The following is a 61,218-nucleotide window of genomic DNA, read 5'->3' as shown; positions in this document are numbered from 1 at the left end:
AGATCGGATGAAAGATGATAATGTCAAAATCTAATTAAAAATCAATCTAATCCAATTACATATAATATTTATTGAAAAATATTTAATTATTTATATTTCTTTATATATATCAATAAAAATATTTATATTTCTTCTAATACAATATTATTGGCTTACTACTAGTCCTCTCATATACCATTCCATACCTAATTAGATGAGAAAGGTGTGATTGGTTTGAGATTTAGATTTGATTTTATGTTTTCAAAAACTCAAAATGAGTGGACCCACTAAAATATATGATTGGTATGGTGTTTTTGAAAACTGTATCCTAATCAAAATTTTAATATTGTGTTATAATTTAGAAAACGAGAAAAATTTGTTTTCTCAGTTTTGTAAAATTATTTTCCAAAATCCCACATATTTTAATTTCTGTTATATTTTCAAATTTAATACCAATCACAGATTTAATTTTTTAAAACTCAAAAACAGTTTACTGACATTGAACCAATCACATTTTCAAAAACATATTTTTAGTCACTAAATTCAGATTTTCATTTCAGAATACACTTTTAAAAAATACAGTTTTCCAATCGCGAACCAATCAATGCACATTTTCCCCACCTTCTCTCTCATTTTCATTTTATATTTTTGAAAATGAGTGAGACAAAGGTAATTGTAAAAACCTCTACTTGGTTTTATATAACTTTTTTTCTATACTACAGAACTTTAATCCAGTTAGTTAATTCATCCAGGTTCAATACTATTTCAAGTTTTTAGTTGGATTAAATTTGTAAGGTTGATAACTTTATGTAATTTTAATCTAAATGAATGATATCATTTAGTTTTTAAGTAATTTTTTGTATATTTTTTAAGTTAATATTAAAATTTAGTTTCTAACTTGAAATCCAATTAAAAATCGAACCAATTCAATTACTAATTTGATTAGATGATGATTTTCAAAATCAAACATTTAATTGAATTGAATTAGTGCAAAAATATTAGATTTGATCGGATGACACCCCTAGTTAAAACCACATTTTTACAATTTACTGTTAAACTAAATTATTTGGTTTATAAGTATTGATCCTAATGCCATGTTTACTTGTACATAATTAGAATAGTTTATAATTAGACTGATTTTCAATCACATCATTGAATAAGAAATTAGAATTTGTAATAGATCACTGAGAGCATCTCCAACCCATTACCTCATTATGGTGTTGCACCAACACCAAAATTAAAGAATCTTAGCACCATATTTTTTTTTCATTCCAATCACAACACCAAAAATTACACCAAAAAATATATTATTTATTATTATATTATATTTTAATTATCTCTTGTATATTTAATCAATTTCAATGTTAATTTTATTTTCTTATAGTGTAGAGTAAGAATTTTCACACAAATTAAAATAAATTATATAAAAAATTAATTATAAAATATTTGAAAAATTAATTTATATGTGTATTTATAATTTAAAAAACACAACATAAAATATAGACCCAATAATACTCGTATGTTTATATATATATATAAAATATAAATATATTTATATTTTAAAAAAAAAAAAATTTGCCGTGTAAACAGTACACGGCATATATGTCGTGTCACTGTTGACACACGGCTAAATGAGGTGATATATGCCGTTTGGTTGGAGCTATTTATGCACGGCAACCCCAAATATATAGAGTATTGCCGTGCGGTTGCAGATGCTCTGAATAAGGAATTGGAATCAGCAATATTCTATGTTGACTGAAATTTTCGTTAACACTCAATAAATTATGATATGTCAAAGTGCATAAATTTAGGAGAATATTTAGTGCCATAATAAATAAGAGAGAATAAATTTACAGTGGCTCGATGACTACCGAATTACATCCAATTAAGTCTATTTTTATTGTGGGACATTTGCTTAGCAGCAAAAATATCTTTCGTTATGTTTTAATGTAGTTTGGTACATAATTAGTGGTGAAAAATAAGTATTTATTAATTTTAATAGTTAAAATAAATTAAATTTTAATTAATATTTTCATGTAATTAATATAATTTATTTTATAAATACAAATATTTGATTATGATTTAATTTGTTGTTATTTTGTAGGAATTAAAGTTGTATTTTTGCACTTTGAAATGAGAGAAAATAAAACAATTATATCTAAAAAAGATAATAAAAAAAATGTCATTTTTCTTTAAACAAATGGCCCAATCTGAAGGCCCCAACCCAGGCCCAACTCCCCCCCAAGCCCACCGCCTGACGCCGAGCCGAGTCGAGCCATGCTGCCGCCAAGCCACGCCGCCGCCTGCCACGCTTGAAGCATCTGTCAGCAGCCGCTTGCAGCAGCTATGTGCGTGCCTCGGGTTGTGTGCAGCAGCTCACTCTCCCAACCAACTCCGGTCCAAATTTTCCCCAGCTACCATAGTGCTTCCAGCCCAATCTTTTAAACACTTTGGGCATTGAACTTCCCATTATGAGCTTTAAAGCTCACATTTTTTTTGGTGTTTTAGAAAAATATCATATTGACCGTGCACCAAAATAACTAGGTTAATATTTATAATAAGATTTGATTTTTCAAAATCATATTTTATTATTAATATTTCAGATTTATTTTGTAAACCTTATTTTGTTGTTTAATTTATTTTTAGTAATTTTCTCCCTCTATAAATAAGGACTCTCATTTCACATTTATCATATAATTTTTAGGTAGCAAAACTCTACCAAATTTTAGTCTCATTTCTTATGTTTTCTCTCTAGAATTTCATGAGAATGTCTAACATAATAGAGACTAACATTCTTAGGAAGGTTAGGATGATCCTATATGCACTATGACTTTGTTTGATATTTTTGATTCATCATATGCTTAAAGTTTATATATTTGAGTGATTTATTTTCTTTCATCTCTATTTCTTCTTCTTGTTATTTTTATTTATATTTACTAATAGTATATATATTTTGTCAAGCACTTTCTATGTATTATCAAATTAGTGAAAATAATATAGACAATATATTTATCATTTTCTCCATCTCATTCATATATATCTACTTTTGCTAAATCTATATAGAATTAGTCATGCTTTTTTTATATATTTTATAAATAGTAAAAGTAATTTTTGTGTTAGGTTTTATGTCCAATCTTTTATTGCATTATTGCCAATGTTATAATGTCATTTTTAGATTTCTCATAAGATTTATCTCATCATTCTATGGTAAAAAATAGTAATCACTTTAATACATTTTTGTGAAATATATTTGTGCTTCAATGTTAAATCTTCCAAATGAATAGTTGGGATGTGAACTATCCATTTTTGTAATTTTTGTGAATCAAATATCCAAATAAATAAGTATGCATATTGGTGACTCTTGATCTTTCCCACTTGTTATCTATTGTTACATCGCACTTTAGTCTATCTTTATTTCTAATCTTTAAATCTAAAAAATAACAAAAATATTACTTGTTCTATTTTCGTCATATTATTTATCTCTAAACTTTATTTATTGATTGACTTTATTTCCTTGCCTCCTTGTGGAATCGATCGCCTGATATATGCTACAACCACCACTTAGTGGATGCACGTTTTGGGCATTAAACAGTACAGTTGTTTGTTTCCATCGTTAAGTCCATTTGTGACATGTAAGCAAAAATATCCAATTAAAATAATATTTGAGGCGAAAGTACTTAATTTAAGAGATATTTGCAGAAAATTACTAAATTTAAGAGATATTTGTTGCGAAAGTTCAGATTATAAGCAAATTTAACGCCATGTAGCAAACTTAATGCAAAATAAACGGTTGCATCAAACTGCACCAAAACATAGACGAAACGAAATGATAAAGGAATGGATTTGGTACTTTTACCGCCAAAAAAACAAAATTTTGGTATTTAGTTGTAAGTAAACACAAAATTTAGGTACTTTAACCGCAAATTTATGGACAAAAGTAATACGTCATGGTTGGTACCTATGGAATAGAAGTAAAAGTATTGTATTTTAGTTGTCATTTTTCCCATTTTAAATTTAGGATATTAATTTATATTTATATCAATATCCTTATTAAATATATATTCATAAAATAATACGAATATTTAAAATTTAAACCATATATACAATTTTGTATATATAATAACTATCATTGTTTTAATATATATATTGTGAGAAGATATTGTAATATATCAAGATTGCAACTGTGTACAAATATTGCAATATGAAGAAGAGGTTTCTTTCATCCAAAAAAGCTCATAGTCTAGCCTAAGAGCATGCTAAGTCAATATATGAGTCGTTATACATAAATTGCAACCAAAACATAAGAAAGAGATGCTCCAAGAATTTAGACAATAGAACTTTAATATCATAAAACATGGCCTCTAATTTAAGCCTAATTTTGACTCACCAAAAGAACACCTACAAAATAAATAAATAAAAGTGGATTAGTATTAAATTTTTAAAAAATGATAATAAGAATATTAATAATATGAACATTTTCATATTGGAAGAAACATCTTTTGAAATAATCTTTATATTGAAAAAGCTAGAACTTATATGTGAAGTCTCCATAGTTGAAAGTGTCACTATTAGATCCACTTTGTTGTATTACAAACTAACAAAGCTAAGTAATTTTTTTTTTTTAAAATACAGTTAAAAGAAGTATTTTGGATTTTAGAGTATCCACGTATTTATGAAAAAAGAATCTTAATAAAAAAACTAAATATTATTATAATAAAATATAACTTATATTTGAAGTCCTTGAATATAAATGTGTCATCGTTAGCCGAAGAAGGCAAAAAAGTAGCCTAAGCCGACGAGGAAGATGATGATGAGAAGACGATGGCACAAAGTGTTAGGATTGGTTAAAATACAAAGCCCAAGTGGTATTACACAAGCTAGGTGTAAAATTCTAATGGTTTCACATAATGAAGATGTGAAATTTGACTATTTGTTGTAGGCATGTAAAAATTGTAAATTTGGGTTCAAAGTAATGCATTGAGGTATCTGACGATGCCCAAAAAATTTGGGAGCATTTTGAGGTGTTTAAGGTAACTTTTGAGAAGTTAGATTTGCCTACCTTGCGTTGGATTGCCTCCTTGTAGGCAATGCTAGTAGGCGACGCATTGCCTGGCAGGTGATGTGTCATCAATAGTTAGGCAATGCATCGCCTAACGGGTTTAAATGCTCAAAAGCTCTAAATGATGTGTTCAAAAGCTCTAATTTTATTTGTTAGACTTAATGACGGTTCCTATACTATAAAATGTCTTTCAAAGTTTTGTAAGAATTGATCACACTTTCAACTCTCTCTCTCTCTAACCTCTATCTCTATTCTCCAAGATCACACGTCTTCTACTAGAAATTTTTAAAGAAAGTGCTTTGTCTTTGTGAATTTCAAGGCTTGTTCAATCCCAATTTATTTTCCTACTAGAGAAAGCCACAAACATTCATAAAGGGTTAGGAAATAGAGAATTTGGACAATGATACTTCTCATGTATAAGCATTGGTTTTGATTCTCTATCATCAAAATGATTTAAGTGGCACTCCATCTAGGGTTATGAAGCTTTCAATATTATCAAAGAGTTTGAATAACAACTAGGGCTTGTATTTCTCTACTCTAATATTTTATTAGACTCTGACAAGCGGAATTGTGTATAGATTCTTATTATATTGGTGATGTAATTTCATTTTCTCTTAACACAAAGCTAGTCTCATAAGGCACACAAAAAAATCACATAACTAGACATAAAACTAGCCTCAAAAGTCACAAAACTAACTTCAAATGTCACAAGACAAACTACACAACATGACACTAAACTAGTAAAAAAAAAGCACAACATAAACTACAAAACACGACATAATATCATTGTTTTAATATTAATTGTTTAACATCAATAAAAATATACTATAGATAAAAAAAAGATATTTATTTAATACATAGTATTTTAAAAAAAATTGTGAGAAGAAATCATATATAAGAGTGTACGCTTTCTTGCTTTTTCTTTTAATTAAAAAAAAAAATCTTTAAATGGTGAGATATGGGTAGAATTAAAAGAGTTCTCTTTAAATGTTGATATATCGGTAGAGTCCCGATATGTCGACCAACAAATCTAAATTTCTGGTGACAAATGAGAATTATTACTGCTGTTGAATGAAAATCCTCAATGTCGATATTTATCCGTTTTTTATTCATATTTAATCAATACTCCAATGATATCTTTACATAATTTATTCTTGAACGGAAAAAATATCAGAACTCAGATCTTTTTTGGTATTGTTTTCTGTTTTTTGTTTTCAAAGTTGTGTTCTTAGAAATGAAAACAGAAAACAATTTTTGTAGTTTTCAAAAAATAATAAGTGTTTGGTTAATATTTTCTATCTTAAATAAAAAATTAACAAATATATTTTTAAAAAAATCTTTTAAAAGTTTGTAATAAATAATGAGATAAAATAATTTGAAATAAAAAATTATGAAAAATAAGAAGTGAGAAAATAATTAAAGAAAATTTGAAGAAATAGAAATTGAGAAGAGAAAAATTGATCCAACAAAAAATGAGAGAGAATGTGATAAGAAAAAAAGTAAAGAGAGAGAAGTGAGTAGAAAAAAAATGATGAGAGAAGAAATGACGACAGAAAAAATAGTAAGAGAGAAATGAAGATATATTAAGTGATGAGAGACAAAGTAAGTATATAGTAATTTGTTTACCGAGTTTTTCGGAAACGAATAACTAACGGAATAATAAAAAGATAAGAACTGTAGAAATGCTGAAATGTAACTAAACAAACAGCGTTTTTACGTGGTTCAGGCGTTAACAAGCCCTAGTCCACGAGTCGATGTTATTATACTTGGAAAAGGTTACAGTAAGATGGCTGGTGCACAAGAACTTCACACACTCACAGTGTTTCTCTCGGGTTCTCTTGAAGAAGATGAAGCTAGAGAGATTTTAGTAGAGTTTTTGCTATATGATTTGTTCGTCCCTCTTCTTGTAAAATGAAGGGGTCTTTATAGCTAGGGTTTTGGATTAGGGTTTTTCTCTACGTACACGAGTCTTAATTACACCAGCCATAAATAGGGATACAATTACTGTAGTAGCATGGCTACAAGACTCTATGTGGGTATATTTGCGTGAAAGTATGGGGAACACACAAAGTCAGCCGTCTTTTCCAAGTTGTCAGCGGAACAGTAGGCGAAAAGGTACCCTTAGGCGTGCTGGGATGTGTGCGGCTTTGACCTGACGGGCGTGTCAGGCGGGATTCTGTGTCAGGCGGATATCATTCCAAATATGCCTCCTCCAGGACTCGACCGTTTGACTTTGTTCCGTGCGAGGCACGGGACTGCTTCCGCGGAGACCACTCGAAGAGCTTCTCCTGGAAGGAGCTTCCCCGAAGGATACCCCTTCGGGAGTCCGGGAGAGTTGACGAGTTTCCGTATTGTGTTTGCTTGGAAGAGTAATCCGGACACTAAGTGGGAGAGGCGAAGCCTTTCTGTTCATCCGCGAGCTCTGGTCACCTACCGTGAAAGACATCGATAATTCTGCTTCCCCGAGGTCATCAATCTAAACGCTATCCGGAAATCTGGATAACATAATTAAGTGGTGAAAAAAAAAGATAGACAAAAAAAATTTAAGAACAATAAAAAATAACTTTTTGTTGTTCTCAAAATTTTATGTTTTTTTATAACTTTGTTTTTAAAAACTTTTTTATGAAAATAACACTTAACACCCAAATTTGTTTTCAAAAAACAATTTTTAGCATTTCAAAACAAAAAAATAATTTTGTAGTTACGATGTCAAACACCCTTGTACTTTTTCTGAAATATATCTCTAAAATTTTCACAAATATTTTTTTTATTTTTTAATCCCTAAAAATAGTTAATTTTTTTAGCAATAATTTATTTTATTATAAATATATAAAAGAAATAAGTAAATAAACCAATTTTTTTTTCATTATACATTATACACGTACACGGTAAACCACGAAACCTAAATGCTCTATCAATTATTCTTTTCTTTTTCACGCATTCTCACTCACACACACTGCCGTATCTCCCCTCCTGCCCAGCTGCCCATTTGCTTCATGTTAAACCAAAATTGGACCTCAAGAGGTTAAAAAAGTTATAGTAAAGGAAAAATGAAACTTATTATTATTAGGAAAAATAGCTGCTAACCTACTTATGTAGTTCAATTAGTAGCACTTAACTACTCATGTAAAAAATTTGGCAACAAAACTTATCACTATCACAAATTTGTTGTGGTTAGCTTTTAGAGGTTGTTTATTTTGAGTAGTTGAGTTGTCTTAGAAGGTGTAGATAGGGGTGACAATTCGTATTATCGTGTCATAATCGTGTTGACACGATTATGACACGACACGATTAGAGTAAACCCGTACACAACACGATTATTATTCGTGTCAGAAATCCAAACCCGTACACGACACGATTATCTTAGCGGGTCACACGACACGACACGATAACACGTTTAATAAATTTGTCATTTGACACAAATCTAAAACTGACACGATTAATACACAATTAAACGTGTAATGACACGACACGAAATTGACACGATTAACATAATAATAAAAATTATAAGACCTTGTCACTCAAACACACAATAATACAACAATTACAAACACCATACATAAATTCATAGGTTTAATCTACTCAAACATAATATAAAGGTAATAAATTCAAAATTCCAATCTTGATCTCAAACATAATATAAATGATGAATTCAAAGTTTTAGTCTCTAAGTTAAACTAATAACAAGTTGGCTCATCAATCTCCATTGTTAGGCAGTTTCACTTTCAAACTTTGAAGTTCAACCTGCAGAGAGTATTAAAGAAAAATCAAGATTTACATAGTGAGAATGGTGCACATAAAAAATTATAAATATAATAGCAAATAAAATATTCAAAATACCTTCCATTACTACATTACTGTTTTGTTGAACACTGTCATGGGAACTTTGAGTTTGAGAAGATGTTGAATATGTATGGTCATTGATATCCGAGTTAAGCACATCATCAATAATTGTATCCACAGCCACACGAATAGATTTTGTGTTCTCTATATACATTTATAAAACAAAAATTAACATATGATATATATATAATAAAATAGATGATAAAAAATCGATTAAATTACCCATATCTCCAAATAGCTAATCTCTTGTGCAAATCAATGACTCAACTATGTCTGGCTTAAGTGAACTCCTATATTGATCAAGTACCCGACCACCCACACTAAATGCAGCTTCTGAGGCAACAGTAGATATAGGAATGCTCAAAACATCACGAGCCATAACAGCAAGCTCAGGATATCGAAACTGATTTCCTTTCCAATAGTAAAGAATATCACAATCTACATTGATACTTAATCTTGGTTCATCTAAATAAAATTCCAATTAAGATTTTTGTGTAGCTGTTTGTTCTTGATTTTCAAAAGAATGAAAGTCCTGCAATCATTTAAAAATCAAACTCAAACCAATATGAAAGTAATATAATAGAATAAAAATTCAAAAGATTAAACAAGTTATGTTTACCTTCATGAGAGTCTTATTTTTTTTAAGTACTGAGTTCCTGGAAGTGTTTGGAGGATCACTTTTAGAAGATAATGACATAGAAGGCTTCTCTGTAGAGTACTCATTAAATAATTTGTGTAAATGCTCCTTTACCTCAAGAAATTGTGGTGATCCCTTTACACCATAAACTTTCGTATATGCATAATCCACAAAATTCAACTTGTAACGAGGGTCAAGAACCACTGCAATGACCAATATTATACTGAAATCTTTTCAATACTTCTCAAATTTCTCAATCATTAAACCACCCATACTTGATAGATATGAATCATCACTCTCCTTTGCTGTTTTCAGTGAAAAATAACAAGAATACACTGATGGAAAATACAAATTAGATATGGGATACTCAGTTCCAGAGAAACTACAAGTGACATTGTAAAATTGTTCTAAGAATTCATTAATCTTCTCAGCTTTTTCCCATTCGTGTGGTAAAGGACAATACTTGTAGCTTCTATCAATTAATTCCAAATAGCAAAATGCCAGACGATAATATATAGCAATATCAAGCATAAGGAAAGTTGAATTCCATCTAGTTGGCATATCTTGCTTTAAACCCCTCTTAGAGTCAAGACCTACAAGATTGACACATTCTAGAAACTTCTTCTTTCTAACTTGTGAACCTCTAACATATTTTGCACTTTCACGAAATTTTAGAACCACACGATCAATATCTTTCAACCCCTCTTGCACTACCAAATTAAGAATATGGGCACAACAACGAATATGAAAAAAATTACCATTGCAAGAAAGTGCATTTTCAGCTGTCAAATCTTTTTGCAATAAATCAACAGTCACATTATTGAAAGAAGCATTATCCAAAGTAAGAGCAAACAACTTCTTTTCAATTCCCCATTCACATAGTAACTCATACATTGTTGAACATATTGCAACATCAGAATGTGGTGGAGGAATGAAACAAAAATTTAGAATTCTTTTTTGTAGCACCCAATCTTTATCAATGAAATGAGCAGTAATGGTTATGTAACCATCAGTCACTATAGAAGTCCACAAATCAGATGTCAAACAAATTCTACTAGAATTATTATTTAACATTGATTTAATCCTTGCCTTTTCTAGTGCATACATCTTAACAACATCAGCCTTTGCAGTATTCCTAGTTACTAAAGTGATTCCAGGATACAAATATTCATATGTAGCTCTCACACCTTCATATTCAACAAATGAAAAAGGCAAATCATGTAAAATTATTGCACGAGTCATCAATTCACGAAAGTGATTCGGATCAAACCTTTTTGAGCCTAAGGCCACAATTCCTTTGTCTTGAGAAACCACTAACTGCCCAATATCACGAGTGTCTATTCTTTCACAACTTTTCATGTGACGACTTAAGTTTCCAGTTCCATGCTTGGGGTCAGCATTATATATTTTACCACAATGCTTGCATTCAGCTCTTTGTGTTTGATTATCTTGATCCAAAGGAAGCATATTAAAACAAGACCAAACATTTGAAGTCAATTTTCTTCTACGTTTTCCTTTTGCAGTTTTAGAATCTACCTCATTTTGAGTTGACTCTTTTGTGTTTTCAGTAGTCATATTAGTGTTATGTGACTGCACCAAACTCTCTTTAACACCCTGTGGTTGATCTTCCATCTAGCATAAATATTGAAGATAGAAATTAATAACAATTAGTATCACAGAGAAACAATTAATGAGAAAGAAACTACAAAAGAAAATCTGAAGAAGAAAAAAAACATTACTTTAATCATCATCCAGCATAGAAAATGTAATGCCCCAAATTTCCTAATAAGGTTTAGGACCTTGATTAGGAGACCGGGAGGGCCATAATTGATTTATTATAATATTTAATAATTATATGCATGTTCATGTGAATTATATTATTATATGATGGTGAATGCATGCATATGGGCTCATATTTTAATTGCAAGGGCATTTTGGTAATTTGGCCGTTGGGGGCGTGATTGTGTAATTTTATGCATATGGGTGAATTATAATTTTACTACATTATATGTGGTTTGGTTCGAGCCTTTCGACGTGAGACGATCATGGGAAAGCAAGTTTTCGGTCTAGTCATAATGGGATTAAGTTCGGGGCTCGGGGTGAGTCTCGGGATGATATTGATGATTATAGCGTTACCGGGGATTTTAGGGTAACGAGATATGAATTATTGGAAATTGAACATATGGAGATTAGTGGGAATTGGGAAGCGTTAATTATGATTAACGGTATAGGTTGGAAATGACAGATTTACCCTTGGGAATGTTTAGAAGCTTTTAAATTGGCCTCGGGGCATTATGGTATTTTGACCTTAAGGATTTATATCAGCCCATAAAGTTTAGAAGGCTGTAGAAACAGAGCCAAAACAGAGACATCAACCTCCTCTCTCTCCTCACCCGTACACCATTTCTCTTCTTGCTCCTTTTGGGATTTTGAAGCCAATTTGAAGGAACAAGCTAGGAAAATCAAAGTTTGGGCTTAGGGACTTGATTCAGCCATTGAAGGGGTTTGAAAACCGAGCTTGAGGTAAGGAAACTCAGCCATGGAGGTCTGGTTATACTCTGTTTTCTTTTAAGTTTCAGCATGTGATTTTGATGTGTTAGTTGGGAATTAATGGAAGTTTGGTTGGTGTCTAGCTTGGGTTTTGATGAGGGTGAGTTGTGGATAATGTTTAGTGGTTAAATTGGATGTTAGGTTGAGGTTTGGGATTGGTTTTAATGGTTGGTTTCGAGGAAAACGCAGGGGAGAAAAATTTGACTGTTGCTGGTTTGCGTAATGTGCCGCGACCTGGCTATGGCGTGCCGCGGCCTGAGTGTGCTTCTGGGCAAGATTTTGCCTCTGTCTGAGGGTGAGCCACGGCATGGCTATGGTGAGCCGCGGCCCATCAGGGCAGATTTGGCCAGAATAGGGTTTTTGACTTGGGGATGCTAGCTTAAGGCCTCGGGGTTGTTCCTACTACCCGGTTAAGTGTGGATTGATGTCCCGGAGGCTAGATATTGGTTTGGGAACCTATGTTGGTCATTTTTATTAATGGTATCCTATATGTTTGGTTATGACTAGGTGGCCGCTAAAGGACTAAAAGCTGATCGTTCTCAAAGGTCGTTTCTTTTATTAATTCTCGCTCGAACCCAAGGTAAGAAAACTGCACCCTGTGTATATGTGACGTGCATGGCTATTATGGATGCATGTTGGTTGATTATTGAGCATGACATGCATGACTATTATGATGCATGTTGGTTGGCTATTGAGTATGGCATGCATGGCTATTCTTGATGCATGTTGGATGTTTAAATGTAAACATTGATAGCATAATGAATGCTTGACAATCTTGCCCATTTGCATATGATTATTAACGAGGCATGCTGGATGATTAAGTGTGATGCATGTGATGCACGAGAAACATGTGATTAGGGCATGCCATGAATGATGAATATGAGATTGGCCAGAGCTTGAGTCTCTGAGTTTGTGCATGATCATGATTATGCTAGTAACTGTTTAGTAAGCATGTTGAATGCCCTACTCTTGGATAACTGGCATATGATACATATTGATAGCATTGCTTACTTGTGCATGGTACTGACTAATTAGTCAGATTTGGCAAAGGTGCTAGTATCAACTGTGAAGCTGTGACTCATTAGTCAAGTTCGACAGTGGTACTGGGCATTGGTCACGTTGCACTGACTCATCGGTCAGAATTGGCAAAGGTGTTGGTATCAGCTGTGAAGCTGTGACTTATGAGTCAGGTTCGGCAGTGGTACTAGGCACTGGTCACGTTGCACTGACTCATCAGTCAGAACTGGCAAAGGTGTTGGTATCAGCTGTGAAGCTGTGACTTATGAGTCAGGTTCGGCAGTGATACTGGACACTGGTCACATAGCGCTGCTTATTAGCCAGAATGGCCTTAGCGTGGATCACGCAAGCCAACAGAGATTAGATCTAATCGACCATCAGCATTGAATGGCTCAAAGAGCATTAATGCAAGACCGACCTCGAGGGTCGATGAATAAAATAAGCACTTGGAGGCTAGTGGCTTACCTAGAAGCCACTCTCCCTCTTGAGTCATGTGATGCTCACTCATTGGTTTGAAAGTTTTATGCTCAGTATGATTATAATGATAATCATTTGATAATGTTTATGGAAAGTATTATGTTTTCTTGCTGGGCTTCGGCTCACGGGTGCTGTGTGGTGCAGGTAAAGGCAAGAGGAAGCTGGACCATCCTTGAGTTGGAGAGCTTAGGTGGTGACGTGTACATATGCAGCTGCTCGTCCGTCACGGCCGAGGTTTAAAGTGGAACTAGGGTTGAACCCTGTTTTGCCACCTAGAACGACCTGTTGTAAATATTTTATGTAATAAACTCTGAAATTTATATTTTTGGGATCCCAATGTATATATTAAACGTTCTAGTGAAACGTTACATCTTAACCAAAATGTTTAATCCCTAAATCGCTAATCATACTTAGTTCACGATTTTGGCCAAATGACTCGGTTAGCGAGTTTAGCACTGTTTACAAGGCACACCGTAACGGTCCCTGGAGTTTGGGCCGTTACAGAAAATATATAGGAAAAAAAAATAACAGAGTACAATTACCTTGAGTCAATGCCTTGAAAATACAAACTCCCTGATCCAATATCTGCAAGATAAATTCACAAATCAAATCTCAGTGAAGCACCAAATCTTTAGAAAAATCCCCCATTAAATATGTTAAAAATGCAGTCCCGTCCCATTTTTCTTGTCTAATAGTTACACACACACAGACCAAAACTTGTATACTCAAACCAAGACATTGAAAGTGGTTCAGAATTCACATAACATTGGGAGCATATAACCAGTAAATACCAATCAACATAAATAAAAATGAACATAATATATAGCATTAATATTTACAGAATATAATAAAGCTAGTAGACAATCTGTACACTAACATAACATTTATGTATGAATTAGAATTAGCAAAATTTGTATTCACAATGAACTAGTGGATTTGATGCAAATTTAGTATGTAAACTCACTAGAAGACTTGAACACAGAAATTAAAAAATAAATAAAACCTAGTCTGTTTTCATCCAAGAAAGCAAAATACAATATCAGAATAAAGAAATCAAGTTTGGCTGGGAAATCTAGAAAATAAGTAGCTAACCATATAAAAATTACAAGTAGGGCAGAGCCCATATTCAAAACAAAATCAATATTAGAATCCACAAATAGAGAACCACTGTCTTTCGCTTGAGTGTAGAAATGCCCACCTAAAACACAAGGATATTAAAACTGAAACAAATCTAATTCATTCCCTATTGAAGTTGATATAACAACTTCAACATAAACTATGTTTATTGTCTACATTATAATTTATAACTAGAAACAAATCTAAACATATATAAATAACAATACCGTTTTGTTGTGGCTGTGGGTGGCAGAATGACGAGAGGACGACCAAAGAAAGAGAGAGAGTGGTGGAGAGAGGAAGCTAGCACAAAAGAGGAGAGTGAGCCTTTTAATCTAGTGTCCGAACTCCGAAGCCCATCCTGCCCCTCTGTTATTTACAGAACAAGGATGGAAGGGAGAGTGAGAATGGAAGGGAGAGTGAAAATGGGGAGGCTGTGTCGAGAGGGGAGGCGAGGCTGTGTTGATCGCGAGGGGGAGGCGAGGAGGCGAGGCTGTGTCGATCGAGAGGGGCGGCTGTGTTCGATCGAGAGGGGAGGTGAGGCTGTGTCGATCGCGAGGGGGAGGCGAGGAGGCGAGGCAGTGTCGATCGAGAGGGGAGGCTGTGTCTGTGTGTGAGTGAGATCTGAAAGTGAGTTTTAGGGTTAGGGAAATATTATGTAACCCTAGTTTAAGTCATGGGCTTCAGATTGGGTTGGGCTCCTTAAATAAAAACTAAGGCTTTATTTTCATTTTTTTAATTAAGCTTTTACTAAGTTGTTGCCGCCCCATAATATAAATAAACTAAAATGTTTATATAATCTTAAACGTGTCTTAAGCGTGTCATTTTCGGGTTAAGCGGGTTGACCGAAAAATGACACATTTAATAAACGTGTTAAACGTGTCGACACGATTATGACACGAAAATTAAATGTGTCACCCAAACCCATTTATTTCGTGTCGTTTTCGAGTTGTGTCATCGTGTCATATCGAAAATTGCCAGCCTTAGGTAATATACAAAAAGATTCACTTTACCCTTAAAATACATGTGTGACCCACGTAAGTTATTAACTTTATCCCCTTAAAATTTGAACAAAACATAAGAACGGTTTTAGATTCCCATTCCCACATTCACTTTACCTCATACCAAAACCCTTAGGGGGTGTTTGGTATGGGGTAAAGTAAAGATGGGAATGAGAATCTAAATCCCTTCCTATGTTTTGTTCAAATTTTAAAGAGGTAAAGTTAATAATTTGTGTGGGCCCTACATGTATTTTAAGGGTAAAGTGAACCCTTTTGTACACAAGAGTTTCATATTACCTTCATCCTAAGCCCATCTACACTTTCCAAGGCAACTCAACTACTAAAAACAAACACCTCTTACTGTCAAGTCTAACTAAAAACCCTTGTGGTAACTCCTCATTGGTCTAAAATTTAAAAAAAATGTAAAATTTTGAGAACAACAAAAAATTGTTTTTGAGTTTTTAAAAATTATTTTTTTGTCAATTTTTTTTTTTTTACTTTTTCTTAAGTCATTTTCTAATTCACATTTTTTTCTCACATTACTTTTTCTTTAATTACTTTATTTCTCATGAATTTATCTCTAGTCATTTTTTTTACATGTTTTTTCTTTCCTCACTCTTTAACTTATCATTTTTTCTTCACCACTTTCTCTCTCCCAATATTTTATAATTTTCTCTTTCACATTAATTTTTCTTATTCTTTATTACAAGAATGGTAATAAACAGTGATACACAACTTTTTATACACTATCACGATGAATTATACACTTTTACAAATGTAGATTCCATATTTTTTTTATATGATATGATGGTGTTTATTGTAGCCACAACAAACATCTTATACATTTTTAAAATACTTTGAATAATTTAAGGGTGGTGCATTTGGTCGGGGTAACAAAATAGAATGAGTTCAATACCATTCCAATACAAAATATGAAAAAAATTATAATTTTTTTTTCTATAAATTATTTTTATTCTTATTAAATTTTAGAGTAAACTGCGGTTAAAATTCTCAATATTTTTAAAATGTTGCATTTTCATACCCAATCTTTTTTTTCGGCGGTAAATATACTCAATGTCTTCAAAATATTGCATTTTATACTCAAACTATTTTTTAGCGGTAAACTTTTATACCTATTTTTTATTATTATTTTAGGAAATAATAGGAAAGTGAAAGAAAAATATATAGTTTTAATTATATTTAAAATTTTAAGTTATTTTTACTTCCTTATTCTTTTTCAAAATAATAAAAAAAATCATTTAATATTTTAAAATTAATCAAAGTAATTAAAGCTTATATTTTTTAGGGAATATACTTGTACGCCCTAGTTTTCCCACGGGCTGTTTAGCAGGACGAGCCTCGGACTAATCAGGTTTAGTCCGAGGCTCCCGCAGGCCGGAGGTTCTTTTTCCAGGACGAACCCTTGTCAGCTCGAGGGGGTCCTGTTTCCAGCTCGCATTTATTTCCCAGGAGCTAAGAGTGACATCCGAAGGCCACGGACGGGAGCAGCTCGGGTTACGAACTGCTCAGGTCACGAGCTTCTCAGGAAGCTCCGACCCTATGGGAAGTCAACACGCAAGATAAACGTGCATGTTCCTGCCATCACGTGCCCGATATCCCCCTGACTTCTCGGACACGCAGCAGGAACGTGCGTATTCAAACACCCACGGACGGGTTGGGCCGTGCGGCCCATTATCTCCTTCCATGCTGATTAGACCACACTTGTGTGTCAGGTTTAGGAATTAATCATGAATGTCACAGATTTGATATGACAAATGGTAAGGTCACGGGATGACCTCCCTACCAACTTCCAGGTGCCTTCTCCTATAAATAGGGAGACCCTGGGAGTTGATAGGGGTTGGAAAAAATAGTCTTTGAAGAACTATATACTTTGTAAACCAAATACCCAGAGAAGATCAATAATATTGACTAGTGGAGTAGAGGGATTTTAACCTTCGAACCACTTAAAAACGTGTATTGAGTCACCTAGTTCTTTCCAAAAGATTTCATATCTGTGACGGTTCTACTTTTAGTACTAATCTCTTTCTCTTCTTCTCTTAATTATCTGTTGCCGAAGAACCGCGTCAACAATACTCATTTGGTACCCTGTGTTTTTGCAAAGTATGATTTTGGTACCATCTGTTTTCAATAATGCTCATATGGTACCCTGTATTTTAAAATCGTACATATTTGGTACCCTAAACTCAGATTTGATAGATAAAATTTTGTCAATATGATCAAACTGTCATCAGTTATATGTAATTATGTAATTAAATTTAAATTTGTAATTTACACAATTGACAGCAGTTTGATTAAATTGACAAAATTTTATTTATCAAATATGAGTTTAGGGTACCAAATATGTACGATTTTAAAATACAAGGTACCATACGAGCATTATTGAAAACAGAGGGTACCAAAATGATACTTTGCAAAAACACAGAGTACCAAATGAGTATATTCCCTATTTTTTATTCATTTTAAAAAAATTGATATTTTAAATTGGTAGAAAAATATTTTTAATTATTTTAAATAATTTTTATTAATTTTAATAAAATATTTATTAATTTTTAATTTGAAATAGTTATTTTGAGGAATAATAAGAAAGATAAAATAATTTAAAAAATAATTAAAAACCTATATTTTTTCTTAATTTTCTTATTATTTCTCAAAGTAATAAAAAGAAATAGGTGTAAAAGTGCAACATTTTAAAAGTATTGAGTGTATTTACCGCCAAAAAAAAGTTTACGTATAAAAGTGCAACATTTTGAAGATATTGAATATATTTAGGACTGAAAAAAAAAGATTGAGTATAAAAGTTTAACATTTTGAAAACATTGAATATTTTAGCTGCAGTTTACTCTAAATTTTATTAAATTCCATTCTTATTCCTACTTCTATTCTTATTCTCATTTCTATTATCATGCTTTCATTTATCTCAACCAAACATATCCTAGGGTGCCAAAAACAGGGTTCTAGACTTCCAGTACCACCATGCGCATAATATTTTGTTTAAACCCTGTTTTCGATACTTTATATTATTCAAAATTTTCCACAAATATATAACGGGTTCGTGGTAACTATAATGAATATGTTGTATAAAAAATCTGGAATCATAACTTGTCAACGTGTGTAAACCAAGACGTGCATTATGATATTGATTCACCACCTTAGTACGATGTTTCTCTTTACTACATATTTTTACAATATTTTTTCTTTTTAAATGTATTTGTCAATATCTTGGTCACTATTTTTTTTTTAAATAATTATTTTTATAAGACATTAATCATACATTTTTTTTGTTTCTTGACAATAACAAAATAAATATTTTCAACTCTTATTTATAAAAACACAATTTTGGAAGCAAAAATAAAGAACAATGACAAATATGCCTAAACTATTTAAAACAAAAAAAGTAAATAAAATATTTTAAATTGTGAAAAAATTAAAACAATTATTTTAAAAGCTAATAAATTAAATAAAAAAATTATCTTGTAATTCAATGAAAAATCTAAATAAAAAGCATAAAAAATTAATTTTAATCAAATTAAAAATCTAAAAATTAAACTGAAACCTAATTAATCAAGGAAAATTTACATTACAAACTGTTTTTTTAATCTTAATTCCAATAATAACACGTGTTATTTTATTTATAATTGTACCTTTATTTTATACAATTTTAAACTTAGTTAGTCTTATTTTCACTTTATTCTCTGTCTATCCATTGTACACCTACTTATTTTTTTGAAAGGTTACTCTTTTTCACTATCTTCTTTTTAACTTTAAAAATATATGTTCTTTTTTTTGGTAATAACTAAAATAAAAAATAACACTTTAATTTCTTTTTTATATTTTATTAAATTTAAACAAAATTTAATATATCAAAATTTGTATTCTTATTTTATATTTAATGATAAGATATGATATTTTAAATAATTTTAAAAACATTTCAAAAATAAATTTTTTAGAATATTATTTAGTAATTTCTAAATAAAATATATTCTTTCAGCAATTAATTACATTTCTAAACCTAAAAAAATAAAATTAATTTAATTAATTAAAATAAGAGCCTAAACCCAATCAAACTCTTTCAGTAAACAAAGAAAAAAAAACTAAACAAACTTCTTAATCAAAATCTCTTATTCTACTATATAAAAATAAATAAATAAAAAGCTCTTCGTCTTCTTGCTCTTCTTTCCCGTACCCAGAATCCATCGACCCTACCTCATCTCGGAAACCCTACCCCGACGACCTATCGCCGCTACCTCTTCCCGTCGCGAGCCACGCTCTGCCATCGTCTGCAACCACCTGTCGCGAGCTCGTCGTCTCTAGGCATCCACCCAGCTGTAGCGGGTACGGAGTGCTGACGAAATTCTCAAAGCTCCAAAACCGTCGTCTCTAGCCATCCTCGAGGCACGTCGCCACAAGCCACTCCGTGCGACCGTGTTCCGTGAAAGCATCAGCGGCGTCCGTCCAGTCCAGGTACTCTCGAGTTCGTAACTTTCTTTTTAGAACTAAGATTATTTGGGCATTATTGTTTTAGATTCACGTTGCTAAGCCTGTTATTGTTTTTACCAGTTTTTCTGGTGTTTCCCTGTTGCATGAGTTTAATTTTAAATTATGTTTGTGAATTATCTAAGTTATCTGGAATTTAAATGCTCGCTGTTGCTAATTTGCTATATGTTGATTGTATTGTGTTTTGTCTTGTTTTTTGTTGTTGTGAAAATAATCGAGAATTGAGATGGAGCAACAAAGTGTTTATAGTGAAACAATCCAATTACCGCTGAGACATCCCAAACACCTAACTCTGGGGCTTTCAAACCCCCACTAGCCAAAAAGAAATCTGCTAGGTTATATTGAGAAGTTTGAGATCATAATAATAAGCATCGAATTATGATAAACACATAAAAATCGTGGTTGGGAAGGTTATAGTAGCAAAAGCCATTGGAATTTTTATTTTATATTGGAAGAATCCGTTTTCTTATTAATAGACTAGAAAAGGGAAGGAAAATAACTGAAAGAAAAGAAATCAATTAGTTATTCATCAAAGTTTCATTTAGTCAATGACTAGAATTAAACGAATTAAACGAGGATATATAGCTTGAAGACGTAGAACAAAAATTCGTTTATTTGCATCAAGCTTTTGAGGGGCTCATTCAAGACTTACTCGTACTATTAATATGATTTCCGCAAGCATTTTCTAGAATTTTGTTCTTCTGCAATTTACCAAGTAACCTTAATATAATAATAATAAGTACCCTTTTGCCTGTTGCCCTAATTTTGATGTTTATGTTTTGACATGTTTACTGAATATCATAGACTATTCTGATATGCTGCATTTTTCCTTTTGTAATTTTCAGCGTTAGATATGGATGTTGACGTGGATCACTACAGCATTCTTGGGCTACCAACTGGTGAGGATGGTGCTAAGCTTACAGAGAAAGAGATATCAAAGGCATATAAAGTAAAGGCTCTGGAGTTGCACCCAGACAAGAATCGAGATGATCCAAAAGCCCATGACAAATTCCAGAGGGTCAAGTCCTCATATGAGATACTCAAGGATGAGAAGGCCAGAAAATTATTTGATGATCTTTTGAAGGTTAAGCAAGAGCAGCAACGGCGTCATTCTGAACGCGATGCCAAGAGAAGAAGGATGGTTTCTGATCTTGAAGAAAGAGAAAGATCTGCTTTTGCTCCTGATCTTGCTGCAGGACAACGAGGGAAAGAGGAGAGTATTCTCAAGGAACTTAAAGAGCAGGTTGCAAGGATACGTGAAATGCATAAGAATAAAGGAAAAACTACTGCTTCCGTATCGAAGACCGACATGAGAGGAGTTAGTGAAGAGACTGCCAATACTGGTGGTGTGTTCTTGGATAAGAAGAAAATACTTAAGGTTTCTTGGGAAAAATTTGGCGAGGGTTACACGGCCGAGAGGTTGAGAGAATTGTTCTCAAAATTTGGTGAGGTTGAAGATGTTGTCATGAAGAAGAAGAGAGGTTCAGCACTTGTTGTGATGGCCAGTGAAGATGCAGCTGTAAGTATAGTAATGCTTTATAATTATATTAGAGTTAATAGTTTTTTGAACAGCTTATTTGGCTTTATTGTAAATACTCATGTCATATTCTATTTCTTGTAGGTTGCTGCTACAGGCACAGTGAGCGGTGATCTTTCTAACCCATTGCTGGTTTTGCCTTACCAACCAGCTACCCCGGCACAAATTCCAACTGTTCAGAAACCCGCCGAAGCGGAACGACTGAATCATCTAGTTGGAGCTGGCTTTCAAGCTTTTGAGAATTCAGTTCTGGAGAAACTTCGAAAGGTTTGACTTTTTTTCTCAATCATCCGTGGTTATAATGGTTCTATATCACACTCTGTATGAGAATTTCAATTACCATGATTAGTTTTCCATTTCATTTGACTAACTTGATGATAATGTTGTAATTCCAATAAATAAATTCGCTAGGAAATTCTATTCCTACGCTTACTTTCTGCTTTTTAGTCATTATAGCTGGTTCAATCTTTAATATTCATTTTCTGTTTCCTTACTTGTGATCTCTGTTGTTTAATAGGCTGCAGAAAAGCAGAAAAATCAGAAGTAGGAAGGAGCATTGTTACGGGAGGAGTTTTTAGAAGCACTCAACGACATGAGTATCCTGAATTCAGATTCGGGTAAATGTCTCTTACTCTCTTACGATAGTGTGCTTATTTTTGTGACTTCAACAACCTGGATCATATATTCGTTTGCTTCTTGCCAAGTGAATAAATGCTTGACAAAAACGCTTCAGCAAGAGGCAATGTCTGTCCTTTATACTGCCCATTTGTTGTACTCCGATAGAGCATATAATGCTCAACTGTTATCCCAAATACAGACTGAAATCATCTATAAATCACATTGGTTTTATATTTGTTTCCAGCGTTTTCTCAGAATCTATACGTTACAGGTTCGTTGTGCATGTGATGGTGTTGGAAGTATCATTAATCTGAGCATGTTTTGGGGAATTAAAGCGTTGTTGCATGGAAAGTCCAATTGGGGATTTGAAATATTGGTGTCACCCAAATGATTTGGCGTGATGGTTAAGCTTAAAGAGTTTCAGAATAGCAAACACCGCATGCTCCGCTAGTGGTGTTCTAGTCTTTGGGATTTCTATTGGGATTCTCAAAAGTAAAAAAAGAAAAATCACGTTGATGTGTTTATTAACCCTTATGAACTTATTAGCTTTGGCTTTGGCTCTCTCTCGTCTTGAAAAAAGGGTTCGTTTACTTTGGGCATGGTTTTCTTAATTGTTATTTTAGGGCTAGCGTGCAAATCTTGTACATTATACATTACAATATAAATTTTTGGCTTTGCCAAAAAAGTGGACAAGAAGAGAGAGAAAATACTGATATTTTTCATGTGCTCTCTTATATGTCAATAATCATTATATCAGTAATAACAAAAAGGGTGTTGAGGATAAGGAAAAATAAGAGAACACAAGTTTGAACTCTTTTAGAAATTCATTTGAACTTAGTCGAATAATTGCAATGTTCAGACTTTATATACCTATATGGAAAATAGCTGTCATCCACCTGGAAATATCTGATCTAGATTTGGGTTTTGTAATTGAAGGAAATGATAGATTGATTAGAAAGATGAAAATGAAGACACAAACAAACAAGCTTTGGGAATATTTTAGCAAACAAAAAGAGAAACCATCTGAAATGAATACCAAATAACTAAACCAATGTTTTGAACTACTTCATTTTGATGAGAAAGAATACCCAATAATTTATGATAGAAACAGAGATGATTCTGAATTGGATGCAATTCAAAGTAATTATTTGATTTGATACGTAATTATACAGTAATTATGTAATTAATTATACTATCTAACTCTCATAAGTCTGGTGTATTATATAATATATATTTTTTTGTGTATTACTACTCATAATTCATAAGTAATTAATACTTGATATCCATATACACATTGTATTTTTAAATGTAATGTAATTACTCGCCTAGTAATTACACGCCCTAAGTCAATTCAAACACAAAATGAGTTATCATCATTCAATAAAGAATACTATTGAAAACCACTTATTTGCCCATCATAATAATATAATTTCATATAATAAAATCATTTTTATTTATATTAATATTTAGTAAAACAACATTGGAGATGGTCTTATGCATGACTATCTTACGTTAATTAAGCTTTTAATTTCAAATTAAATTGAGTAAAAAATAAATAATGCAAATTATCCCTTTTCTTAATTCTTTTTCAACATAAAGCTACAAGCATTTTTATATTAAATATATTTACATAAGTAGATTTAATAGAATCAAATCAATTGGTCCAAAGCATAGCAGATGCCAGTGGGCACTGAGCAGAGCATCAATACAAAAAGTCACCCAAGCCCATGGAATGCAAAATCTCAATATTGCAAACTAATATTATTTTGTTTTTATTTTATTTTAGTTTTGCCACCACTTTAAAAAGAAAAAGAAAACACCTCACCAAAGTTGTATAGAACTTTATGTTTCCCATCATCAAGTTTTTTTTTTTCTTACATATTAGGTTTTTGAACCTCCTCATATTTAGAATTTGAAGAATATAATAAAACTAATACAAATGCATTTTTATAAACTTAAATCATAGATCCCCTTTAGTGATATTTTCTAGCCAAAAAGAGAGAGCATTGTCCAATGTCTTTTTCACACTAGTGATAAATAAATATTGAAAAATGCCAATGTGTATAGTAAAAATTAGGATAAATATATTCAGTCACACTTTAGTCGTTTTTTTAATAATGATAAAAACGTGAATGTGTAATAAATTCACTTATGATGATTGATGAATAACACAAGTGAGTGTTATTAAATTTTATTTTAAGAATACAAACTCACCTTTTAAATTATTGGTGCTAGTGTTTAATGTTGTTACATTAACATGATTTTTCTATTGTAAGTACCAAAAAAATTTGAAAGAGAAAATAGTGTAGAATTAATTATTAGTTTGTTATATATCTTGATTATTATTTTTCAGATATTATAATTTGAATTTATCTAATCATATACATATTTATTATTTAAATTTATCTTGGTCTATGCATCCAATGATCCAAATTTGTTTAGATTGTTCTCAAATTATAAGGCATTGAATAAAACTATTTTTATTAATTGTTTTTCTGTTTAGAATTCTCTCAAATATTTTATTATTTAATGTTGTGTTTATGTCATTTCGTATAAAAAATATTTATGTAAAAAAATAATAATTGTTATTTTTAATAGGAAGAAAATGTTAATAAATATTTTTTTTCTTTCTCAAAAAAAAAAAAAAAATCATTAAGAAAAAAAACTAATAATTGTTTTTTTTTTGGGCGTTTTTCATCTCATTTTATATAAAACCAGAGATCGTCTTCTTCGCCTCCTCCTCTCTTAGCCCAGCAAAACCTCTCGGCCCTCTAACTCTCTCTCTCTCTCTGTCTTCACCTGGGTTTCTCGCTCCTCTGAAAACTCGTCGAGCCTTAAGATTCCGATAACCTTTATTGCTTTTGTAGCAGAACCTTCGAGCCAAAAAGGTTATATAGAATAGCTATGGCGGCGGCGGCGACGACGGCGAGTGCCCAGTGGCAACCCAAAGAAGAAGGATTCACGGAGATCTGTGGGCTTTTGGAGCAGCAAATTTCTCATTCGTCTACTTCTGCTGATAAGTCTCAGATATGGCAACAACTTCAGCACTATTCTCAGTTCCCTGATTTCAACAACTATCTTGCTTTCATTATCGCACGGGCTGAGGTACTGTGATGAAAAATTTGATTTTTGTTTAGTTTTTAATTTCGTTTTGTTGATATGGATACGATGAGATTTGTGATTATTGGGAGATTGAGAATTTACTTTCAGTTTTTTGTGTGGGTAATGGGGATTCGATACGAGTAATGTGTTTATCGAGAATTTGAGGTTTGTTGTATTGGAGGGTAATGATTTTGTTTGGATTGTAAGTTTGTATCTTTAGGGGGAAGTATTGGCTTAAAATATTCCTGTTTCTGGATTGGTTAATCTGGTTGACTGTTGGAAAGTTTGTACATGACATTTATGGTCGTTTATGGATTTCGGGTCTGATGGAAAGTTTGGGTTTCGTAGTTTATGAATTCTTATAAGTTATAATCCTGCTTTGGTTGATGTAGTGGAACTTGTATGCGATCCACTTTTAGAAGAATCTCAAACTGGCAAAATTGTTTATTGTTGATTCTTGCAACATGCTGGCAACTATTAACTACATTGTTTGCTCCGTTGCTTGGTGCTATTTTCATTCACGATATTATATGTGGAACAGCGAACCACTAGCTCTAGTTAGAAGTAGAGTAGAGGGATGGCTGCCCTTTTTTCTTTTTGATTGAAAACACTCTTTCTTGCTTATAGTGTTAAAAGTAATTTGTCTTGATAGTATTGAATCTTATTCTGGTTGCTTATCTTAAAATCATTGTGTTAGCATCTTTTTACTCTTCCTAAAATCTTTTCCTGGTTGTCAATTAACTTACTGTGGTAATTTAAACAGGGTAAATCAGCAGATGTTCGGCAAGCTGCAGGCTTGCTTTTAAAAAATAACCTTCGGTCTGCATATAAGACTATGATTCCTGCTTACCAGCAATATATTAAGTCAGAGCTGTTGCCCTGCTTGGGAGCAGCAGATAGGAACATAAGGTCAACAGTTGGAACAATTGTAAGTGCTGTTGTTCAACTAGGAGGAGTAGCAGGATGGCCTGAGTTGTTGCAGGCTCTTGTCAGTTGCTTAGACAGCAATGATCTTAGTCATATGGAAGGTGCTATGGATGCGTTATCCAAGGTATTTCTTTTGTTTCAGAGTCAAATGATTATCAGCCTTTTGGTCTATAGTAGTTGGTCCTTCAATATTTATGGGGGTTTCGTAGTACAACGTAATGTTAGAGGTCTTTTGCACTCTTTTCCAGAATTTAATGTAGCCTATACAAAATAGATATTAGGACACATGTGGTTCAAATGTATCTCAGTCAAGACTACTTATCAAAATTATTCGATACATCAATGGTGTGGTTTGATGCAGATTTGCGAGGATATTCCTCAAGAGCTTGATGGAGATATACCTGGTTTAGCTGAACGACCTATCAACATATTTCTCCCTAGATTGTTTAAGGTTTGGCATAACTTTATAAAGCTGTTAAAATATTCTTTTCTTGTATATATGGATGCTATGTTGTTGTGAAAAAATATCTTTTACGGTGGATATTTGACTTTATTATTATTATTAATATTATTATCTGTTTTCTTTATGTCCTTGGGTTTCTAAATATGACCTTTCTTTATACAGCTTTTCCAGTCGCCACATTCCTCACTGAGAAAGCTTTCCTTGGGTTCAGTGAATCAATACATTATGTTGATGCCGGCAGTAAGTTATTGCTGAACTTGTTCTCTGGTCAGTTTCAGGCCAAAATTATTCACTTCTTTGGGTTCTTGTGATTATTGTGAACTAATGTCTTGCAGGCTTTATATGCGTCTATGGATCAATATCTTCAAGGCTTGTTTGTTCTTTCAAATGACACTGTCTCAGAAGTGCGAAAATTGGTTAGTATTTATCTTGTTTTTATGCATATGATATTTTCCATCTTGCAGTAAAACATATTGTGCCTTATTATGCTTTGAATGTTTCCATTTTTGGCTCAAAATGTAAAAACTCTGTAACCACAGAGTTTGTCAGTTCCTACAGTGTATTTCTATCATGATTGTCATTGTTAATTATACTCTCAGAGTCTCATCCATGCTGTGTGTAACTTTCTTTCAAACAGGTTTGCTCAGCATTCGTGCAGCTAATTGAAGTCCGCCCATCTTTCTTAGAGGTAAGATATTTTAATTAAACTATAAGTTTTGTACAAAATTTTGTATGATTCTGCATTTCCTTTCACACATCTTTTTGTTTGATGTTGCTGCCCTTTTTCTGGTCCTTGTCTTTTGAAAGCCACTGTAATAATTTGCCCTTTTAAATGTGTGCTGAATTTGAGATCTCTGCATTCTTTTCTTCTATAAAATAAATAAACTTTTACGTCCTTTTCTTGATGTGGTATTTTTTGAGCTGCAGCCACATCTAAAGAATGTAATTGAGTATATGTTGCAAGTTAACAAGGACACTGATGAGGAGGTGGCTCTTGAAGCTTGTGAATTCTGGTAACGTTGCAAGTTCTTGACAACAAGATATGAATACAATCTTACCAAGTAGCTTAATTGTGGAGCTCTCTCAACAGGTCTGCTTATTGTGAAGCTCAGTTACCCCCAGAGAACTTAAGGGAGTACTTGCCCCGTCTAATTCCGGTATAGAATACCATTGACAAGATTTTTATTGATCAATCATTTTTCTACTGGAGTTTTAGATTGCTTTTGTCTTATAATCTTCTCACCATGCATAGGTGTTATTATCGAACATGATTTATGCTGATGATGACGAATCACTAATTGATGCTGAGGTACTTTGCTGAGTCTATATGTGTTTTGGAGTGTTAAAATTGAATTTACTTTTCCTTCGTAATTTGAGGCATTAATTTATTTTTGCAGGAGGATGAGTCTGTACCAGATCGTGAACAGGTTGGAACCCTTATCTTTATTTTTATTTTTGGGTTCTTGATATCAATTAGAGTTTTGGCTCCAATATTTGCATTCTTGATAAAATAAGTCCTTCACCTCTGTTTTACTTTTGCGCTACAGGATATCAAACCTCGTTTCCATTCATCACGGTTTCATGGATCAGAGGGTGGGGAAGACGATGTATGTTACAAGAACATCTTTTGATCAATTACTGATAATTCTGATCAAATATATGCTGCATAAGCACATTTCAATTTATAGATTGTTAATATAGTTGCTATTGGATTAATTTATTAGGAAAGCCTTTGTTGACAAGTTCTTTTTTTTTTATATATATATATTTTATTGACAATTGGTTCAATAATAGGACGATGATATTGTCAATGTCTGGAATTTACGCAAGTGCAGCGCTGCTGCTCTTGATATTCTCTCAAATATGTTTGGCGACGAGATTCTTCCTACATTGATGCCTTTAGTTCAGGTAATACAATTATTGAGTATCAAAGGTTAAAATTGATTCCCAAGACATTTTCTTTCTTTCTACAATGTGTCACTCTATCTTCTCACTGTAAATCAAATGAACTAAGACAATCCAGTGTGGCTAGATCTTAAGGTTCTTAGAAAGTTACTTGATTTGCCTAGTGAGAGAAAGACTAAAGCACCTGTTTTTATAGAATCAAACATTAGAATTATTGGGCTGTTACTTCTTACAATTATTGGAAGTGATACTTGGGTAAAAATCATACTAAGGTAGTGTCTGGTTGCAAAATAAAATTGGAATGGTAATGGTAATAGGAATGGAATGGAATACGATTTCCATTACTTTGTTTGGTAGATACTTTGGAATCAATGACTGAGTGAGGATTATTGTATTTGGTATATTATGGAATGAAATGGAATTAATATTATTTTGACCAAATTGTCCTTACTTTCAAAAAATGTTTATTTTAAAAAAAAAATTAAATTATAATTATCCTTGTATATTAACTTTTTTTTATATACAAAATTATATATTTTTTAAAATTAAATTATCATTATCCTTCTATATTAATTTTTTTTATACATAGAATTATATATTTTAAAAAAAATCAAATTAACATTATATTACTATATAAATAAATAATTAATATATTACAGATCAATACTTTGTACATAAATATATAATAAGATACATTAATACTTATAAAAATGTACTAAATTAAATGCAATTTTTTTATAAAACAAAAAATGTCATCTTATTATTATTATTATCATGATTTTTTAGATTATTTGTGAGTATATGTTTTTAAGAAAAATATATGATTCTATATTAACATTAACAATGAACTAATATATACATATATATAAAAGTTGGTTTTATAATTTTGGTCATGTTGTTATTATTTCTTTCTTTAATCATTTTGTTTGCTATATAAAATGTGTTGATTATTATGTAATTTTAAATTTTGTGTGTGTGCTGAAATGTTTGAAGAAAAGGGCAAATAAGGCATAATTTAAAAAAGTATCGGAAAGTGTGGAAAGGAATAGCTTTTCCTATGGTTTAGTTTAGGAAAAGTGAGTCAATTATATATATGAATGACAATTACTAAGGAATGAGTTTTCAAAAATCAAAATGGAAACCAAACAATTGAATGGATTTAGTTTAAGAATGCAATTACATTCCCATGTCCATTACTATGAACCAAACACCACCTAAATTTTACAGGGTTTCATTTAGGATTTTAAGTTTTAATTTAGATTTGGATCAAAGTATCTAGTAAAATAACATTACTCACTCCACACACTAAAGAAATCTGTTTCAAATGTGTTTTCACCATTTAAATTTTTGCAGACCAACTTGTCTAATAGTGGGGATGAAGCTTGGAAAGAGAGGGAAGCTGCTGTTTTGGCTCTTGGTGCCATAGCTGAGGGTTGCATCAATGGACTATATCCACATTTGTCAGAGGTAATGTTTAATTGTCTTCTTTTGATTTGGTAAGCTTGATACCTAAGAGGGGGTAGTTGAAATAATCAGTCCTGTGGTTTACTCCCATAAAATCTGAGGTTTGAGGCCATCCTGAGCACCTAGTTGTAATATTTCTTGTTCCCCATATACTGTAAGGTCTGGCAGGTAGCCCTAGTATCAAAGTTGGTTCCACTAAGAGAATTTGAGAGATTTATGGGTTTGTAAATAAAAAAAGAGAGTAATTTTTCACGATTCATGATTATTATAATATTGTCTAGTACTATACACTCCTTCTTTCATGTTTTTGAAGATGTTTTGCTTATAATTCAGTAGAACATGTGAATCAATTAAGTTTTCTTGCTTTCATAGGCGGATTATAAAAGATATTTATGCTATTATTAGTACATTATTTCATACTGTTCTCTTGTTGATTCATAATAGCAAATACTATATTGAACTTATTTCACATTCTACAGATTGTTGCATTTCTAATCCCTTTATTAGATGACAAGTTTCCTCTCATACGGAGTATATCATGTTGGACTCTTTCTCGTTTCAGTAAATTCATTGTTCAGGTATAATTTCATGTCAGTTTACTACTTTCTTGTCCATTATAAAATTTTACATCATTGTGATGTGCGTTTTTTATTTAGGCATTGCTTTGGCAGAATTTTAAGAATTTATAAATGGCTAGTAGTTAGTTCTGGTATATGAGATGTTTAAGAATCTATTGAAATGACTTGTAGTTTGTTGGTATATGATTGCGCAGCTCTTTTCAGTAAGGACAGAGAATAATGACTTGTAGTTCACAACAAACCTTTTTTTTGTTCAGGGTGTTGGACATCAAACGGGTTATGAGCAGTTTGACAAGGTTCTTCTCGGGCTCCTTAGAAGAATATTGGACACTAACAAGCGGGTTCAGGAAGCTGCTTGTTCAGCCTTTGCTACGCTTGAAGAGGTTCTTGCTATAAATGAAGTTTAAATCTTTCACCAAATGCTGTATGAAATTGTAACATGAGAGTATTTAGTTCTAATGTTTCTTTATTAATTATAGGAGGCTGCTGAAGAATTGGTACCTAGGTTGGATGTAATTTTGCAGCACCTCATGTGTGCTTATGGAAAATATCAGGTTTTTCGTTGGCCTTAAATCATTTGCTTTATTATGATATTATGAATGAAATGCAATGCAACACCAATCATATCCCTATACTTGCTTTTTATTGTTGCGTTTCACTTATTTTTTTCAAATGAGAAAGATGAACACTTGCTTTTATGGGAAAAATGAACGAAGTTATGTTTCTAACTGTCTTTTGCCTTTTCTCGACCCTCTTTATCAATAATCTCAGAGGCGGAACCTCAGAATTGTTTATGATGCAATTGGAACTCTAGCAGATGCTGTTGGTGCGGAGCTAAATCAGGTAGCCTCATCATACTAAAAATCGCCATTTCCCATTCAGTAGAGTTTGCTTTTTATTTGGAATTCATTTTTTACTAACTTATTTCCCTCCCATTTGTCTTCACACTTACAGCCTGCTTATCTTGAAATTCTGATGCCACCCTTGATCGCAAAATGGCAACAACTTTCAAATGCAGACAAAGACCTATTTCCACTGCTTGAGTGCTTCACATCTATATCACAGGTATGCTACTCTTGTTTTTTAGCGTCTATAGTATTTGTTTTTAATGTTTGGAAATGGTTTACAATGCTAATTTTCAATCTTTTCTTTTTCTTGTACAATTTTTTATTTACCTTTTATAAATTCCAACATGGTGAACTATTTGGCATGCATTTATAGATTTGCATTATCTTTATCATGTTCTGAGATTGTACAGGATAATAGTATGAAAATGGCTAACTTGAATATAAACTGGGTTTTTTCAGGCATTGGGTACTGGATTTTCTTCATTTGCGGAGCCAGTATTTCAGAGATGCATAAACATCATTCAGACCCAACAGTTGGCAAAGGTGGGTAAAAATCTTTTACCCTTTAAACTGAGTATTTGATTGATATACTTTCTCTGTGGAAGTGTGAGTGTTTACACTCCTTATACTATGTTTTTTGAAGGTCTAACCTGCAGAATGTTCTCATTTTAGCTCTTTTACTTTTATACTTACAATTCCTTGTAATACTATAGTCATTGTAATAGCGACAAAAAGGTTTGGACCTTTTCTGACTGAGATGTCTATGCAGCTGTTATCCTTGCTGTAAGAAAGACATCTTCGCTATATCAAGTATCTTTCAAACTTATAAAAACTCTATTGTCTTAGGCCAAAGTTGCTTTTACATCATAACTCTTACAAGTCATAGCTGCTTTTATTTATTTATTTTTTTTAAAAATTATTTGTATTGGAAGCTCTAAATTCTTATGACTTTGTTTGGATTGTGGATTTTGAAGAGGAAAAAAATTGTGATGGATATTACTAGAAAAAAGAGGAAAATAATTCTCAAACTTTCAATAGATTCCATCTTCAAACATCCATAGAATCTTTGTTTTAGTTTCTTGAAAATCTTTCTCGTTCTTCAAAAACTAAACAAAAGAAATTGAAATCTGGGTTCCTAACAGGATTGCCGTTGATATTAACACAGTTTATCAGTTGTAAAAAGCTTTGAAAGTTTTAATATTTGTGTGCTTCTGTTATTTTGTTGGAGAAACCTTGGGAGATCTCCCATGAGAATTGCAAGAACATGCTTTGAGTTTTAGATCTTACTGTTATTCTATCTTTGTAGTCTGTAGCCTTTTGGATGTTATACTTTCTCTGGTTAGTGGTTACATTCCTGTGCATACTCTTTTTTTTAATAGTGTGTAGCACACTTGACACCCACTGTAAAGAAATGACAAAGAGGTCCCAGGTTCGAACTTGAGACCTCAACCTTAGCTCCATCCCTCTCATCACTGAGCTAGCTTCAGAGGTTCTATGGACACTTCTCAAAATTGTTGAAATCCTACAAATTAATCTTTTCATTGTCAGTTAACTTTTAGATTTCCTATGCCGTCTTTCTGCCTTCATTTCGACGTTCTTCGTGAGATGTTTAAATTGTCTGGACACATAACTGTTGGTTCAACTTGCAAGTATCTTCAAAGCATGCTGTTAACTTATATTGCAGGTAGATCCTGCTGCAGCTGGGGCCCAGTATGATAAAGAGTTCATTGTATGCTCGGTTGACCTTCTCTCAGGACTTGCAGAAGGTCTTGGCAGTGGGATAGAGAGTTTGGTAGCCTTCTTTGTTTATAAGTTTTCTTTTTTCTCAATATATGACTATTTTATGTGGCCTTCAGGCTGAGATACTATTCTTTATAATTGCATTTTCTTTAGCTTTTAAAAGAGGTTGCTCATGCTAATACAAATACAGATCTCTTTAATGCTTCAAATTGTATTATTTATGTTTTTATGACTCTGCTTGTTGATCGTACCATTTATTAGGAACTATTCTTGTTCCTATTGTGAGATATTTTTCTACTTGAGCTGATAAAATATTCATTATATTATATGTATAACTTGTAAAGCATGGTCAATATTTATCAAGCATGCTCTCAATGTCTCATAAAGTAAGATTAGTTGAACCTAATTTATAGGTTGCACTTGCTCACTTTCCAAGGATTTTTTTATTTCCAGATTTCTAAAAGTAACTTGATGGACCTACTTTTGCAATCTTGCATGGATGAGACTTGTGATGTCAGACAAAGTGCCTTTGCACTACTTGGCGACCTTGCTAGGGTAAGTTTACTAACATAATTAGATAACAAACTTCTTAGGGTAGGTCTCATTTTATCTTTCCACGTGTCAGCAAAATGCAAGATTTTTTTAGTAAATGGTGGAGCTGTCTCTCTGAGGCATAGCTAACAAATTTGAATAGATTCATCAGAGCTGTCGAAGTATTTTATGCTTCTTTTAATTTAATATCTGTTTGATGTTCTTTATGATTTGATTAGGTTTGTCCTATTCATTTGAGACCTCGTTTGCCTGAATTTCTTGATGTTGCAGCAAAGCAACTGGTACGTGAAACTTAGCATGAGTCTAAATAGTAATTTTATCATCCCCTTTTATTTACTTGCATTGTAAATGTACAGAACACTCCTAAGCTAAAGGAGACTGTTTCAGTTGCAAATAATGCATGTTGGGCAATTGGAGAATTAGCAGTCAAGGTATGTCTTTTGGATGTAATATTGATATCTGGGAATAATCTTTTTGCACTATTGCTGCTACGCAAAAAACATCCTTTTTTTTTGCCATAAATGTGTTTTTTCTCTTTTTTTTTTTGGTACTCGTGGATTTCTTCTTTGTTCACCATTTTTCTTGGTGTGCTGAACTAAATTAGATTGGCACAACGCTTACTCAGTGTTCATGTTCTAATCAATATATATGATTCTAAAACCCCGTCTTTGTCTCACATTTCATGGCTTTTACAATGGTGACAATCGGACCTAGTGTCGGAACTCTCGTGGTTCTGAGTTTTTGAGAAATTGCTGTGTAACATGTTTGCATTCTATGGTTAATGGCTATCTGACCTTACAAATAATATCAGTTTCTTATTTTTCTGCATTAAGACCATGAACAATGCATGAACTTTTCCATTGAGCTTGAATAGTTCCTTAATTTAATCATCACTTAAGTAACATTCATTTGCAGGTGCGTCAAGAAATTTCTCCAGTTGTTATGACAGTTATTTCATGCTTAGTTCCCATTCTCAAACATGCAGAGGTGAGTGCAAATTTTTTTTACTTTTCCTTTGAAAAATACTTGTGGAGGATGTATCATTCCTAATTGCAAGTGCTAAGTGCTAATGCTATTCAGGGTCTTAATAAGTCACTTATTGAGAATAGTGCAATCACACTAGGGAGGCTTGCGTGGGTTTGTCCAGATATTGTGTCTCCGCATATCGAGCATTTTATGCAATCATGGTGTATTGCTTTGTCGATGTAAGTTCTTTGGACATCTTTATTATTATTTGATTTATGTTTGTATAAATTTATATATAATTATGTGTGTGTGTGTGCAATCCCTCACAAACAATTAATTTTGTGGCAGGATACGTGATGATGTTGAAAAAGAGGATGCATTCCGAGGTCTTTGTGCAGTGGTATGCTTCTGCATCCTTGAGAATTCTTATTAGATTTTGTTCAATTGTATCTTACGGCTGTAATATAAAAGTAAGGGTTGATGCGGCAACTTTTTAAATAGGGGTTTAGATTAACTAATTAGAGATATCAGTTGACTTGTGGGAAGCAGCTGGAGGTTTTTAAAAAAGGGAAACTAGGGTCTAAAATAGAATTTGGCCTAAGGTATGTATAGGGGTGCACCCATTTTGGGGCATGATATAAAATCATACCATTGACCAAACTTGCAGGTAATTATTCCTATTCTTGGTGAAAGATTTGCAGAGTAGATTCTAGCAAGTGTAGGCTAGTTTAAGCTGAACAAATAATTTATTTGTATTTGTATTTTTTTTGGGTGTGTGTGTGATCAGTAAAAGATTATCTGTGTGCAATATTCCCTTTTTCAAAACCGTCATCAAGTTTGTAATATCCTTGCTTTGGGGTACTTGAAATTTTTCAGGTCAAGGCAAATCCATCAGGAGCAATTAATTCACTTGTTGCTATGTGCAAAGCTATTGCAAGTTGGCATGTAAGAATGGCAGGACAATTGTTTTATGACCTTACATGTGCTAGTTTTATTCACAAGGCTAATGTTTTGGCTTATTATGTATATAGGAAATAAGAAGTGAAGAGCTCCATAATGAAGTTTGCCAGGTGTTACACGGATATAAGCAGGTATAGTTTTTCTTTTTAGGTTGGAATCTGATAAGACTTGTTTTGCAATTTGCTATTGATTATGTCAGTCACTCATGAGTGGCGAACAATGTAAAACATATGCTTACAATCCATGACTTTGTTATATATCTTTGCTTTTGCAGATGCTTGTCAATGGAGCATGGGACCAATGTATGTCTGTGTTGGAGCCGCCAGTAAAGGAGAGACTATCAAAATATCAAGTTTAGCACTGCTGTCCTCGCATGCATTTTTCTATGCTGGCTCTCTATGCTCTTCAGAGCTGTGTGTCTGGATCGACTTTGTTGATCATTTTATGACTGTCGAGTAACATTGTGGTCATGATCCTTTTGAGCAAAGATCAATTTTGGTCCCCAGTAACTTAGCCATCTACACTATCGAAGCTTGAATTGGTTTTCACCCCTTCACATGTTGTAACATGGTTCAAAGCAACATTAAATGGTAGAGTGAAGGAGCTCGGGGTTGGTACAGGGGGTATGGTGTACAGGGGTGGTGTGGCTTTCCGAGCTTTGAGAGTGTTTTTGTTCTTGGAGTCTTGTAGTTGGAGGTAAAGAAACAGCCGAGTCAGGTATTGGAATCAATTTTTTTTTAATATAGGCAGAAAGAGATGTCTCAGTCAATTGTGGGAGTCATCATTTTTCATTTAGGTTTGGAATTTTTAATCATTTACAACCATTTTAGTGAATAGGGTTTGTGTCTTATTTTCACAGATTTTGTACAATTGGTTTTGACATGATTTACTCCAATATTTTAATGTTTCATATATAGCCCAATTTTCAGGGATGTAGTCTTTATTTAAGATTTGACAATATTGCTGTGTTAAAGCAGCTTGGGGAGTGAGCAATAAATTACTTTGTAATCTCATCATATATTGGTTTTTTTTAAGGTATCATGTTTCGATACAAGCGAGCTTGCTTTTTTCTTTTTCTTTTTTTCCCTCTCCAAATCTAATGTTTGGATTCAAGTGGGTTTTCTTTCCTCCTAAATTTCATGTTTGGATATAACTGAGTTTCTCAAGTGTAACTAATGATTTTCTTTCAATACACTGTATTTTTTTTACTTTGTAATAGTGAGGTCTTAAACATTTTCAAATATTATCATCTAGGTCTTTAAATGTTTTTTTTTAAAAAAAAAATACATAGAAAACATAAAATAAATGGTGAATTATTCTTAAAGTAAAATATTTTCATGACATTTTTAAAAATATTTAATATTTTTATAAATTAAATTAATGTATCATTGAAAAAAATATTTTTAACTACATTATTGTTTTAGAATTAATAATAATAATTATACTGTCTTGATTTTTATTATGTTTATTTCATACATTTTTTAAAAAAAACAATAGTTTATATAAAGTTATTTATTATTTATGTATATATATATGATTAGTTATAAGTTGTATTATAAAAAAATTTACAAAATTAAATTAAATATGTACATGATAAATATTGATAATATTTTGATAGTTCAATTATTAATATTAATGAAAAATTAATTTAATTTGTAAAACTATTAAATATTTTTTAAAATGTCATAAAAATATATATTTTTTCAATATTATGTTTGGTATTATCATAAATTAAGTGTTCAATTTTTTTAAAGATTGAATTACCATTTAATGTTGGTTTTATTAAGTTGACGGATTCTTATCAAAACTCTAAGAAAATTATTATTGTAATCTAACAAAAAAAAACATATTTCAATATCATATATACAAACAAATATTTTATAAATTATTTATCAAAACTATGATATTTTATAGGGAAAATTACAAATTCTACCGAATTTGAGAAAAAAAATCTAAATATACGGTTATATAAATTCATTACAAATTTACGGTATAATTGTTCTTTCTCTCATTTGTCATATAATTATGACTTTTGCTTTAGTCTCCACCCACAAATTATTTATTTATTTTTAATCTGAATCACCCACACAATAATTTCAACGGAAGTATAAATGTTTCTTTTTATTTTTTATAATATGCTACTTTTATATATAAATATATATCAACTAAATTTATTTTGTCTTTTTGCTAATATTCTCCATTTTTTTTTGTCTTTGTAGTTTACATTTTTTTCCTCTCTCTTTTTTTGTTTTTTTTTTAATATTTTACTTTTTACTTGATATTTAAATAGGTTAACAAAACATTATATAGACAAAATAATTATGATATTGCTTTAAGAAAACATATAATATTACTATTAAAAATAAACGTATTTTAATTAAGTCAATCAATAAATTAGTAGTATATATGTTGAGAGATGTTATAAAAATAACAAAGGATAAATAATTAAAAAAAATGATCAAACTAAATAAATTTATGTTTTATTTATTGCTTTCGAATTCAATATCCATGATTACCAAAAAAAATCAATATCTATGAGTTACATTAGTTATTGGTTTAATAATTATATATTACAATATAATTAATGATCGTCACAATATTATTATTTTAATATTTTAAAATTAGAATTATAAATTTTTGTTACAATTATGCTAATAAAAATTATATAATATTTTTGTAAATATTAGTTACAAAATATATTTTCTAATTATAAAACTAGTTTAAGAAACTTTTGTTACAAAAATAAATTTTTTACTTACAATTTAATCTCTTTTTAAACTAATTTTCTAAATATTAGATACAAAAATGTAAAAGTTGTTTACCATTTAGCAATAGATGTTTACAAATTTGTAATAGATTTTCATATATTTTTTATATTTTAATGTAATTATGTAGACTTCCATTAATAAAATGTTTTATAAATAATGAATATCTTAAATTTATATTTTTGAGTTGTATAGTATAAATATGATGGTTCCTGTAATTTTTTGGTACAATATTATAACAATATGAAATTATATATTATTTTTATGTAAATTTTGGTTACAATTTCTTAACAATAAATTATTTTCGTAAATGTTAGTTACAAAAAATATCTTTCTTAGTTATGAAACTAAATTTGTAAACTATTGGTACAAAAATAAAAAAAATAGTTACAAATTTGTTTGTAAGTTTTATGTAAAAAAAAAAAAACAATTCTAAAACTGATTTTTGTAAATATTATTTACAAACATGTAACAGATGTTTATAATTTTGCAACATATATTTACAAGTTTGTAAACGTTGAGCACAAAAAATTGTATTTTACCACTTTTATTTATAATTTTTCTACTCCGTATTTACGCTTTTGCCCCTTCGTGTTTTTATCCAAAAATTCTGTATTTTTGTAATGCACTGTATTTTTCATATTTTTTTTAACTTTTAATGTATTTTTGTAAATTTCCCTTTTTTATAATACATCATTTATTTATAACTTATATCAACATTACATTATTACTTAATACATGAAAATATTATGTAATTATTACTAAAAAAAGTCTACACAATACTATGCAGGATTGTTCAAAGAAATAACATAAAATTTTGGAGGAAAAATGCCAATTTGACTGGTGTTTTTTTCCAATCTACAATCAACCTATATATTTTTTAAACGATGATTCAAATTTTATGCTTAACAAAATGAATCAAAATATTACCTAAATTAAATTTTCGTCAAAATATTTTTAAATATAATTTTTTATTTCCAGCTCCACAACCATTTTTAAATATAATATTTTATTTACTTGCTTTGTTAAGGTAGAGAACACTCCTAAGCTAAAGGAGACTGTTTCAGTTGCAAATAATGCATGTTGAGCAATTGGAGAATTAGCATGGATGCCTTTTGGATATAATATTGATATCTGGGAACAATCTGTTTGCTCTATAGCAGCTGCCAACTTGCTATGGTGCTAGGCAAAAAAACAGTTTCTTTTTGCCATATATGTGTTTGTTCAGTGTTTTTTTTTTTGGTCTCATTGAATTCTTCATTGTTCAAATTACAATGTGAAGTGTAGATTTTTTTTTAGTATAGGCTGAAAAAGATATCGTGTGAATCATCATTTTTTATTTAGTTTTGGAATTTTAATCATTTACAAACAGGATTCTGTCTTATTCCCACAAAGACCTTACCTATATAAATATATGTTTTTGGTCCTCAAATTCAACACTCATTCTGACTTTCAATAACTCCATCCAAAAGAGTTAGTGAAAGTTTGGAAGCCTATATTCTCGTTCTAATTTCTGTTCTTTTTCTTTTGTAGATCTAGAATTGTAGATCGAGATTATCAAGATTAATAGCTCGAGATATATATTTTTGATCCTCTAAATTCTATGTAACCATTTGTTTATTCCACATTAGGATTGATATGCATCTAGATTAATTTTTAATCTAACAATGTAGTCTTTATTTGTGATTGATAATATTGGTGTGTTAAAGCAGCTTGGGGAGTGAGCAATAGATTGCTTTGTAATATTCATCATATATTATTGGTTTTTTTTAGTAATGATATGTGCACCCAAAATATATACCTAAACAAGTGTCATTACTTTTTAAAACAGTAGATCCCAATTTTAATAAATGTGATAGACTATGTTAAACTGTCACATCACTGTGTGTAATGTTTGAATATATATTTTGAATGCACATATCATTCATTTTTTTTATAAGTATCATGTTTAGATGCAAGTGACTCGTGAACTTGCTTCTTTTTCCCTCCCAAATGCCAAATCTAAAGTTTGGATTCAAGTGATTTTTTTTCCTCCTAAATTTTACACACATTTTCTTCAGATTGGTGGTGGGGGATTTTTTTTGGATGTTGAAATTTACATTTAAGATTTCAGGATCATTCATTTCACTAAGATTCCATACTCAGGGAGTGTTTGGTATGGGGTAAAGTAAATATAAGAATGATAATCTAAATTCATTCCAATGTTTGGTTCAAATTTTAAGGGGTAGAGTTAAAAATTTATGTGGGCCCTACATGTATTTTAAGGGTAAAGTGAACCCTTTGCACACAGGAGTTTAATATTACATCCATCCTAAATTCTTCTACACTTTTCAAAGTAACTCAACTACTCAAAACAAACACCCCACAAAGTTTCCAGTGTTAACATTATCTAAAATTAATATTCAAGTGATCAGTTCTACTTTAGACCTCTCCCACTATAGATTTAAATAAATATATATAGAATATGAAATTCATTATTCACTTGAAACACTTCACTTTATATGAGAGCAATCTAAAAGGCTTCTTTTAATATTATTCTTTCACAAATGATTAATGGTTTTAGGAATTCGATATTAATTGGTTTTTTTAAGACTTTGTAGAGCTTGTCAGACAAAGGAAAAATTGGTTTAGGAGAATGAGAAGTGTTAGTGTGGAAGAGAGTTCACAATAAGAAGAAAAAAATTGTAAGTTCAGCCCTACACTAGAATGTATTATTATTATTATTATTATTATTATTAATTTTAATAAAATTATTAGTTATTATTGATTATTTTAATTTTATAAGTTCATAATCACACACTTATTATTTAAAAAAATATTTAATTCAATTTTTATATTTAGAAATACAATTTAATTCTAAAATCAAAATTAATATATTAATAATCGTTCAAACATTTTATAACAAGGTTAATTAAAATATAACCTCCTGTAACTATTAAAGTATTTTATCTATTGAAAATTCTTTAATATATATAAATATTGGTGAATTTTTTTTATATGGGCTTCACTTTAACTCCTACTAGTGGAGCTCTCAGTGTTCTCGACCCGTGAACAATTTTTGACGCGATTTTTTTTATGACCGTGTATATTGTAGCTATTTAGAACATCCTGCAAATTTTTAGAAAATTTCGAATAATTTACAGTACCAAAAACTAAGTTCAAACATGTTGTTGCACTCGTGACTAATTTTTTTTATGTGCGTAGAAAATAACATGTTCAAACTTAGATTTCGGTACTGTAAACTATTTTGAATTTTATGAAAATTTGCAGGATACTCTAAATAGCTACAATATACACAGTCATGGAAAAAATACGCGCCGAAAACTGTTCACAGGTCGAGAAACACTAAGAGCCCCACCGGTAGGGCTTAAAATTGAAAAATTCCCCTATAAATAAATATATATACTTTTTGTTTATTTTTTTTTTATAATTTATTTCTATTTCTGTCAAGATGAATGTAAACATAAAAGCAAAGGATAATCACCATATATGTTTACAATAATGATTATAAATGTACTTGCAAGAACTCAGTCAACTTTCCCTTACAAAAATTTATTGAAAAACATTCCTCTTAGGTTCTTAGATTATTTGATCTGGTACAACACAATGGACAATATATCTTTCAAAGAGTAAAAAACCTCTATATATATACACATATTCCAACCACAAAAAATATATTTACCTTATAATTTAAGCCCTTCTTGCTCATAATGCATGGAACTTTAAATTACAAAGATCATTTGTCATGTCTAGTAGGGTGACCATATCATTCTCGAACAAATATCTTATGTATATGCATAATGCATGCATGAATGGTACACACACATATATATGTATTATATATTATGTATGTTCTGCTTAGTTTCATTCAAATAAATCAGTTTTTAGTCATTAATTTAATTGTTGTTAAACTTAAACACAAATATAAGGTGGTGATTGGTGCTGTAAAAAGCCATGGTTGCTCTTAGTCTTAGTCTTATCTGCTGCCATTTCGATTCTGTCCCATTTTTCCTTCCTCTTTATATCACCTGGCGAGCTTTGGATTCCCTCTGGTCAATCTCATCGAGGCATTTTGAGTACAAAATTGGATCCATTTCTTCCAGCATAGCTTTCACATTTTGTGTCAGTAGTCGAACGTTTTTATTCCAATGCCACTTGAGGTTCTTCTCCATGCCTTCCACCACCACTGGAAACACTTCTTCAATTGCCATCGATGCCATTTTCACAAAGTGTTCATTGTTCCACACGTATAGTGCTCTCTCAGCTACCTAATTTGAGAACAAGAGAACCCCACATAAAGATTTTAACATCTTTGCATTGAGTTATGGTTTGATCAAATAGTGACTCGGATCTTAAGACTCAGTATTATTTTGGATCGGATGCTTGTTTGAGCTATTAGACTCTAACACATATTAAGACTCACGAGTTTTAACTCAAAATCAATTAGTAATGAGTGAAGCAACTCTTATAAGTGTGTTAATATCATCGCATCTATTCGAATACTTTTATAATTAGAACAAGTTGTTGAAGGATTTTATACAAAATTACCTGTGAGTTCCAACTGTTGAGGCATCTTGTGATTTGAGCACACAAAGGGAGAGCCAACTTTCTATACTGATCAGTGTCAATATTCTCCACCAAATCCTCCAATTCCCCAATAAGCAAAACCTCCTTTTGGCAATTAGTGACTGGCCAGTACTTCAAAATCCCTCTCACCACAACCCCACCAAGCACAGGTTCCTTCTGCACAAACTGAGACACACAATAAGCCAGCTGCCTATGGTAAACCAGCATTCCTTTAGTCTTGTGCAAAGGAATAAGTACTCTCATCAGAAACAACTTGTGCTCTTCTTTGAGTGGAACTGTGAAGCCATTGATAATGCTTCCCCATATCTCAAGCAACTCCGCAATCCCACAGTGCCTCTCCATTTCAAATACATAGTTCAAGAACTCATCATTCATCGATTTTCTCATAAAGGAGCGGTGGAAAGTGAATCTAGAATAGATTCTATGGTAGATGTTCTTCAAGCTTTCGCGCTCTCTTGGATCTTCGGATTGGAAAAGGGAGAGGAGATTGACAAGGAAATGATGATCAATATAAGAACTTAAAGTATGAGGATCAATGTTTGTGATCAGTCTCAAGAGAATGTCATAAACTATTTGAAGATGTGACCACATTCTGGATAGCTTTGAAATGGGCTCTTCTTCATCAGGAAAATCTGAGTCTAAGGTGATGAATGAGAAGGAAGAACATGCCTTGGAAGGTGGAGGGAGTGGCCTAAAAAGATTGGCTGAGATCATCTCCATTAGAGGTGACAAAACTTGAGTATGAAGAGGCTTTTTGTAGTTTCTTAGGATGGTGAGGAGTTGACTGAGCTGGTGGCGCTTATTTTCTTGCTGAGTAGGAGATTCAGATGGATCACTCAAAGTGTATGTGAAGGTACAATAAGAGATCATAGAAAGAATTTCCTCAGTTTCACAGTTGGAATCAAGATCAAAGAGGGTCTTTAGTGATGTTCTATTTGGCGAGGCAGAGGCTTTTGCAGTGTTGTGTTGACCCTTCATTTTCCTTCCCTCTATTCTCTGCTTCTTCTTCTTCTTCTTCTTATGTGCTTGATTGTGTTAGTTTCACACTATGCATTGATTGAAAGAAAGAGCTATCTTTGAATGTTTGTCTTTTGTTTTATGATGACTATAATATGAACTTGTTGTATTGTGAAAAAAAAACCAAAAAGGACAGCTATGCTATACAGACAAGAAGCCTAGTAATGTCCGTAACTATGCGAGTGGTGAGAATTTGATCACTACAGATATGAAAGAGCTAAAACATTTCTTTGTTCTTGCTAATCATCTGGGTGAGTGCCACGTGGCCTTATTGACATAAAATTGAGGCGAACATATTAGTTAATATAAGTTGGTAGAGTAGAGTTGAGAACAGCTTGTCGCAATTACAAAATGGAGAATGATTCAATTTCATTTATAAGCCTACATGTGCCTCACCAACCTTTCTCTCTCTCTCACCTATCTATCTCAGTATACTATTGCTAGCATATAAATATATCAATGTGAAAATGAAGTTTTCTATGTCTATATCAAATTACATAATATTTTACAAATGACTTGGTCTATAAATAATCATGTATATATGTGTTTTCTCAATCACAGGCAAAATCCCGAAAAATAATTGTGAAGGGTCCATATTTTGTATTTGTAGGAGCAAAACTTAGTCATGTTTTGGGGGAAAAAAGGACAAGTTTGGGACTATTTTGCGTCGAAAGTTATTTGGACTAAATATTTCCCATTGTAAGCCGAAGGCCCAATCGCTTTACCTTGGATTTTCCAACCGGAGAGAGTAAAAAATTCATAAAATTACATTTTATATGGTAATTTTAATAGTGTGCAAAAATATAATTTTCTTTCTAAATAAGTTAATCTATGGGTTTTTTTTAAGAATTTTCACTTTTATGAGTTTATTTTCCCATAATTTTGTATAAAAGTTGGTTTATGCCATAATTTAACTCTTAATCAAGTTTTATTAATTTGGAAGGGTATGTTTGTAATTTAATTATTATTTTTTTAGCTTATTTGTTTTTTTATATTATTTTATATTACTAATTTTATATTAAATTTTTCTTTGATTGTTTTACAATTTTTTTTCTTTTTTCTTTTAATATGAATTATGTTTAAAATTATTTTTTATTTATTATAAACATTTTTTTCCTTTTTTTTAGATTGTATGTTTTTTTTTTCCAAATTATGGGTAAGGTAACCAGTTACTTGATTGATATTTGACAGTTATGTAAAAAAAAATCCTAGAGCTAGGTTAAATAACAAGTATCAGGAGGGGTAACCAGTTATCCTGAGAGGAGTAATTTTCTGCCATAAGAGGGGTAACTAGTTACCATAAGAGAGGTGACAGGTTACTCATATTAAATATGAAAATAAACATCAAATTTGAAGGAAAAAGAGGAAAAACACTTCATTAAAAAAAGAAGAAGAAGTAACTATGATTTCAGTAACATAAGTAACCAGTTATCATAAAGAACAAAAAATATACACACATCAGAACGTGAAGGTAACCAGTTACCCCCATAAATATACACACAAAGAACGTGAAGGTAACCAGTTATCCCCTGAAATATACACACAAAGAACGGGAATGTAACCAGTTATCACAGATCTTAAAATAGAAAAAAAGATTAGATCCACCCCCTTTCCTTTCTTTCCCCCATCTTCTTCATATAATTTTTTTTCTAGATTTGAATGTTCTCATCAGGGTAACTGGTTACCCATTCATGTTTTCATATTTTTATTAGTTTTCTTTCCAAATTTTGGTGTTCCTAGGGGCTGTTTGGTATGAAGAGTTCACAGTTTTCATATTACTGGGAAAGTTGAAGAGAGTAATCTGATAGTCTGGAAACTTACATCATTATGTTTGGTTGTGCACTGTAATCTTATCAATGATTCCTGGGAATATCACTTTCTGTATTTGGTTGGGCATATGAATCTGTTAAGTTTTCATATTTTCATAAAATTAATATAATAATATATTTCATTAAAATAATTTATAAACAATTTTACTCATGAAATATTTTTTAACAGAATTAAAAAAATACATATATTGAATACTAGAATCAAGTATAGTTTTTAAAATTACAAAAATACCCTTATTTTATTTTTAATAATATTTCATTTGTTATTTTAAATTAAAGTAATGATATAAAGGCTTTATAAATCAACTTCTTTAAATAAACAAAATATTATTTATCATTTTATAGTTTGATATATGTATATTTGTTTTTATATTATAAGCTTCAAAAATAAAATAAGTCATTAACTAAAAAATTATTGGTTTAAGATTTTTTTAAAAAAATAATAATAATAATTTTGAATTGTTTCACATTCCTGGGTATCTGAAAACCACTTGTCAGATGAGTTTCACTTGAACCTAGAATCAGGAAAAGTTAAAACCCCTGGAGTACAGATTCCCAGGTTAGAAAAACTCAAACCCAGTACCAAACATGAGAAAATGTTCAGATTCCCATTCCCGTGTCCAGATTCCTGCATACCAAACGACCCCTAAGGGTTACAGTAAAAAGAAAATGCTGAAAAAATTGATTTGATTTTTTTTTTATATATAGTTGAAAAAACTATAAAAAAAAATTACAATAATAAAAGATAATAAATAAAAAATAGTAAAATAAATATGTAATGTTAAAATATGTGTGAAAAAAGAGAAAAAAAAATGGAATGAGAAAAGAATAAGTGCAAAAAATGAAGAAAAAAAATGAAAAAAACTAAAAAAAAAATATGAAAAAAAAAACAAAACAAAAGAAATGATGAAGGAAAAAAACAGATGAATGAATAAAAATGAAAAGAAGAAGAAGAAAAATAATGGAAAAATAGAATGAAAAAAATATGAATGAAAAAATTGGTAGAAAAAAATGGAAAAAAGCTCATATGTGTGAAAAAAAAGAAAAAAAATAGAAGGAGAAAATAGTAAATACAAAAATGAAGAAAAAAAAGAAGGAAAAAAAAAGAAAGAAAACTGAAAAATATGAAAAAAAAAACAATACAAATGAAAGAAAAAACATAGATACATGAATAAAAATGAGAAGAACAAGAACAAGAAGAAGAAGAATGAAAAAATGGAAAGAAAAAAAAATATGAAAAAAATTGGTAGAAAAAAAAGGGAAAAAATGGAAGAAAGAATAAGTATGGAAAAAATAAATAAATAACTGAAAAAATAATTAAAAATGAAGGAAAAAATAAAAAATTGAAAAAAAAAACATAACTATGATAAAAAATGTAGCATTGCCATATTTTAGTTGGCTACTAATTGTGTTTCCCATATTTTAATTTTTTCTTTAATAAATTTTTCCATACAGATTAAAAAAAGTTTAATTCTCATATTTTTGCACATTGATGTTATAAAAACTATATTTTTGAAAAATTCTCTAAAAAATGAGATGGAAGGATGGTTATTCGTGCTCTTGACACTCCTAGATTGTGTCCCTTAAAATATATGGTCAGTTAAAATATATTGTGCTCCTGAACTATTGTACTATCAGATCGTGCCATCTGTTACAAATTGCATAAAATAATTAACATTTTTGTCCTCCGAACTTTGACAACTACCAAATTATTTTTCCTTTAATTAAAAAAATCTATTTGTCTATTAGTTCTTAAAAATTAAAGAAAAAATATTAAAAAAAATCAATAAAGGATAAAATTATTTAAAATTCCTTTTAAATAGATTTAAGTTTGAAAATATTTTTTAAAAGAGAAACTAAATTGTTACAAATGAAAAAACAAAACATATTCCCTTCTTCTTGTTTATTTTTTTAATATATTTTTCTAATTACTTTCTATTTTTTCATTTTTGCCCAATATTTTTAATTGATTAAGTTTTATATATTAATTTTAAAATTAGTACATTTTAAATTTATAATATTTTATATATATATTTGATTTTTAAAATGATTTTAGGGGGCAAAAATGAGAGAATAGAAAGTGATTAGAAAAATTAATAAAAGAAAGAATAAAGAAGAAAGGAATATGTTTTTTTAATTGTAACAGTTTAGTTTTTCTTTTAAAAAATATTTTTAAACTTAAATGTATTTAAAAGGAATTTTAAATAATTTTAGTCTTTTATTGAATTTTTTTAATAATTTTTCTTTAATTTTTTAAGAACTAATAGAAAAATAGATTTAAAAAATTTTATAATTAAATGAGGCATAATTTGGTAGTTGTCAAAATTTGGGGGGCGAAAATGCTAATTATTTTATGCAAATTATAACAAGGGGAACAATCTGATAGCATTAAAAATTCAGGGGAAAATTTTAACCGACTGTATATTTTAGGAGACATAATCTAGTAGTGTTAAAAGTTCAGGGAGCAAAAATATTATTTATTCTTTATATATTGCACATTTGTATAGTTTAATTTATAGAATTTATTAATTATTTTTATTAAATTTGTATCATTGTCATATAAATTTTAAATAAATAAATAATATTATGTATAAAAGAATGACATACACATAAACATATTAAATGAAAAATTAAACAAAAACATTGTTTATGATTTTTTAAATATATATAATATGATAGTCTTTTTAAACATAAATGATAATTTTTAATAAAAATTAAGATTATGTATAATATATTATTATCATGATATTGTATATAGTTACCTTATGTGTGACGTTGTATCGACGAAATAGAGCCTCCATCAACTTGCTGCAAAAGTGAGTTCCACGATCACTTATCATAGCCCTTGGGGTCCCAAACCTCACAAAAATATGAGATTTCACAAAATCAATCACAGTTTTAGGATTATCTACCCTTGTAGCTATCGCCTCCACCCATTTAGAAACATAATCGACAACACGTAAGATATACTCATAATGTGAAAATGGTGGGAAAGGCCCCATGAAATCGATGCCCCATACATAAAAAAATTCAACGATGAGAATTGGTATTTGAGGCATTTGATCCCTTGACGTCATATTCCCAACTCTTTGGCAGCGATCACATGACTTGCAGAATATATATGTAGCGTCCTAAATTTGCTAATAAGGCTTAGGGCCTTGATTAGCGTGCCTAGAGGGCAATACTTGATTTATTATGTTAATATGTGAATTTGATGAGTATGTGATTAAAAATGCATGTTTAGGTGGATTAAATATGCATGTGGGTCTCATTTGGCTATTAGGGGCATGTTTGTAATTTCAGCCCGTTGAGGGCATAAATGCTATATTTGTGAATATTGTGATTGATACCACGAGTGAGTGGTGATATATTTGTGATGCACAATCTGAGGCAATCCTGGGGAACAGATTGGCTAGAAAGTCACAACGGGGTCAAATACCCGGCTTGGGAGGAGCCTAGGGGTATTTTGGGTATATAATATGTGTTTGGAATTTATCGAGTAACGGGTAGTAGTTTGGAAATCATTTGGACATCTTAGGATTAAATGGTGATTTATAGCAATACTCGAGGACTTAATGAGATTTGGTAAATGACTAAATTGCCCTTGGGTTACTTAAGGATTGAGGATAAGCTTAAGGGGCAGTTTGGTCATTTGGTAGGGGTATTACTTAGCTCAGAGAAGTCTTGGGAAGCCACTGGAACAAAACAGAAGACTTTTTCTCTCTATCTCTCGGTTTCTTCCTCTCTCTTTGGATGCTTGAAGGCTGAGGGAATTCTAAAGGATTTAAGCTAGGAATTCAGAAATTTAAGGCTTGGAATTTGGGAAGAATAAGCTTGGGGTGTTGAAGAACTAGTCTAAACTCATAATCATCCTTGAGGTAAGGAACCTAGCACTGAATTATTTGAGTTTCTACTAATTTTTTGTTAGAGTTATAGGTTTGCATGTGAATTGGATTTTTAAGTTTAATTTGGTTATTGGCTGAGTTTATGTGATCATTTATGGACTTGTTATGGAGCCTAGATTGTGTGGAAGGGAAGTCTAGGCTTAATTCTGGGTTTAGATATTGAGTTGGATTAATTTTAGAGGAATTGGCTTGAAGAAAATGCAGGAAAAATGGAGGTTTTCTGGGTTTGGAGGCTCGAGTCGCGGCCCTGTTCTTCAGGCGGCCCGACCCGTGTGTGTAATGCCCCGGATTCCCTAATGTGGTTTAACAGCTGGATTTGTAGGCCGGGAGGGCCATAATTGTTTAATTATGCCATTTAATTTGTGTATGCATGTTTATGAGAATTATATTATAATATAATGTTAATTGTATGCATGTCGGTGATATATGTTGAGACCACATTATGATGTGGGTTTGCTCGAGCTATTTGACATGAGACGATTGTAGATTATTGATTAGCGGTTTAGTCACAACAGGTTTAAGTGTCGGGACTTGGGTTGAGTCTCGAGGTGATTTTGATGATTAGAGCGTTACCGGGAAATAAAGGGTAACGGGATGTGAATTATTGGTGTTTATGATTTTCGAGAATAACGGGTATTGGAGAGCGTTAATTATGATTAACGAGTTAGGAGGAAAGTACCAAAAAATGCCCTTGGGAGTCTTTAGAAAGTATTAATTGACCTAGGGGTAAAATGGACATTTCACCCCTAGGATAGATATAACCCTTGTTGGCTGAGAAAATGAAGGAAAAACAGAGTATGTTTTAGAGTTCTCCCGTACCTCCTTTTTCTCACTGTTCTTTGTGGTTTTTGAGCCAACTTTGAGGATTCTAGCTTGGGAAGCAAGCCTTGGAAGTTTGGGAGTGTGTTCCACTATTGAAGGCCATCATAAGCCAAGCTTTGGGTAAGTTTCTAACCATAGTTTCTCTGGTTTGCTCTATTTTGGTTTTGTTTTGCAGCTGAAATGTTTAGGGTGAATTCATGGGTTTTGTTGGGAGTTTTGGCTAGGGTTCCCATGCTTGTGATGTTTGGGGTGTGTTGGGATGGTTTTTGGGTTCATTTGGCATCAAGAATAAGCTTTGGAAGCTTGGAGATCGAGTTAGAAACGAAGGAGATGAAGAAGGTCGGTTCAGGGATGTTTTGGGCTGGAGGTAGCGCTACAGCGCCCACCCTAGGGCGCTATAGCGCTCCTCAGGAGGGTTTTTGGCCTTTGGGAGGTTCTGTGTAGAGCGCTGTGGCGCTAGGGGTTGAGCGCTGTAGCGCTACCCTGTTCCTTCCAAACCCCGTTTTGAGTGTTTTTAAGGGTTTTTGACTTGGGGTTTCAATCCTTAAGGCCCGGGATCGATTCTACCCACCGTGTGGGCATGTTTCGAGGTCCCGAGGATGGTGCTTAGGTTAAGACCCTATTATTGTGGATTCTCATTAATGGAGGTTATAATTGGTTGTGATCAGGTAACCGCTAAGGAACTAAAAGGTCGATCGTTCTCAGGGGTCGTCTTTATCATACTTCTCGCTCGAACTTGAGGTAAGAAAACGGTGTATGGACACAGTTGCACCTTGTACAGGTATATGACATGCATGGTTTGATATTGAGGCATGTTGGTTGTTATATGTGAACATGGATTGCATATTAAATGCTAATGAATGCTGATCACCTGTTTAAGACACTGTCTAGTCAGGGACCGACTCTAAAGTCGATGATCACGCATTGAATGGCTCTATGGAATTAATGCGGGACCGGCCCTAAGGTCGACGAACTTATAAGCGCTTGCCTGGTCTACGACCAGAAGACTATAGCCAAGGTATTTGACCCTGGTGACCGTTTGTCACGTGGCTAAGGGACGTTGTCCATAGTTTCGACTCTAGAGTCGTGAGGAAGGTTATGCTGGTGACTAATCACCATGCACCTGTCCTGATCAAACATATGAGAGAATCACTTATCAATTAAGCCCTGGTGACCCTATCGTCACATGGCTAGAGGGAGCGTTGCTCATTATCGTGGCTTTTGGTTATTGTCACCTATTTGTTTGGACTGATAGTCTTGGATGGTTATTATGATCGCTGTTGATATTATATCATGTTTTATTATGTTTTCTTGCTGGGCCTTGGCTCATGGGTGCTATGTGGTGCAGGTAAAGGAAAGGAAAAGCTTGGCCAGCCTTGAGTGGAGAGCTTGGGCGTTGTGATGTACATACAGGGCCGCTTGACCGCCACGGTCAAGAAGTTCTCAGAGGGACTAGGGGTTTACCCTATTTTTGCCGCTTAGGCCGGCGGGGATTGTAAATTTGGAACTGTAGCGACTCCTTTGTATTACAAACTACTTGTAAACATTTTGAAAGGCTCATGAGCATTTTACTTACTTAATGAAATGCACCCTGTCCTTTTTACTGGTTTTCCACCATAACCTGATAATAACACTTAGATCACGTTTTTAACCAAAGGACTCGGGTAGCGGGTCAAATTTCTGGTTCACCGTTCTCCGTAACTGTTCTGGGGTAGCCAGGGCGTTACAACTTGGTATCAGAGCAATGCCAAGGTTAGGGTTCCTGTAGACTGGCTGGGTATGTACACACATCACCGAAGACAAGCTCGACTCATGGTTTGGTAACTATCTATGGGATAACATGTATAATTGTTTAAATGTGCTATGTATGCTTTACCTGTGTGCATGAGATATTATGTTGAGTTTGTGCCCTGAGATATTATATCTTCGGCGAATGTGTACTAATTAGTACTGAGATTGCTGGCGCCTGCTTATTAGTATGGTTGTTTATAAGTTATTATGTGATACATGCTGAGTGCTGAGTGCCATAAACATGTATTTGCTTGTGAATACTGAATGACTGTGGAATGTAATAGTTGTCTGTTGTTCTTGGACCGTGAGGCGGCAAGAGGTTTAGTTATTACTACCTGACTGGCCGTATTGATTATTGTTTCAGTAAGGTATCAGTGACAGAATGAACTCAGGACAGACAGACATGTCAGCTGGCCAGAGTGATCCAGGCCAGAATAATAACAGTCAGGGTCAAGAGAATGACCAATCTCAAGTTCCACAGCCAGCACCTGCAAACTGGCAGCAGTTGTTTAACGATTTGCAGGCTACAGTGTTAAAACAAGGAGAGGAGCTTCGTCTCCTAAGACAGCAGCAAGTGCCTGTAGTTGCCAGTGTTGCAGAGGCACCTTCTGTTTCAGTGCCAGTTATTGGGCCACTGCCTGGGGTTGAAAACAGATTGGAACCTCTTTATGAGCGGTTCAAGAAACAGCAACCTCCTGTGTTTGAAGGCAGTGCCGATCCTACCAAAGCTGAACAATGGATGAGCATGATTACCACTGTTTTGGATTTCATGAAGGTGGTTGGTACTGAGAGGGTGGCCTGTGCGGCCTATATGTTTCGGGAAGATGCCCGGATTTGGTGGGAAGTGGTTGGCCAGACCAAGGATGTTAATCTCTTGAGCTGGGAGGAATTTCAGACTTTGTTCAATGAAAAGTACTATAATGACGCCATTAGAGCGGCGAAGGCTGATGAATTTATGAGGCTACTTCAGGGAAACTTATTAGTAACCGAGTATGCCTTAAGGTTTGACCGTTTGGAAAAGTTTGCCAAGGAGTTGGTACCCACTGATGGGACCAGGAGAGAGCGTTTCTTACAAGGGCTACAGCCCCGGTTAGCCCGGGATGTGCGCATCACCACTGTGTCAGGAGTGACTACTTACGCACAGGTGGTGGAGAAGGCGCTTACAGCTGAAACTGCGGAGATTAAGATCTGGCGTGAAAGTGCAGCCAGAAGGGATTTCAGGAGGCCAGGTCCTCCATTTGTGGGTTCTGGTAGGGGTGTTGGCCCCAGTGATCAGAAGAGGAAGGTTCCGGATACCTTCCCAATTCCAGGTCCTGACAGGAGACCTCGTGGTGGTTCAGCAGGTCGTCCTGGGGCAGTGAAGCCTGGAGGTCTTATCCCGAGTGTCCTAGATGCAAGAGGCATCACTTGGGAGAGTGTAAGGCAAGGGCCTGCTTCTCTTGTGGAGCAGTGGGTTATTTGAAAAAGGATTGCCCTAAGGCAAGGAAGGAAGAGCCCAGGAAGGCAGACAGCTCGGCCCCAGCGCGAGTGTTTGCTTTGACTCAAGCAGAAGCTGAGGCTTCACCCTCAGTTGTTACAGGTCAGCTTCTTAGTGCAGGAACTGCTTATAATGTATTGATTGACTCTGGTGCTACACATTCCTTTGTTGCAAGTAGTGTTATTGATAGATTGTGTAGACCTTGTGATTTCTATGCTGTGGGGTTTGGTACTTTGTTACCCACTGGGGAGCTGGTTGTATCCAGGAGGTGGGTCAGATCTTTGCCAGTGATGGTGGAGGACAGAGAGTTATCAGTGGATCTTATAGAGTTGGTTATGACTGACTTCGATATGATACTGGGTATGGACTGGTTAGCCAAGTATGGGGCAACCATTGATTGCAGAAGGAAGATGGTCACCTTTGAGCCAGAGGGTGAGGATCATTTTGTATTTGTTGGTGCTGTGCATGGACCCCGTATTCCTATGATTTCAGTATTGAGGGCTAGGGATTTATTGCAAGGGGGTTGCATTGGATTCTTAGCCAGTGTGGTTGATACCACCAAGGTCGTGTCAGTGAGACCAGAGGATACTAGACTTGTGTGTGAGTTTCTGGATGTGTTTCCAGAGGATTTGCCAGGGTTGCCACCACACAGAGAGATTGAGTTCGTTATAGAACTGGCCCCAGGGACGGAGCCAGTGTCTAGAGCACCATACAGAATGGCCCTAGCTGAGTTGAAAGAATTAAAGGTACAGTTGCAAGAGCTGTTGGATTTAGGTTTTATCAGACCTAGCTTTTCACCTTGGGGTGCGCCAGTTCTGTTTGTGAAGAAGAAAGATGGTTCTTTGAGGATGTGTATAGATTATAGAGAACTGAATAAGTTGACAATTAAGAACAGGTATCCTTTGCCAAGGATAGATGATCTGTTTGATCAATTGCAGGGTAAGACGGTATTCTCTAAGATTGACCTTCGTTCTGGTTATCATCAGTTGAGGGTTAAGGAGGGAGACATACCAAAGACCGCTTTTCGTACCAGGTATGGGCATTATGAGTTTCTAGTTATGTCGTTTGGGTTGACTAATGCCCCTGCTGCTTTCATGGATATGATGAACAGAGTGTTCAAGGACTATTTGGACCAGTTTGTGATCGTCTTTATCGATGATATTCTGGTATATTCTCAGACTGAGTCAGAGCATGAGCAGCATCTGAGGTTGGTTCTGCAGAGACTGAGAGAACACAGATTGTTTGCAAAGTTCAAGAAGTGTGAATTCTGGTTGTCTCAGGTATCCTTTCTTGGGCATATTGTCAGTAAGGAGGGGATTACAGCAGATCCAGTAAAGATTGAAGCGGTCAGAGATTGGCCAAGGCCAAAGAATGCTTCTGAGGTTAGAAGTTTCCTTGGATTGGCAGGATATTACAGGCGTTTTGTGGAGGGGTTTTCAAAGATTACTACTTCGTTAACTGAGCTGACACGCAAGGGTCAGAAGTTTGTGTGGTCGGATAGGTGTGAGAACAGCTTCCAAGAGTTGAAACAGAGGTTGATTACAGCTCCAGTTCTGAGTCTTCCTACAGACCAAGAGAAGTTTGTGATTTACTGCGATGCTTCTCATCAAGGTTTGGGCTGTGTTTTGATGCAATCAGAGAGAGTTATATCTTATGCTTCTCGTCAGTTGAAGGAGTATGAGAAGAGGTATCCTACTCATGATTTGGAGTTGGCAGCGGTGGTTTTTGCTTTAAAGATATGGAGGCACTATCTCTATGGAGAGAAGTGTGAGATTTATACAGACCACAAGAGCTTGAAGTATTTCTTTACTCAGAAAGACTTGAACATGAGGCCTAGACGTTGGCTAGAATTAGTAAAAGATTACGATTGTGAGATTCTGTATCACCCAGGGAAAGCCAACGTGGTAGCTGATGCTTTAAGCCGGAAGGGTCCGGGACAGATTCATGGTATTAGGCTGATAGCCAGGGAGTTAGCTGACGATATGACCAGAGCTGGTATAGAGTTGCTGGTGGGCCAGTTGGCCAATGTTACGCTACATTCTACGCTGCTAGAGAGGATTAAAGAGGGTCAATTGAGTGATCCACAGCTGATTAGGATTAGAGAGGATGTCTTGGCTGGAGTATCCAGAGACTATACAGTGTCTGATTTGGGGTTATTGAGATACAAGGGACGGATATGTGTTCCGTTGGACACTGCATTGAGGCGGGAGATTCTGGATGAATCTCATACTACACCTTACTCTTTGCATCCAGGCACCACGAAGATGTACCAGGATGTGAGATTGTTGTATTGGTGGCCAGGGATGAAGAGGGATGTAGTAGAGTATGTGGCTAAGTGCTTGACTTGTCAGCAGGTCAAGGCTGAGCATCAGAGGCCGGCAGGGTTATTGCAGCCTCTGGATATCCCAGAATGGAAGTGGGAAGACATCATAATGGACTTTGTGGTGGGTTTGCCCAGGACTGTTGGTCAGCATGATTCCATTTGGGTGATAGTGGATCGCTACACCAAGTCAGCTCACTTTCTACCAGTGAGGACTACTTATACTGTTGACCAGTATGCAGATCTTTATGTGAGAGAGATCGTGCGCCTCCATGGAGCTCCTAGGTCGATCGTGTCAGATCGGGACCCTACGTTCACTTCCAAGTTTTGGAAGAGTCTACAGACAGCCATGGGTACACGACTAAAGTTCAGTACAGCTTATCATCCTCAGACAGATGGGCAATCTGAGAGGACGATCCAGATATTAGAAGACATGCTGCGGGCATGTGTGCTGGACTTTGGTGGATCATGGAGTAAGTATCTGCCTTTGATAGAGTTCTCCTATAATAACAGTTATCAGTCTACCATCGGAGTTGCACCTTATGAGATGCTATATGGTAGGAAGTGTAGATCTCCCATCCATTGGGATGAGACAGGTGAAAGGAGATACTTAGGTCCTGAAGCAGTTCAGAGGACCAGTGAGGCTATTGATAAGATTAGAGCTCGGATGCTTACTTCTCAGAGTAGACAGAAGAGCTATGCAGATCCCAAACGCAGGAACGTAGAGTTTCAGGTAGGAGACTATGTCTTCCTCAGAGTCTCGCCGTGGAAAGGGGTGAGAAGGTTTGGGAAGAAGGGCAAGTTGAGTCCCAGGTTTGTAGGTCCATTTGAGATCCTGGAGAGGATTGGTCAAGTGGCTTACAGACTAGCTTTGCCTCCGGCGTTGTCAGCCGTGCATAATGTATTTCATGTTTCCGCTCTTCGGAGGTATGTATCTGATGAGAGTCATGTTTTGAGTTATGAGGATCTGGAGCTTGAGCCAGATCTCTCCTTTGAGGAACAGCCTGTTCAGATACTTGATCAGAAAGATAAAGTCCTCAGGAATAAGACAATACCTTTGGGTAAGGTGCTGTGGAGGAACAGCAAGGTCGAGGAGGCGACCTGGGAGCTGGAGTCTGATATGCGGAGTCAGTATCCCGAGCTGTTCAGGTAAATTTCGAGGACGAAATTTCTGTAAGGAGGGGATAGTTGTAATGCCCCGGATTCCCTAATGTGGTTTAACAGCTGGATTTGTAGGCCGGGAGGGCCATAATTGTTTAATTATGCCATTTAATTTGTTTATGCATGTTTATGAGAATTATATTATAATATAATGTTAATTGTATGCATGTCGGTGATATATGTTGAGACCACATTATGATGTGGGTTTGCTCGAGCTATTTGACATGAGACGATCGTAGATTATTGATTAGCGGTTTAGTCACAACAGGTTTAAGTGTCGGGACTTGGGTTGAGTCTCGAGGTGATTTTGATGATTAGAGCGTTACCGGGAAATAAAGGGTAACGGGATGTGAATTATTGGTGTTTATGATTTTCGAGAATAACGGGTATTGGAGAGCATTAATTATGATTAACGAGTTAGGAGGAAAGTACCAAAAAATGCCCTTGGGAGTCTTTAGAAAGTATTAATTGACCTAGGGGTAAAATGGACATTTCACCCCTAGGATAGATATAACCCTTGTTGGCTGAGAAAATGAAGGAAAAACAGAGTATGTTTTAGAGTTCTCCCGTACCTCCTTTTTCTCACTGTTCTTTGTGGTTTTTGAGCCAACTTTGAGGATTCTAGCTTGGGAAGCAAGCCTTGGAAGTTTGGGAGTGTGTTCCACTATTGAAGGCCATCATAAGCCAAGCTTTGGGTAAGTTTCTAACCATAGTTTCTCTGGTTTGCTCTATTTTGGTTTTGTTTTGCAGCTGAAATGTTTAGGGTGAATTCATGGGTTTTGTTGGGAGTTTTGGCTACGGTTCCCATGCTTGTGATGTTTGGGGTGTGTTGGGATGGTTTTTGGGTTCATTTGGCATCAAGAATAGGCTTTGGAAGCTTGGAGATCGAGTTAGAAACGAAGGAGATGAAGAAGGTCGGTTCAGGGATGTTTTGGGCTGGAGGTAGCGCTACAGCGCCCACCCTAGGGCGCTATAGCGCTCCTCAGGAGGGTTTTTGGCCTTTGGGAGGTTCTGTGTAGAGCGCTGTGGCGCTAGGGGTTGAGCGCTGTAGCGCTACCCTGTTCCTTCCAAACCCCGTTTTGAGTGTTTTTAAGGGTTTTTGACTTGGGGTTTCAATCCTTAAGGCCCGGGATCGATTCTACCCACCGTGTGGGCATGTTTCGAGGTCCCGAGGATGGTGCTTAGGTTAAGACACTATTATTGTGGATTCTCATTAATGGAGGTTATAATTGGTTGTGATTAGGTAACCGCTAAGGAACTAAAAGGTCGATCGTTCTCAGGGGTCGTCTTTATCATACTTCTCGCTCGAACTTGAGGTAAGAAAACGGTGTATGGACACAGTTGCACCCTGTACAGGTATATGACATGCATGGTTTGATATTGAGGCATGTTGGTTGTTATATGTGAACGTGGATTGCATATTAAATGCTAATGAATACTGATCACCTGTTTAAGACACTGACTAGTCAGGGACCGACTCTAAAGTCGATGATCACGCATTGAATGGCTCTATGGCATTAATGCGGGACCGGCCCTAAGGTCGACGAACTTATAAGCACTTGCCTGGTCTACGACCAGAAGACTATAGCCAAGGTATATGACCCTGGTGACCGTTTGTCACGTGGCTAAGGGACGTTGTCCATAGTTTCGACTCTAGAGTCGTGAGGAAGGTTATGCTGGTGACTAATCACCATGCACCTGTCCTGATCAAACATATGAGAGAATCACTTATCAATTAAGCCCTGGTGACCCTATCGTCACATGGCTAGAGGGAGCGTTGCTCATTATCGTGGCTTTTGGTTATTGTCACCTATTTGTTTGGACTGATAGTCTTGGATGGTTATTATGATCGCTGTTGATATTATATCATGTTTTATTATGTTTTCTTGCTGGGCCTTGGATCATGGGTGCTATGTGGTGCAGGTAAAGGAAAGGAAAAGCTTGGCCAGCCTTGAGTGGAGAGCTTGGGCGTTGTGATGTACATACAGGGCCGCTTGACCGCCACGGTCAAGAAGTTCTCAGAGGGACTAGGAGTTTACCCTATTTTTGCCGCTTAGGCCGGCGGGGATTGTAAATTTGGAACTGTAGCGACTCCTTTGTATTACAAACTACTTGTAAACATTTTGAAAGGCTCATGAGCAGTTTACTTACTTAATGAAATGCACCCTTTCCTTTTTACTGGTTTTCCACCATAACCTGATAATAACACTTAGATCACGTTTTTAACCAAAGGACTCGGGTAGCGGGTCAAATTTCTGGTTCACCGTTCTCCGTAACTGTTCTGGGGTAGCCAGGGCGTTACAATGTGTGTCGAAGAGGCTGGAGGCCTCTGCCTGCCTGGCGCGCCACGACCCAAGGAAGGGTATGCCGCGACCCATGTCTCCCAGCAGGGAGGCATTTTGCCTCTGTCTTGGGGCGCGCCGTGGCCCTTAAGGGGCTGGGATGCGACCCTAATTCAATGTATTGGTTGTTTGCAGGATTTTGGCTCGGGAACCCAAAAGTTAAGGCTCGGGAAGGATTTTACCACCCGGATTGGTAGAATCTAAGGTCTTGAAGACTAGAATTATATCGCAAAGTTATTTAATGGATTAGAGCTTGATGGCTGCCTATTGTTGATGCGTTGTTTCAGCGAGGCTCGGGTTAGAGGACTGTGCTCGGGATAGTGGTGCTCAGAAAGCTTGGGACACAAGTAAGAAAATTGTTGTACCCATAGAGCAGGGCATGGCCCTATTATTTGTATTGCAGGGCATGGACTTATGTGATTGAATTGCAGGGCATAGCCCTATTGTTTATGTTTAGTATATGTTTAAGTGTTTGTTGATATTATGCTATGTATTGCATATTTGTGAATGAACAACGAAGGCCGGGAACGGTGAAGGCCGAGAACGGCAGGAAGCCGATTTTGGCAAGGGGCCGAGAACAGTGTCAAGCACGTGGAGTGCAAAGCCGAGAATGGCAAGGGGCCGGGACGACGTTGAGCACGCAGAGTGCAAGCTGTTAGGGCAAGACCCTCTTCGGATGCTGGAGTCATCCTCACAGTGAAGACCGCAAACCCAAGGCTTGGTAAAACGCCTAGGACGGCATGGCCGCTATGTGTTTAGCCTGTTGGCTGTTTTGTTATATGCTGATTAATAGATATGCATATGTTAATTGTTTTGTGTTGAGTTTTCTTGCTGGGCTTCGGCTCACGGGTGCTCTATGGTGCAGGTAAGGGCAAAGGAAAGGTCGACCAACTATGAGTATGGAGAGCGTGAAGCGACGTGTACATGTTCGGCCTACCTGGCTGCCACAGCCAGGGGTTGTTGACGCCGTTTTTCGTCAACAGTGAATAAAGAGCATGAAAACAATAATTAGTTATGGCCAGAAAAATACAATAAGACAAACATGATTTTTTACGTGGTTCAGCAGTTAACTCTGCCTAGTCCACGAGTTTTTGTTATTAGAGCTTAAGATGATTTCTGGAAATTCTTCAAGAATGAATTCTCCAAAGTTTCTCTCAATATCCAAAATTTCGGTCATTTACAATGGTGCACGACTTCTCTATTTATAGAGGATATTTCAGAATACTATCCCACACGTTTCGGGAAGTTATTCCGTATATGTAAATAAATTTAATGGCATTGAAAGCCTGTAACTCCTATATACAAGGAAAAGTCCCCGAAGACTAGGGGGTGTATAACTGAATAACAA

The 61,218-nt window shown here is 33.7% G+C and overlaps 2 protein-coding genes and 1 pseudogene across 5 annotated transcripts; 2 read left to right on the top strand and 1 right to left on the bottom strand.

Annotated features, from left to right (window-relative positions):
- Positions 1-19,824: 19,824 nt before the first annotated feature.
- Positions 19,825-23,176, top strand: LOC133787740 (uncharacterized). Of its 3 annotated transcripts, none has more exons than XR_009872756.1 (5): positions 19,825-20,161; positions 21,040-21,713; positions 21,816-21,998; positions 22,249-22,348; positions 22,621-23,176. XR_009872756.1 is itself a non-coding variant. In XM_062225567.1 (4 exons), the coding sequence occupies exons 2-4, from the start codon at positions 21,048-21,050 to the stop codon at positions 22,276-22,278; spliced, it is 879 nt and encodes a 292-aa protein (XP_062081551.1). In that variant the 5' UTR covers positions 19,825-20,161; positions 21,040-21,047; the 3' UTR covers positions 22,279-22,592. The 3 variants fall into 3 exon arrangements, 1 of the variants encoding a protein (XP_062081551.1); XR_009872762.1 differs by having other exon boundaries at positions 22,594-23,176; XM_062225567.1 differs by lacking the exon at positions 22,621-23,176 and having other exon boundaries at positions 22,249-22,592.
- A 1,867-nt stretch (positions 23,177-25,043) lies between these two features.
- On the top strand, positions 25,044-39,721 carry LOC133787714 (transportin-1). 2 transcript variants are annotated; one of them, XM_062225565.1, is made up of 29 exons: positions 25,047-25,454; positions 26,215-26,502; positions 26,740-26,829; positions 27,004-27,081; positions 27,177-27,257; positions 27,479-27,529; positions 27,769-27,854; positions 27,932-27,998; positions 28,094-28,150; positions 28,239-28,268; positions 28,389-28,448; positions 28,636-28,749; positions 30,100-30,213; positions 30,690-30,788; positions 31,046-31,171; positions 31,268-31,342; positions 31,560-31,631; positions 31,743-31,853; positions 32,096-32,179; positions 33,321-33,428; positions 33,830-33,931; positions 34,147-34,209; positions 34,285-34,359; positions 34,844-34,915; positions 35,009-35,133; positions 35,243-35,294; positions 35,771-35,839; positions 35,926-35,985; positions 36,129-36,908. In XM_062225565.1, exons 1-29 carry the CDS (start codon positions 25,254-25,256, stop codon positions 36,210-36,212), a joined length of 2,694 nt encoding a protein of 897 aa, XP_062081549.1. In that variant the 5' UTR covers positions 25,047-25,253; the 3' UTR covers positions 36,213-36,908. The 2 variants fall into 2 exon arrangements, with proteins under 2 accessions (XP_062081550.1, XP_062081549.1); XM_062225566.1 differs by lacking the exons at positions 34,285-34,359; positions 34,844-34,915; positions 35,009-35,133; ... (2 more) ...; positions 35,926-35,985; positions 36,129-36,908 and adding an exon at positions 39,656-39,721 and having other exon boundaries at positions 25,044-25,454.
- Positions 39,722-42,137: 2,416 nt separating this feature from the next.
- LOC133816050 (serine/threonine protein phosphatase 2A 57 kDa regulatory subunit B' alpha isoform-like) lies at positions 42,138-44,531 on the bottom strand (annotated as a pseudogene).
- Between the last annotated feature and the right edge of the window lie 16,687 nt (positions 44,532-61,218).

Source organism: Humulus lupulus, chromosome 1 (assembly GCF_963169125.1).
Source record: "Humulus lupulus chromosome 1, drHumLupu1.1, whole genome shotgun sequence".
Taxonomy (NCBI): Eukaryota; Viridiplantae; Streptophyta; class Magnoliopsida; order Rosales; family Cannabaceae; genus Humulus; species Humulus lupulus.
This window is presented reverse-complemented; position numbering and strand designations above follow the sequence as displayed.

What these genes read in the sequence shown, in the direction of transcription:
- LOC133787740 (XM_062225567.1), top strand. Translation starts at nt 21,048, where the DNA reads ATGGATGTTGACGTGGATCACTACAGCATTCTTGGGCTACCAACTGGT. An exon ending in TGGCCAGTGAAGATGCAGCT is followed by an intron (nt 21,714 to 21,815) that starts GTAAGTATAGTA and finishes TATTTCTTGTAG; the next exon opens with GTTGCTGCTACAGGCACAGT. An exon ending in TTCTGGAGAAACTTCGAAAG is followed by an intron (nt 21,999 to 22,248) that starts GTTTGACTTTTT and finishes GTTGTTTAATAG; the next exon opens with GCTGCAGAAAAGCAGAAAAA.
- LOC133787714 (XM_062225565.1), top strand. Translation starts at nt 25,254, where the DNA reads ATGGCGGCGGCGGCGACGACGGCGAGTGCCCAGTGGCAACCCAAAGAA. An exon ending in CATTGATGCCTTTAGTTCAG is followed by an intron (nt 28,750 to 30,099) that starts GTAATACAATTA and finishes AAATTTTTGCAG; the next exon opens with ACCAACTTGTCTAATAGTGG. An exon ending in TCAGTAAATTCATTGTTCAG is followed by an intron (nt 30,789 to 31,045) that starts GTATAATTTCAT and finishes TTTTTTGTTCAG; the next exon opens with GGTGTTGGACATCAAACGGG.